At 39.7% G+C, this 72,089-nt stretch overlaps 3 long non-coding RNA genes across 4 annotated transcripts; 2 read left to right on the forward strand and 1 right to left on the reverse strand.

Annotated features, from left to right (window-relative positions):
* Positions 1–35,292: 35,292 nt before the first annotated feature.
* LOC127531253 (uncharacterized) lies at positions 35,293–40,503 on the reverse strand. Of its 2 annotated transcripts, XR_007938201.1 has the most exons (4): positions 39,906–40,503; positions 39,718–39,811; positions 37,245–37,832; positions 35,293–35,904 (listed from the first exon to the last, which is right to left on the reverse strand). It is a non-coding gene; the product is annotated as an uncharacterized LOC127531253 (long non-coding RNA). The 2 variants fall into 2 exon arrangements; XR_007938202.1 differs by lacking the exon at positions 37,245–37,832 and having other exon boundaries at positions 39,906–40,379.
* Positions 40,504–42,013: 1,510 nt separating this feature from the next.
* On the forward strand, positions 42,014–43,496 carry LOC127531250 (uncharacterized). Its single transcript, XR_007938195.1, has 3 exons — positions 42,014–42,133; positions 42,214–42,285; positions 43,024–43,496. It is a non-coding gene; the product is annotated as an uncharacterized LOC127531250 (long non-coding RNA).
* A 7,029-nt stretch (positions 43,497–50,525) lies between these two features.
* On the forward strand, positions 50,526–56,066 carry LOC110968864 (uncharacterized). Its single transcript, XR_002596908.2, has 3 exons — positions 50,526–53,664; positions 53,967–54,114; positions 54,606–56,066. It is a non-coding gene; the product is annotated as an uncharacterized LOC110968864 (long non-coding RNA).
* The last annotated feature ends 16,023 nt before the right edge of the window (positions 56,067–72,089 follow it).

Consider the following 72,089-nt stretch of genomic DNA (forward strand, 5'->3'; position numbering starts at 1 on the left):
GGCATTTGTCTCGGTCCCAGGGAATCTAAGCGCCCGGTGAAAGTATTGCGTGATACTGGTGGCTCGCAGTCATTTATTCTGTCTGGTGTCCTGCCTCTTGGGTCTAAAACTGACTGTAATTGTAGCACTGTAGTGAGAGGTATTGGGCTAGATTATGTCCCAGCACCTCTACATAGCAATTACCTTGAGTCTAACCTTGTTAGTGGTGTTTTTTTGGTGGCTGTGCGTGATCGGTTCCCGATTGATGGGATAGATTTTATTTTAGGAAATGACATTGCCGGTGGAAAAGTCTATCCTTTCCCTGAAGTGGTCTCCCAGCCAATCATTAGCTCTGATGATGATTTAGTTAAACAACAGCCTGATGTTTTCTCTGTGAGCATCCTGACGAGAGCGCAGGCCAAGAAATTTGTTCAGGAGAGTGATGTTGATTTGTGTGACTCTGTCCTTGGTCCTGTTTTCCAGGGGGATTGTGTACCCTCTTCTGGTCAGGTGGAGAATAGTGACAAGGTGAAGTCTGGAGATGGGAAGTTAGAGTCTGTTGTTTGTGTTTCTCCACCACTAACTTCTGATGCACTCATTGTAGCTCAGCAAGCTGATCCTTCCCTAGCTAAGTGTTTTTCTGCTGTTGACAGCCCAGGAGCTAATGCTTTGTTTTTTGTAAATCAAGGTGTGTTGATGCGAAAGTGGACTCCCAAGTCAAGTGACCAGTCTGACTCGGAAGACTGGCGCTCGGTGTTTCAGATTGTGGTTCCTTGCAGTTACAGGTGTCATGTTCTGTCATTGGCTCATGAACATTTATGGTCAGGTCATCTCGGGGTAACTAAGACCCACAACCACATATTGCAGCATTTTTTTTTGGCCAGGTCTTAAAACTGATGTGGTTGGCTTTTGTAAAACCTGTAGTACTTGTCAGTCTGTAGGTAAGTCCAATCAGGTTGTGCCCCCAGCGCCTCTTCATCCTGTGCCTGCTGTCGGTGACCCTTTTGAGCATGTTATTGCGGACTGTGTTGGCCCCAAGACCAAGTCAGGTAATCAATTTTTGATGACTATAATGTGCGTTTCCACCCGTTTTCCAGAGGCTGTTCCTCTTCGTAGAATAACTGCCTCTGCTGTGACTAAAGCACTTACTAAGTTTTTTACCACTTTTGGTCTCCCCAGGGTTGTTCAAACTGATCAGGGTACAAATTTCCTATCTAAAACCTTTAGGGAAACTTTGCAGTCTTTTGGTGTGACCCATTCTGTGTCCAGTGCGTTCCATCCAGAGTCTCAGGGAGCATTGGAAAGGTGGCACCAAACATTCAAGTCCATGCTCAGTAAGTTCTGTTATGAAACAGGGAGAGACTGGGATGAGGGTGTTCCTTTTATGCTGTTTGCCATAAGAGATGCTACGCAGGAATCCCTTGGTTTCAGTCCTGCAGAGCTTGTGTTTGGCCACAATGTGCGTGGCCCCCTTAAAGTGTTGAAGGAGCAGTTTTTGTCACAGTCTGTGCAGAGGGGTAGTTTGTCAGACTTTGTTTCTAAGTGTAAGGAGAGGTTACAGAAAGCTACATCCCTAGCTAAGGAAGCGCTTTCTTCCTCCCAAACTACTATGAAGAAGCGTTTAGATAGGAAGGCAGTGGCACGTCACTTTAATCCAGGTGATAAAGTTTTGGTGTTGCTTCCTACTATTGGTTCTGCTCTTTCAGCCCGTTTCACTGGTCCGTATGTTGTTGAGAAAAAAATGTCTGATACAAACTATGTGATTCTAACTCCAGAGCGGCGAAGAAAGACTAGACTCGGCCATGTGAATATGCTCAAGCCATTCTATGACAGGGAGGGTGACCAGCCTGGTCCGTCTATGCTAACTGTGCCTTGTGTGTTGCCAGTGTGTTCGGAGGTGCAAGTGGAGGATTTTGTGGAGCCTTGTGTTGCCCAGCAGTGTGGTCGTTTGTCCAACTCAGAGTTTATGTCCAGTCTTGACACCAATCTGGCATATCTCACTGCAGAGCAGCGCAGAGATGTGGTGGCATTGCTCCAGTCCTATCCCACACTTTTTGGTGACACCCCTTCCCGTACTAATGTGCTTGAACATGATATTGATGTAGGTTCTGCCATTCCTATTAAACAGCATGCCTATCGTTGTCCTCAGGAAAAGCGTGAGGTCATGAGGAAAGAGGTTAAGTATCTCTTAGAGAATGGTTTGGCTAAGCCCAGCTCTAGCCCATGGAGTTCTCCCTGTCTCCTTGCTCCAAAGTCTGACGGTACTCCCCGCTTTTGTACTGATTTTAGGAAAGTGAATGCAGTCACTGTACCAGACTCTTTTCCTTTACCTTTAATGGATGATTGTATTGATGACATTGGTCCTGCAGTACACATCACTAGACTTGTTGAAAGGCTACTGGCAGGTCCCGTTAACACCTAGGGCATCCGAAATATCGGCCTTTGTAACACCCGACCATTTTATGCAGTACACTGTAATGGCCTTTGGCATGAGAAATGCCCCTGCCACATTCCAGCGCCTTATGCACCTAGTCCTTGGTGGTGTTGCTAACTGTAATGTGTATCTGGATGATATTGTCGTCTGTTCAGATTCGTGGAGTGACCATGTAAAAACCCTGAAGGAAGTTCTTGAGCGTCTGTCGAGGGCCAATCTAACACTGAATCTGGCCAAGTGTGAATTTGGCAAAGCTACTGTAACTTACCTGGGTAAAGTTGTTGGACATGGTCAGGTACGTCCTGTTAATGCCAAAGTTGAGGCTGTACTCTCCTACCCTACTCCAACCACTCGGAGGGAGTTACGCTGTTTTTTAGGCTTAGCAGGGTATTACCGATGTTTTTGTAGGAACTTTTCTGTGCTAGTTGCTCCTCTTACAGCCCTTTGTAGTCAGCTGGTTCCTTTCGTGTGGACAGATGACTGTGAAAGTGCCTTTAACGCTGCTAAGTCTCTTAGCACATTATACAGACTCTCCACCAACTCCTGTCTACACTACAACTGCCACTATTTCAAAGGACTTGCACAGGACTTAAATTTGCACAGATCTTGTCATGTGCAAGTTTAAGACTGGCTGTAAGGCACCTTGCAAATGCTGCATGCAGAGGCTGCTTTGCATGTCTTTCTGGAGATGTCATGGCTCATGTTCCCACAGTTGTGCAGACATCTAAATAGACAATCATCTTTGTGATGTATTTACACCAAGCTATTAGTCTTCATCTGTAAAAAATTGTAGGTATGGCATTGCCTACTTCTAAAATGTGAACATACACTCATGGAAATAAATGTTAGACCGCCCTTGTTTTCCTCAATTTCTTGTTTATTTTAATTCCTGGTACCACTAAAGGTACATTTGTTTGGACAAATATAATGACAACAACAAAAATAACTCACAAGAGTTTAATTTCAGAGCTAGTATCAGACATTTTCAATGGTTTTCTTGATAATAACCAAAATGACTTCAGTTCTTCCATCAGTAGCTATGGCATTGTTCTGCCAAAAAAAACCCAGCTTTTAGGGTTCCATGTTTTCTTTTCTTTTTGTTTTAGTCACATGATCCACACAGGAGTTAGTACTGATCCATAACCATTGTTTCTGATGACTGCAGCCATGCATTTTGGCATGCTCTCTATCAACTTCTGACATCGTTCTGCTGTCACAGCAACTCATTCCTTTTGCATGAATTCTAACTAATCTGCTTTGTTTTTGGGCTTGTGGTTCTCCATTTAGCGTTTGAGGATTTTCCACAGGTTTTCAGATCTGGCAATTGAGCAGCCAAGGCATGGTTCCAATCAGGGGCGGTTTTAGACTTTCAGCTCGGGGGGGGGGCACATCGGACTGATGTTAAGCGACGCCTCACCCAGCTCTTCTGCATTCATAACAGAGCTCAGTCATTCTCTTAGATAATATTCGTTGGTTGAAGAAACAGTCAAAATAGTCCTTCTCAAAATGCTGACCGTTTGAAGTTTGATTTTCAAAATATGTCTGCTCGCAATTGAGTTAACGCCACAAAATAAACATTTGAACACATGCAGTAACGTCACTCGTGTTCTGTGCTTTGCCCCCCAAACCTTACCTGAAGCTTTTGCTGGAGTTTTCTTGGAAAAAAATGCCCTAATATCCATTGTGACGGTCGGCCTACAAACAACATATTGATAAAACAATGATATGGCACCAGTGTGAAATTACAATAGCCTTTTATCACCTTCATGTTTGGCATGCCATAAGCATTGCTTGCTTCATTTTGTGATTTGCGAGGCTAAACAAGTAAAATTCGCTAGTGTCATGTGGGGCCTAGTTATTTGAGATCCCAGGAGCAACCACTACCTGAATCAAAGCTTTAAGCAGATGAATAGAAAGATTAAATGAAGAAACATTATAAGTTAACCACATGATTATGCTTATGCTTGATGCAAGAATGATTTTAATAGGCTGATATATATTCTGAAAATGATGATTGCTATAGAAGAGAATGATTTAAAATGAGTTATTTGATCATGCTAAGAAGAATGATTTAAAAAGTGATTCAGTGTAACTAAATGAGTTTTGAATGGAAGTAATCTGTGCTGTTCTGAGCTGTATGCAGGCAGGAAAGAGAAAAGCAGAAGTCTCCTCAGAAATAAGGAACTTGGAGTTTCCACAGGATGACAGGATGGGCTCAGGCCTACATTGTCATGACAACTGAAGTGTGTGTAACAAGTGGATGTGTTAACAGAAAAGATTGAAAGAATGATGTATGTGTAACAGGAAGAAGGTTGTGTCTTAAACCTATGAATTAATCACCTGGGTGTACCTACTAGTTAGAATTGTGTGTAGAAATGTGTATGTGCTAAGCTGAAGTCGAGCTAGGGTATAAAACCCAGAGTCACAGACACTGAATTCGGAGTTCTCCCCCGGAGTGGAGAGATGCTGCTCGCCGGAGCTGCAAGAGATGCTGCTCGCCGGAACTGCCGGGGAGCATCGCCAGAGTTCTGAAGAATCTTCACCGGACCTTTCGCCCAAGAGACGTGAAGGCAACGCAGGACTTAGGCTCCAGAGATCGCTGAGAACATCGTTGGAAACAAAGTTGTTCTAACTTTGTTCAACAAGCGAAGACCACACTCTGCCAGACGGAGAGTCCTGAGAGGCACAGGAGGCAGTAGCAGAGGGCTGCTCCACTCCAGGGGCTGGAGGACCCAGTGACCCACCACAGCCTGATGAGACGGGGGCTTTCCACCACCACCATCCGACTGAGAAGACAGCTGAGACGCCCGCACTTGTGTTCCAGCTGCTACTAAAGATAACTGCCAGACCAACGATTGGCTTTCGGGACCTCTCCACTCCCCCTGCCTAGGAAGAACACCCTCCGCCCACAAAGAAGACTTCGTACCGAGTCTACTGGTCGATCGAGTGGCTCTCCCAGATGCAGGTCAAGACTGGGTGAAACAGCGGTGGCCGCGCTGTCCACTCTCTCTCCTAAATTTACTAATTAGAGAAGATTCTTAGGTACGCTCAGCTTAGTTTAGTTAAGTTAGAAATAATGAGAAATAATTAAATTGTTTAATCATGAATTAATGCTGTGCCCCTGCTAATAATTGCTTAATAAAATGCTATATTGCATTTAAAGAGAAGTCTAATGAAATGATTATGATTCACCTATTCTGCATAGTGGTAAAAAGTGAAGTTGATTGTGTGCATTAAATCTAATGGTTCTTATCATATATCATATATCAGCAAGTGCCACAGTTTTAAGAGGAAAGCTGTCGTTAACAAACGTGATCAATAAATCAATTCTACTACTTAGGAGGGCTGCTTAGTGAGAGAGTATTTATTGAAGTAAGAGGGGTAAGACGTTTGGAAGAAGACAGTTAGGACCTAGGCGAGTATTCCTCGACACCAGCTTAATTATTCTGCTGAAACCTGTTAGGTGGAATACTAATAGGCAGATAGAATCTAACCCTTTAAACGGAGAGCTGGTCCTGAATTAACCCGAGGAAAGGGTTAAAGAAGGCTATACTGACTGACACTAGCTAGAAGGCAAGCTAGCTAGCTGGATTGTTTGTTTAGACAACTCAGGCTTATAAATGCAGATTTCATGGACAAACTTGTGAGTTCACTTCAGGGTATAAATACCAAGTAAATGTTGCAGTCACCTGCAGTTGCTGGCTCTGTTGGCTAGCCTGTCAATCTCTCTGCCCAATCCATCACACGCACACAGGGGTGGAAACAGCATATAGAGCAGTGGCAGAGTAGAGGGGAACTTGCGCTCTCTTAATGGCTCAAACCATTATCCAAAAGGGGGGGTCAAATTAGGGAGAACTTTTCCAGATTTTACATTTGGTTTGAAACAGTAAAATAAATAACACTGTTAATAATTATTTCAGCATTTATTATAAATATAGATAAATAACGCCCAATAATTTCTTAAATCAATTAACTTCTTAAATCATTCCTCTCAATCTAAACATAATAAATCATCTGAATCATTAGTTTAATCAAATCAACATTTCAAAAATGTATATATATATTTCAGCAAGCATAATCATATGGTTAACTTATAATGTTTCTTCTTAAGATCTTTATTTGTCTGCTTCAAAACCTTTGTTACCTTAGGGCCATAATGAGCCTGAGTCCTTTCTGAGACCTCAACATCTTCATCTTACTTGACAATGTGCAGTGCTGCTGATGACATGAAATGTCCTCTTAGATACCCTGGGAATACAATGAAGCTTAAGGATGTCAGATAGGACATAAAATACTTCTATATACCAGGGACTACAATGAAGCCAGAGGATGTCAAATAAGGCATAGTAAGACAAGTATTATGGAATCAGTTGCATTTTTTGTCATGTTCATTGCATTTTTCAGGTAATGAACCTTTAGTTGTATTGGGCATTAAAATGAACAAGAAACTGAAGAAAACAAGGAGGTCTAATGATTTTTTCTTTGATTGTAGTTATGAACTTCTCTCACCACTCAGTTTCTTAGCATCCATAATGCACATATTCAACACTTAAAGTTGTATTTATTAAATTATTGAGTTGTGATTCAACTGTGTTTTTGGTATGTGTTTTTTTTAAAATAAATGGCATATTTTACCTTCAGTTGTCATGGTGAGAAGAATATCATTCTTTTTTTAGTCTTGAAACCTATGTTATTGGATTCCTTGACCCCAAAAATGTACACTTTGACACCAAGTTTGCCATTATAGCTATAACAGAAGCAAAGATATGGGCCTCTCAAGGATGGTCCGTGGCCATTTTAAAAATGGCCACCAAAGCGTGATCTCACTTGTGTCTTAGGATAAATTTACTTGTATTACCCTAAGGTACTTCCATACCAAAGGGGACCTTTGCATCATGATTTGAAGTCAAAAGTTGATTAACCTCCCTACTATATTGCACATATTCTATACAGTAGAGTTGTACAGTCTGACATGAAGGACCTGCTCTTTCCTGCACTGAGGGTGTCTCAGTCGGCTGAGCTCCTCTACCATCCGGTGCAGCGGCTGAGAGCTGTTGTCCATGATAGATGTGAGCTTGGCCAACATCCTCCTCTCATCCACATCCTCCACAGAATCCAGAGGACAGCCCAGGACAGAGCTGGTCCTCCTGACCAGCTTGTTGAGTCTCTTCATTTATTAAATGTGCTAGTGAAAAATGATGTGTCTTTGAGCTCAAACTGCCATCCTTATCTGCAGTTTAATATCCAGGGAACAGCTGTAATGGAAAATCTTATATTTCCTCATTCCAGCACTGACAGTGACATCCTGAACCTTAAATCATGGGTGTGATGAACTGCACAATATGAGTCATTTGTTCATGCTGCATTTATAATTTATATTTTAAATTAAAGTATTGTATTAACCAAACTTGAGTCAACAGTTAATGTTTGGTAAATGGCTCACATGGCCCTTTTAGTGTTGGCTTATGTGGCAATGCTAATAAATGACAGTGACACCTGCTGGTTGATCATGGTATTACACAATTGGAGCATCCCCATGAAGATAGAAAGACCTGACAAATTTTAAAAGAAAAAATTTCAGAAATCTCAATGTGGTTAAAAAAAATCAAGAAATTTTTCTGTGCTAAAATTATTCAATTATCCCATTAAAAATATTGAAGTCCCCAAAAGAACTGACACACACTTCGTCCTCAGCGGCGGTTTGAAACAAGTATGTGTGTGTGTGTTTCTCCGAGCAGCAGTCTGTTCATCAGCAGTGAGGGCACCTGTGCAGGGATTAGCTCACCTGTCTCCAATCTGCACTCTGCTTTATAAAACCCTGGCTCACAACATTATTCAGTGCCAGATTGTTGATCTAGATACCAGTTGGTTCAGGCCAGGCCAAGCTTATGTTTTTTGCTCGTCTGCTCTGACCAAAACCCTGTGTCATCCTTTGCAACTGTCCTGAAATCTCCTCTGATCACTTGCTTCCTGTCCAAAATAATACTAATAATAATAATACATTCTCGGCGCTGTTTGGAGCACTCATGGACACTGTACAGTAAGTAGTAAGTAAATAGAGTTAAATCTCATTCAAATAAACAATATAAAATTTAAAGTTGGAAAAAAAATTAAAGATGTAAAAAATTCAAAAGAAGGAAATTTTACAGTTTTTAAACCAACAGAAGCAGAAGGAGGAATGCAGGTCAAAGTGACTAGGCTTGTTTGAACAGGTGGGTTTTGAGATTGGATTTGAAAATGTCCAGTGTGTTGATGTTTCTGATGTCAGGTGGGAGGGAGTTCCAGAGGGGGGCAGAGCGGCTGAAGGCTCTGGAGCCCATGGTGGCCATGCAGGCAGAAGGTATGGTGAAGCTGAGGGAGGAAGATGATCTGAGAGTCAGGCCGGGTGTGTTTATGTGGAGGAGTTCAGTGCGGCACAGAGGGGCGAGGTTATGGAGGGCCTTGGAGGTTAGGAGAATGTCTGTGTAGGTTCTTTCATCCAGGTCATGGTTATCCAAAGTAGTTTAAATCAATCCACTGGACTTTAGTTCCTTGAAGACGTTTCACCTCGCATCCAAGAAGCTTCTTCAGTTCTCCAGAACACATTAGTTAGTAGGACACATTAGTTTCTGATAGTGATGCTAAACACTGCAGTTTTTTACCCAGACAAGTCCACATACAATAGTGTAATTTATTACTGAAGGGGGATGAGTCCATCCTCTGACAGTTCTATTTAGTTTAATTTGTGTATGATTTACCAGTCTTGATGATTCTATAATTAAATTGTCAAAGTAAGTGAAGAGATGGGTGCCAGTATGAGAGATAAATAATGTACATGGGTACATTTACTATTCAACAGGTCCATATCCATCTCATCCAGGAAAATGCTTGTTGCAGTCAAAACATTTACTTAAAAGGATGATACTATCCACCATGACTTGCTAAAGGAAGTAACTATACAGGCTTTGGGACCTGAAGACCTGGATTTATCTCATTCAACCATAGAGCAGAAGACTGATTTATTATCTTAGCATAGCTTCATACACTCAGAGTGCTTTGGAGCACATACATGAATACCTACCCATAGGAAAAATGTGTTGCTCATCTGTTGTTCAATCTCATCTCCTGAGCTAAATTTGAGCTTCTCATACTTAAATTATTCTGTGATCATTTTTTTCTGAATTACTTCTCCTAAGGGTCCCTTAGGAGCAAGACATAAGCTAAAATGAGATAAGACATCACTGAGACTGAGGAGGTTGAGTTGAGAAAACCATTTGAGCAATACTTGAGAAGTGGGATAAACAGATGAGAACTCATATTTGTATGCCCCTGATCTCAGTTATGTCTTGTTTAATATAAAGAATAATATGAGACGAATCTGAGAAGTATGAGCCTTAAATGAGATCTTGTTATTATGTGTCCAATGTCTCTTTCATGTCTTGATTATTTCTCTTAAATGTCTTACTGAAGCTATAGATTAAATAATATGAGCCATATTTGAGAAATATGAGAACAAATTGAGAATGTCATTCAAAGATTATCTTTTGGAAATAAAATTAACTGTAAAAACAACACTCAAAATTGAAAACTTTTAACATTTTTATTTGGGCAACACCTTTAGTACAGTATAATTGTGTATCTGTACACTGTGTATTTGGGTAGCAGCATAACACTTTAAAAAAAATTAAGACAAAATACAAAAACAAACAAAACATAAAAATAAACAAAATACAAATAAATTAAATACAAAAATAAAAAAACAAAAAAGATCCTCAAAACCTAATCACAGACAAACCCAAATAAAAGTACCCCCCCCCCCCCCCCCCCCCAAAAAAAAAAAAAAAAAAAAAAAAACCTTCAAAAACCTCAAAGCACAGAGATGAAGAATTGTATTTTGGGGGGATATTTTTTGGTCAGTAGTTACAATAGATTGTTGGGAAAAATTAAGCAGTTACAAAAATAGAAAAACTTGATGACTTCTCAGGGGGTGACTAAATTTTCTTTTTTGGTGAACTATTCTTTCAAGTTAAACAGAAATACATTTACATAATTTGAACAATGGTTTTCACACCCAGAGGTCCGTTGAGAATGGTGTGTAAGCCCTGTCTATCGAACTGGAGTAATCACAATGTGAACTGTGGTCCATTCTATGAAGCAATCCAACCAACATACAGAAAATGAAAACTTCATGATTGTAAACAATGAACATTCTGATCAGCACTTCTGAGGTACATGGAACTACCACACTTGGGTTTGTAACAAGCACATCAAACTATGTGAAAAAGAATCTCAGAGTCAACTTGGCAGGTACTGTGTTAACATCTCTGGTCCATGAAAATAAAAAGAACAAAGAAAGGGTGAGACAGAAAGCAGTCTACATACCATAGGCTACAGCAGTGGCCTACTCCTTAGAACCTGCTCTGGCCCTACATTTGTTAACAAAGGCTTTCTTGAGCTTGGCTTCCTCAATTTGTCCCCAACCAGGTAGAGTAGCACATCTCAGGACGTAAGCTGCAAGACAAGAGCATTAAAACCTGGCATAAGTAATTTTACAAAAAAGACTTAACACCTGTGCCATACACAATTGCACTGCAGGTTAAAAGGACATAACACAGTGAGATGCCCATTTTAGTTCAAAGAACTGCACATTAGCTAGAAAGTTTTTGGGCCAATCATTAACAGAACTGTAAAAAACAGTCTGTTATCCTGATTGAGTATAATCATTATCCTCACTAGCATAGCTTAAACACTTAGGGCCCTGTATTCTCCACAGAATTTTAGGAGACCATCTGAGCACCATCAACCCGGTCTCACGGGGATTCGTGAAACTGTGACGTAAGTTTTTGTTTCGGTTTCGTGCGCACCAACACGATGTCGTCATGTTTTTCGTGCAGCTCACCACGAACGAAACCCGCTGTGGTAATCACATCTGAAAGTGGTTTATACCGGCGGATTCATGACGATCTAAGCTGTCCATCGGCGTTTGCGGCCGCCACCGCAGCCGCCAGACATTCGGCCGCAGCGAGGGCCGCGCGCAAACGCCGATGGACAGCTTAGATCGTCATGAATCCACCGAATCTAAGCTGTCCATCGGCGCTTGCGGCCGCCGCCGCGGCTGGATGTGCGGCAGCGGCCGCAAACGCCGATGGACAGCTTAGATCGTCATGAATCCGACGAATTCGCATAGGAATTTAAAGAATGTCCGGCGGCGGCGGCCGCAAACGCCGATGGACAGCTTAGATCGTCATGAATCCGCCGGTATAAACCACTTTCAGATGTGATTACCACAGCGGGTTTCGTTCGTGGTGAGCTGCACGAAAAACATGACGACATCGTGTTGGTGCGCACGAAACCGAAGCAAAAACTTACGTCACAGTTTCACGAATCCCCGTGAGACCGGGTTGGCACCATACAATTAACTATGCATTCACATTCACATATGCATGTAAAAAACATGGGCACATTTACAAGTCACCCTGGGGAAAAAACAACAGAGAGAGACTGCAAGAGGAGGAGCTGACAGAGATGAAAGATAGTAATGCTGCGAAGTAAAACAATGATGTCTTTTTTTAAAATGAGAGACTATGGTTGGCCAAAACAAGACTGTGGCAATTGCCAAAGTTGTGTTAATTACAATGGGTTGCAAAAGTATTCATACCCATGGCCAAAACTCAATTTCTTGGCACAGAACAAAGGAAAAGTGTGTTTCACTTGTTTGCATGACAGGAAATAGCACAAACACAACAATCCATCACTGTTTTTTTTCATAAGCACTCTTCACTATAGACAGATTGCACAAGTCTGTATTTCATTGCTGTAATAGTATTCACACCCCAGGGTTCTCGCCAGCGCATTTCAGCGTAACGGGCCATTACGCTGTCAGTTTAAAAGATTACGCTGTGATTTAGGCCACTACGCTGTTATTTTGACAGATAACGCCATGTGCGTTTGTTTTTATCGACTGGGTGCCTATCTTGGTTAATTTATGTCTCCCCACCTCAGCCGTACTTTCCTGTCAATTGACCCGTTCCCGTCTAAAATTAAGAGTCGCTTCCAATCTCGGGGTTACAATTAGCATGTCTCGGTTGTTTCCCTGATGCCGTGTATGGTGAATAGTGACCTAAATCACGAGAATTTGGACCATCTGCGTGACGCTCATTGGCTGACATCTGGGCCGGCCGCTCATGAGATTTAATAAAGGCTATTGCGCGTGCGCATAGTGTCGGGCCGTCCCAACCTGCCGTTACGCTGTAAAAAAAATCCTAGTGAGAACCCTGCACCCTTGCACCAAAGTTGTTATTTTGAGTTGAAAATGATTGCACACCATAAACTATTGCATCACAGTGTCACAAGCCTGCATTTAGTCACCTGTGACTCGTTTAGGCTTGATTACTCCCTATAAATTGTGCCCAATAGTCACCTGTCCACAGTCATCCCATGCTCGTCAGCAGACAGCAGTCATGAAGTCCAAGGAGCTGTCAGAAGACCTCAGAAAGAAAGTTCTAGAGAAGCACAGAGATGGACAAAGCTATGCAGCCATCGCAAGTTCACTGTGTGCTAAAAAGTACTGTTGCATCACTGGTCCAGAAGTGGAAGCGCCATGTACCACTGTGAACCTCCGAAGAACAGGGCGTCCCTCCAAAATCACGGCAAAAGGCAAGAGGAAACTTCTCAGGGAAGCCAGAGCAAACTCCTCCGGAACTCTAGAAAACCTGAAGAAATCTCTCCAGGTTGCTGGGACTAATGTACACAAGTCCACAATATCCTGCCCTTTACACAAGGAAGGTCTCTATAGGCGTGTTACAAAGAAGAAGCCATACCTGAAGAAACATCTCAAGGCTCGTCTGCAGTATGCTACCACACATCTGAAAGACACTCCAGCGATGTGGGAAAGAGTGATCTGGTCAGATGAAACGAAAATGGAACCTTTTGGCCTGAACACCAAGAAGTAAGTATGGGGAAAAGCCAACTTAGCTGATGATCCGGCTCATACCATCCCTACCATGAAACATGGAGGTGGGAACATAATGCTATGGGGCTGTTTCTCTTCCTCCGGTCCTGGTGAGCTTGTCTGTGTACAAGGAATTATGGAAATACATTGACATCCTGGAGAAGAACCTCTTCAAGTCTGCAAAAAGCCTGTACCTTGGGAGAAGGTTCACCTTTCAGCAGGATAATGATCCAAAGCATACAGCTGGAGTGACACAAGAATGGCTCAGGAAGAAGAAAGTGAAGGTTCTAGACTGGCCAAGTCAAAGCCCGGACATCAACCCAACAGAAAACATGTGGTGGGATCTGAAGATTGCCGTCCACTGGAGATCACCTGACTCAGCTGGAGCGGTATTGCAAAGAGAAGTGGGCCAAACTGTCCAAACAACATTGCGCAAAACTCACTGCTGGCTATCCAAAGTGATTGGAAGCTGTTATTGCTGCCAAAGGAGCTACAACCAAGTACTGACTATGACTTGATGTGAATACTTTTGCAACAATGAAATACAGACTTGTGTAATCTATCTATAGTAAAGAGTGCTTATGAACAAAAACAGAGATGGATTGCTGTGTTTGTGCTATTTGCTGTCATGCAAACAGGTAAAACTCACTTCCTTTGTTCTGTGCCAAGAAATTGAGTTTTGGTCATGGGTATGAATACTTTTGCAACCCACTATAATGGGAAACACTGGACCCTAATTTTGAAGAAACTTACTTAGAATTCCATTGACTTTTTTCCGGTCAAGGATCCGCTTTCCTTCCTGTCCTAGGGGGTTGTTGCCAGGACAACCAAAGGGGATTGCATTTTGACACTCTTCGACAGTGAAGAAATGATCAAAAAGTGCATGAAAAAGACGCATGCAATGTGGTTTTTTTGACGCTTGATTCATGGCAGCAAGGCGAAACGATGAGATGAACACTCCACTCCCAGGAAAGAGCTCCTGCTGGCCCGATGGTGATGATGGACTGTCACGATGTTTTTCTCCAATGAGGTCACAAAGAGTCTGAAGCTCTCTGACCTGGTCTGGATCTGAAAGGGAGAAATAGTACAAAAATACAACAAGAAGAAAGTACCAGGATACTCTTTAAAATGGTGGGGAAAAAAAAATCAGTGGCAGGCAAGTTCATTTTTGAACATATTAAAAACATGCCTACACAACATTGCAAAGGCCTTCTTCAGGGCAAATAAAAACAATATACCATGAGAGGAAAAAAGAATATATAAAAAATATATGTATGTTCACACATACATACTCTCCTGATCAAAATATGTTTATTCATGCTTATGTGTATAAACAATCCTGATCAAAATTTTAAGACCAGTTGAAAGATTGCAGGAATTTACATTTGCACTGCCGAATCTTAAGAAGGTTCTAAGTGGAGCTTTGAACCTTTTTAAGAACCAACAGTGCAAAATGTAAATTCTTGTAATTTTTCAGCTGGTCTTAAATTTTTTTATTAGGTTTGTTTATACACATAAGCATAAATATACATATACATATATAAACATATACATATAAACACACACCAACATACATAAATATATATATTCACACAAAAGCCATTTTTAATGCTTCAAGACTAGGTAGCCGACCTTTCACCAGTGTTTCCACTGGAGACCACCACCAAGCAGCTCTTGGCCCTCCCTTGCAACGCTAACGAATTCCTGTGCCCAGATGGTAATGTGGACCACCACCAAAATTTAATCATGTCTTCCTTGTCTCATTACTAGGGGAGGACAAAGTACTTAAATGCATTACTTCACTGAAAGTAGAGTACTCCTGGAAAATATTACTCCCAATACATGTGAAAGTCGTCCAGTCAAAATTTTACTAAGTTAAAGTACTGGAGTACCAGCTTTTGAAAATACTTAAGTCTTAAAGTACATTTTGCTTTTATTGTCAATGCATGATTGTATTGTTACCACAATAAATTTAAAGAACTTAATGACTGAAACTGCCTACTGAATGCATTGACCTGCTCATAGAACCTGTAGAAAAAAAGCTTGTAAAATATGTTACGTAAACTATAGTAATGCTTATTCAAACACGGCTGGGTTGACAAAAGGAGAATCAATGCTGTTTTCATTTTTTTCGTTTAACACCCCCCAAAAAACAGCATGGCAGTGTTCTGACTCAGCTCTGAATATGTGTGTGATTTACCTTACCTCGACATGCTTTATCAAGTTGGACAGTTTTGTAGGTGGTGATGAAGTTTGTGTGCAGCAAACAGAGCAAACATTTAAACAATATTAACTATTCTTCATTTCAACAATCTCAAACATGGACTTTAGATATGGCCGTGGGTGTTCTGGTGTGGAATTGTCATCTGTACTGCCAAGACGAAATGTTCTCCGAGTAAACGGCGTATATGTGAGGTACTGGTACAGCATCAGCACTTGAGCAAATCACACGTAGATCGCAATTTAGAGGAGAAAATAAATTTCATCCGCTGACTTGACAGCTATACTTAAAAGTAACTAGACCCTTCATAGAAATATAGTGGAGTCAAAAGTAAAATATTTGCTTTTCAAATGTAATGGAGTAAAAGTTTGCAAAAATAATAATACTCAAGTAAAGTACAGATACACAAAAAATGTATTTAAATACAGTACTCAAGTAAATCTACTTTGTTACTGTCCACCCCTGCTCATTACCAACATTTCATCGAAATCTGTGAATTATTGTTTAAGTTATTTTGCTCACAAACATACAGAAACACAAACCCAGGCAAAAACATAACCTCCGTGGTGGAAGTAATATATTAACACAAAATACTTGCCTATTCTTGAGATGACTTCATCAATCCTTCTCTTTTTGCGTGTGATTCTTTCAAACTCCCCCTTACATCCATCACATGGTGTCCATGCATTTTCTGCCTGATGTCCGTATGGACTGTTGCCCCCGTCAGATGACCTGCCTGAATCTCTGCTGTCCGGTGCCTGGCGGGCTGCTTTCCCACTGTCGGGTGGACTGACCCCAATAGCTGGCGGGCCAGCTTCATGGCCTCTGCCATGGAATGGATTAGAGGTGTTGAGGTCACACCCTGGTGGGCTGGGTGTGTGGCTGACATAGGGAGAAGGACCAGAGGTGTTGAGGCCATACCCTGGTGGGTTGGGTGTATGGGTACCATAGGGAGATAGACCAGAGGTGTTGAAGCCATGCGCTGGTGGGCTGATTGTATGGCTGCCATAGGGAGAAGGCCCAGAGGTGTTGAGGCCATGCGCTGATGGGCTGATTGTATGGCTGCCATAGGGAGATGGACCAGAGGTGTTGAGGTCATAAGCTGATGGGCTGGGTGCGTTGCCGCTGTAGGCTGATGGATCAATGGGGCCCCCTTTGGTAGACCTATCATAAAATGGCATTAAACCATGAATTATATTTCTGTAGACATAAATCGCCCAGAAAAGATAAGACAAATAACTAAAAAAAAAAACTGACTAAAAAAATGACATTGACATAAAAGAAGGGTAGATGCTACCTTGATAACAGGGGCTGTCTACTCTGTTTATGTATATCACGGTTGGTACCAATAATAAAAATAAATGCACCATGACCAATATGCCACATGAATAATCATTTAATAATTAAAAACAAATTATTTCAGTAGTGGATATAGCTGATCTACAAGCTCACATGTTGTGACAGCTTGCAGATAGGCTACACTGGGCCCCCTATTTAAAGCTTTAAATAGCTCTCTTGGGGTAACCCTTTTCACACACCTGATTGTGTAAAAAGAATAGATATTTGTTGTATACACCAGGTATTGTATCTCCTGGATGATGATGATGTGTGAATACACTAAAATAAACTTAATGTATACTTCTATTATTTGTGAAAAGATTTGAAAATTTATAAACATCTTACAACAGACTAATTTAAACAGAGGAATGTTAAAAGTTCTGAGCATTATACAAATACAATGACAAAATAGTGGTAAATAATTATCATCTGGGCCCACAACTTCAAAACTTTTTATCCCTAAGTCAAACTAAACACAGACTTTGGATTCTGGGTCATAAAATAAGTTCTAAGTAAAACTTGTATTGGTCATTAACATACTACATACTAAAATAATTCTATGATCACAGACTGGATAAAAAAGTTATCCTAATTTTTTTTGTGTTTTTGAACTTTGCCAAATCAGATATTGAGCAAAAGTTTTGATCATCGGGGGCCGGGCAATTATGTAACAGTTATGACAAGCCTACCCATTGGGTGGTGGGCCAGAGGTGTTGTGGCCTGTTGCATGTTTCCCGTCAGGTGATGGATTCAGTGATGGTATTTTCTCACCATGTTCAGACAGTGGGCTCCTATCTATTATAATGGTGTCAGACCCTGATGTTGAATCTGATGTCTCATCGCCTTTCAACATGCTTAAGAAGGACTCCGGTTGAAATGGGTGGCCTGTAGGTGGCTTAACCTGATTTTCGCCTGAAATATATTCAACAGTGGCCTTGTAAAATTTCCCATCTGACCACTTTGCCAAAACAGGATCTCCTGTTCTAAGATTTTGCAGCTGCACAGGAGCCTCATCTCTTTCTAAAATGTCAGATGCTGTAAAGATTTTGCCGGTGTAACCATCCTCCCACCTGACAAATGCAAAACACCCTGAGAGAGAGAGAGAGAGAGAGAGAGAGAATGTCTAAAAATGTTTATAAGGGAACAATAATTTAGACTTACATTTTCAGACCTGCATTTGTACTATAATGCGAAAATCATTACCCTCCATCTCTATTTGCAACATAGCATGCAAAACAGAAACTATATAAGTTCACATTAATATCTCAACACTTACCGGATTTCTCATTCAGGGGAGGGGAGCTCTGCAGGTCCTTCATTTTCTGGGTGGGTAACCGTACCCTCTTTTTTGCTGGCATTTTGCCTCCGTCCATCCTGAAAATAAAAAATAAAAAATAAAAAATGGATCATTAAGTATAATATAAATAGACACTATTTTAACCCAGTTCAATTGTTTTAAGGCAATAGTTTGATCAAATTGAGCAAAAACCCAATCAAATAATCTTCCTAATTGATTGGTAGTTTCATAAGCTGTAAACCCAACAATATTAAAATAATAAAAATAATTTAAGACTGTGAACCTTAGCGTCTCTATTCTTGGGCAAGCTTGTGTGGAAAAAAAAAGATCTGCAGCTACCACAGAGGGGGACTCCGGTCAACCAAGTAGAGTTTAAACTGAATCAAACTGTGAACTTAAATTTTTAATCAGAAATAAAATCAAATTATGGTTTCTCTCACATACAAAAATTTAACAATCGAATAAGCAGTCAATAAATGTAATCATTATGTCAATCAGAGATTTCACAAGTACACTGTACATCAGCGGTTCTCAATTGTTTCCATTTCAAGGACCCCCCAGTTAAAAGCCTAAATAGTTTTGGGCATTTATTGAGAACAGTCGATTACAACCTCACAAATCTGTTGAGAACTTTCGTATCTGGCTTTTTCCCAAACCAGGACTGCACAGTAACATCTTGTTCCTCATTTTACAACATTGACTCTAACCCTTCACCTAAAACATATCTTAATATGTTTTGGAAAATACTAAAATAAAAAGATGGAGACAAAATGTTGACTGCACAGCTTAGCCATTATCTACCACTTTTTCTTATTGCAGCTAGCCAACCATACCATTTTTCACATCATTATTACAAAATGTGTTAAGTTGGCATTGTCAGTTACTTATTCACACACATATAGATTTTTTTTTTCTATTTTAGCTTTGTTTTTACTTCTTTTATAGTTATTACTCCTTCTGACTGTCTAATAACTGCTGGCTTTTATTATTACTGTTATCATTTTATGGTCATACAAGCCTTGTTAACGTTTCCTTTAACCACCATTAACATCATCTATCTCTGTGATAATAATGCAACTGTAAATATCACCAATCAAATTGTTAGCACACTCACATGACCACAAATTTTGTTGCTCACATGTTGTTTGTCAGTCCGTTTCACTGTACTGCCTCATTGCACAATGAAAGAGCATGATACAAAGTATTTCAGCATGAACATTTGTATTTTCAAAATGTGACAACGTCCTGTACATCTCTGTCGTTTGTAACAAACTACACCGTGAGAAAGTCGAGGGAAAATCCAGGGAGTTATGATAATTATAGTTGGGCATAACACACCGTCCTCAGTGGAAATAAACGCACTGGGGCCGCATGGGAGACCCTTCGAAGATGGCGGCTTATTGCTGCATCAGCTTCAATTGGCAGCGCCCCGCCAGTCGGCGAGCCCTAAACTCTTAATAATTATGTATGATTTTTCAGAAGTCTGAATAAAAAACGGGCTGGAGTTACTATACCTACAGCAGTATTTTCAAACATTTTCAAAGTCTTAATTAATATGCATTGTGAAAGCTCATTTTTAAGATTTACTCAAAGACACTCTAAATAAGTTGATAAACAGACGCCATTACCGGACCACTTCGTTGTCCATCAGCTAAATATGTGATGGACGACGGTCAAAAATTACTTTATTCTGCACTTTACAACATTGTGTAGTTCACCAACTAATGTAGCTTGGAACTCTTACCTCTCCAACTTACGCCGTGCAGCAGCAGCGGCCTACGGGACACCTTCCTCTTCTTTTTATTTGGCGACTTGGCGGTTTCTTGTGTTCCCGCTGGTGAAACAATCATCTTCTTCTCCTTTTTTTTTTGTTTTTCAGCGGTTGGCAATCTAGCAATAGGTGTAACAGCGCCCCCTCTGCTCTGGGGGATATCTCTGTTTCCTGGGAAACGAGCAAACATTGCAAGCGCGCTCATTTGGCGGGTGGAGCTGAATGACAACGTTTGGGAGAAACTGCGCGGCGTCTCTGTAAAGAATAATGACTAAAAGTAAGTAATAGCATAAATTCTTCTTGTCTTGTGATTCAACGGACTCTATTAATTCATGAGTTAGGATAAATGCAGCATTTAATGGCGTGACCACTTACCTGTGATACCTACTAGATCATATATGGATGTCGACTGAGGCAGAATGTCTACTGTTCATAAAATTAATCGCAATTGGTTATAAATATCGATGGTGACGAATCTCATAGACTTAAGACTCAAAAGTCTTAACATACAGTGAAGACATGCCAAAGAGAACATTTGAACCGTTGTTTGGCACAAAACACGTCTTTGTAACCACATCAAAACTGCCATTCATTCACTGGTGATAAATTAAATGTAGCACCTAAGCCTAGCTGTTCTTATTCTTGATCATTTATATTCAGTGCTTCTACATAGTTAATTATTACATTATTTTGGTAAATTTTACATCATGGCATTTTTATGAGTTAATAATACAAATAAAATTGCACAACATTTGCATTTAAGTGATCAAATTGATCATCAGTAATGAAGGTAATTATTCAGTAGTTTGGCCTAAGATTTTGCAATTGTGGTACTTAACAGTGCAGTATAGCCTAGTATTGATAATACAGCTCTGTATTATTTTTATACTAGTCATTACTATAATTGTGAAATGACCATGGTTTCTATGTTTCCCTCTGCTATTTAGTAAACAGAAAATTAATTTTCAAGCTGGGATATCATTTTTTTTCCGATTAGGACAGAAAACTCATGCAGGATAAAGAATAATCAAGTTAAATTGTAAGTGATAAGAGAAACTATATCTATCCCACTTTATGAATATAGAAAATTGGAAGTGGAACATTAAAGACTGAGGATTGCTAGAAAATGTATTTGTGTTTACTAAAGAGCTGATTAGATTGAAACCCCTATTACGGAAAGAACACTTGATGCTCCATCATAATGAACAGTTTTACTTTTACAAAAAGTTCCAGTGTATATTCCAGCAACTTGTGTCTGTATTTGTATAGTACTGGAGAGTCAAAATGACCAGACGAAAACCTGGGAAACGATGGAGAAGGACTGATAAAGAAGACCCAAAAAAACGACCAAGACGGACTGTGCAATTGGTGAGTAGCCTGGCATAGCTGTGTTGCAGCAAACTTGCAGCAGATATGAAATTTAATACCCTTTTTTCCTCTCTGCAGTCATCCCTCCATGCAGCCACCAGTGTTCATGTGGAGACTGATCAGCAGTATTTAGGCAAGTTATGAAATGTGTGTATGTTTTATGTTTAGAATATTTAACTAAGGGGCTGCACAGTGGGGTAGTGGTTAGCACTTTCGCCTTTCAGCAAGAAGATCCCTGGTTCAAATCCCGGCCTGGGATCTTTCTGCATGGAGTTTGCATGTTCTCCCTGTGCATGTGTGGGTTTTCTCTGGGTACTCCGGCTTCCTCCCACAGTCCAAAAATATGCTGAGATTAATTGGTTACTCCAAATTGTCCGTAGGTGTGAATGTCAGTATGATTGTGTGTCTGTATATGTAGCCCTGTGACAGACTGGCGACCTGTCCAGGGTGTCCCCTGCCTTCGCCCGAGTCAGCTGGGATAGGCTCCAGCACCCCCCGTGACCCCAGTGAGGATAAAGCGGTGTAGAGAATGGATGGATGGATATTTAACTAATTAATTGATTATTAAGAAAATATATTTTCATCCCTACTGTGAACCTTTCATATTTAAATTAAGGCTGTTAATAACATAAGGCCATGATACTTTAATATAGGTCACCCTCACTGTAAACTGTAACACATTGTTTCAACTTAAAATTATGAGCGAAAGGGCTGCCTTAAAATTTTGAGCTAAGTCAACAGACTTATTTTGTTATCTTGATTAAATATCTCTTGTTGTATCAACACTTTGTGCGAGTTTAGTTAACTTGGAATTGTTAATTTATTGAACTTTTTCGGGTAGTTGTTTGAACTTGCAAATCCATTTTAGGTCAATTAAAATAGTTAGTTGTGTGAACTTTTGTTTTTGAATTGAATCAACTGTTAAGGGGAGTTATTTGAACTTGTAAATCTGTTTTAGGTCAATTAAAATAGTTAGTTGTGTGAACTTTTGTTTTTGAATTGAGTCAACTGTTTAGGGTAATTATTTGAAGTTGTAAATGTAATTCAGGTTAATGAAACAGGTCTGTTCACATGGTTTAAGTTAATGAATTTACTGAACTTGGTATGTTGTGTTGCATTTGTCTTAGTACATTCAAATTTGTACATTGACACAACTCCATTTCTATTTGTTAAACTACAATACCTTTGTCAAGATGTCAAAAAAAAATGACCTAATCATTCCAAATTGCGTTGAACAAAACCCAATTAAAAAGATCAACCAAAACTGATTTACCAAAATAAATGTTACAGTAACCTATACATGATTGGGGCACGTTAGTTTCTGAGACACACATGACTACCAACTAACATCTAATCAATGTCACATTTATTGATGCACCTTGTCATTTTTTATGTACGATCTAAACCAATTCCACATCACCAAATTCTTGTGAGGCTGAATGCTTAATATTTCAACACTGTTGTGCCAACTGGTACCTTGAATCAATGTACAATGCAAAATATGAGAAAATAACAGAACGTGCAAATATGGAAAACAGACAGCAAACTTGGATTAAAGTGACTTCCACGTCTGTTTAATTATGTGACAGCATCAGACCAAAACAAACATTTAAACAAATAAAAACAAACAGTTTCAGAGCTCTAATGTGCAACTGGGAGTTAGAAATAAGCCACAAGAACTTCAGTATCAATTTTAACTCTCAGACACGTGAGCAAAACAAGAACTTCAGTGTCAGTTTTAACTCTCTGATACATGACAATAGTCATCAGAACACAGTCTCGACTCAAAAACATTCATCATGTCTTATTAATGCATCAGATATGTGATGAGGAGCACTCCAGAGAGCACGGTGAGATGGTCAGCTGTCAGCCAGTGATGAGTCTGAACCTGAAGAACCAACCAACAGAAAACTGGACCATAGTGATGATGACTCTGTTCCAGCTGATCTTCACAAGGCTAAGGATTCATTCAGTTTGACACTTTTGTTCAGACATGAGGTGAAAGCATAGATGTTGATTTATACCTTCCACAGTCTCGGCGAACAGCGCTCGCCTTCTTCAGAAGCGTCTCACTGACAGTGTGTGACTGGTCAACCGGCAGGTTTTGACAGCCAGCATATGCAGCGTGCCCAGTAGAGTTGCCAGATCCACCGGGCCAACCACACCCACGCTGTAATGGCATGCCGTGGTGAGCTCAACAACCCGACCGCCCCACCAGGCACAATGTGATCCCCGCCGTCCTATTTCCTCTGGAGTCGAGTGTCCCAGGTGTGGGAGAGCACCAAGCCCCCCACCTCCTCCCTGTTCATGGCCCTTTCCACACGTCACATGATCTCCATGGCCTCCTTAATCCAGCGTTTGTGGTTGTTGTCTTCGGTTCAGATGACTTCTACTCCGTCCCAGTCCCACTCAGAGACAAGGAGAACATTTTACACAAGGAATCTCAATTTGAGATTCCTTGTGTAAAATGTTCTCCTAGTCTCCCCAATGTCTTCTTGTTGCAAGAGTCGCATGGTATTGCATGACATTGCATGACATTGATTTTGTGTTTTGGGTGTACTGGAAGTTGGTGTGGTTTTACAGAGACAAATATATAAAGAAAACACACTTTTTTTTCTACAAAACTACACATAAAAATCATACCAACTTCAAGTACACCCAAAAGACAAAATTGAGCTGGAAAAAAAGCGCAATGTCACATGTGAAATACCATGCAACTATTGCAAGAACACATACATTGGGGAGACAGAACATTGTACATGAGAAGAAAGAGTATCAGAAGAAAGAAAAAAAGAGCATCAGAAGGAATGCAAAAAGGTAAGAGCAACACGACTCACAAGAACTCAGAAAGAAAAAGCACTACAGGAAAATCTCAAATCTGCAATATCAGACCACTGCAAAAGATACAATCATGTCTCTGAGTGGGACTGGGACGGAGTAGAAGTCATCTGAACCGAAGACAACAACCACAAACGCTGGATTAAGGAGGCCATGGAGATCATGTGACGTGTGGAAAGGGCCATGAACAGGGAGGAGGTGGGGGGCTTGGTGCTCTCCCACACCTGGGACACTCGACTCCAGAGGAAATAGGACGGCGGGGATCACAGTGTGCCTGGTGGGGCGGTCGGGTTGTTGAGCTCACCACGGCATGCCATTACAGCGTGGGCGTGGTTGGCCCGGTGGATCTGGCAACTCTACTGGGCACGCTGCATATGCCAGCTGTCAAAACCTGCCGGTTGACCAGTCACACACTGTCAGTGAGACGCTTCTGAAGAAGGCGAGAGCTGTTCGCCGAGACTGTGGAAGGTATAAATCAACATCTATGCTTTCACCTCATGTCTGAACAAAAGAACTCAAAACTCGAGAACAGTCTTACATGGTTTTCCGAAGGAGTCTGTTTCTCAAGCCATGCACATGTGAGGAACACTGTCCTCCACCAATGTTCATCAGGACCTTCTGAATGACCTCAAATGTGTACCTTAGTTCTTTTGGATAGTTTATGTTTAAAGCAAAAAGAAGACCCATCAGCATCGCAATTGCACTCGGGATGTCCCTCAGATCAAACAGGACCACTGCTTCCTCAAGGACCACTGACGTGTCAGTAATGTCTTCTCCCTCTTTCACAATGCCGACTTTCATTCCCTTGGTGAATGTGTCATCATCAGTGGCCTACACAAGTATTTGAAGGAAACAAAAACATATTTATCTATCTTAGTTTGTTGTTGCATTTCAGCCCGATCTCACGAGGATTCGTGAAACTGTCACGTAAATTTTTGTTTCGGTTTCGTGCGCACCAACACAATTTCGTCATGTTTTTCGTGCCGCTCACCACGAAATGCACACCAATGTATTTTAAACGGCGGACTTTTCGTGCCACTCAGAACGTATTTCAAAAGAATGGCTATATTATATTTTTAATGTAAAACCGTGGCGAATCCAACGCTATATTTTGCATGACATCGTCCCTAAACATAACCCTAACCATAATCCTAACCATAACCTAACCATAAGCCGGTGCTACACTTACCAATTTGCATAGGAATTTCAAGAATGTCCGGCGGCCAGCGGCCGCAAACGCGATCACACAAGCAGTATACGCCGATGGACAGCTTAGATCGTCATGAATCCGCCGGTATAAACCACTTTCAGATGTGATTACCACAGCGAAAAACATTTCGTGGTGAACGGCACGAAAAACATGACGAAATCGTGTTGGTGCGCACGAAACCGAAACTAAAACTTACGTGACAGTTTCACGAATCCCCGTGAGACCGGGTTGTGCATTTATGTATGCATACACATCCACACATATATGTGTGGCACTTATAAGGGAGCCAGAAAGGGAATGGTTTGATCTCAGTTTAAAGTGAAAATATTTAGGGAGTGAATGCATCTCTATTGTAATTTCTATTTGTTCCCAGTTACAGTTTTTCTCAGTCGCTTTAGTTCATTTCTCAGATCAGAATTGATATTTGCACAACAGTTAGTGCATTTCTCAAAACAATTTGTACAAACAGCAAAACACCATGGATGACCTGCAAAAGCCAGTCTCTTGCTCAAAATCTTTAGTTCATCTCTCAAAAGTAAATATCTGTGTCAATGAACATCTCAGTTCCATCAGAATGACAAGTCATTGTGTTATTGTGTATGGATAATACAGTCAAAATGTTTAGTCTTGTTCTCATAAGAACAGTGTTCTCTGGAGGGAAACTATGGATAAAGTTTTGTCAATATAATGTCAATTATTGTAACTTGTAAGTTACACCTTAGTGTATGTGGGAGATTGATTGCAAGAGACTGGATAAGATTCATATTTACATTTTTACTGTTTGTAAAGTAATTTGTTGACAGACCACATCATTGTGATACAGAAAGAAAAACAACGCTGCATAGCACAAAAAAAATTAAAAAAAAATAAAAGTAGAAATGTGAACATAGGACAATCTCCTCAGGGAGAACTGTACTTGCAGTGCTGGAGGAATTACACACAAATTCTCATCACATCAGAAATTTATTCTCGTGTCTTTGAACGAGTTCAGAAAATTCTAACCCTTCACACATTTCCCTTCTTAGAGAAAGTCAAGATTCACCTAGGAGCAATTAACCAATTAAGGACAGATTTAGATTTTTTTTCTAAATCTGTCCTGAATTGGTGTGTTTGTATAGAAATGTATAGAAACATCCTGACATATTATGATAACATGTTCAATCATTTTGCATGTAAAGACTTAAGCGATGAATTAATGCCTAAATGTTGTGAGAGCTGAGACTATTCAACAGAGACCCATGATAATACATTTTGATCAACATGACAAAAGCAATTGATAATGTAGGAAATAGCAGAGAATTGTACAGAATCATTTGCATGGATGGACCAAAGCATTTGCAACTTGCTGAAAAAAGTGAGAAACTGCTTTCTTGATGTGCACAAGTGACACGATGATGTGAAGACTGAACACGGAGTTTAGAGAATTTCAATTCTGATCTGAGAAATGAACCAAAGCGACTGAGAAAAACTGTAAAATTTAAATTAGTTTACCAACCACTCAAAAAAAAACCTTGTGACAAAAAATTAACAATGCTTACCTCCACAGTCTTGAAAAAACAAGAGGGGTCCTCCTTGAGAAAATAAGGAAGGCCCAGCAGAAGTAGCATCCTCTTCTTGTGTATGGAGCTCTGATTTAAAACAAATAAACAGAAAAAATACCAGTTACTGTTTCCACCATCTCCTTGGACAGTTAAATTGCACTCCTTTCTTTCAGGATTCTATGAAATGTTATCACATGACTACCAATAAAAAGAACTAATTCCCTCCAGGAATTCGCGATGTTGCGATCGCGCAAATTCAACCAATCTCTGCGAATTTTGCGTGGCCTTGCAATGTGGTCCATTCACCGCAACTTTCACCGCAATTCTTTAGAGAAGTGGCCATGAATTCAGACACTTTCGGCCGCAACAATCTTGAAAAATGGCTGCAAAATCCTGGAAGAACTGTGATGTGATCAATGTTACTATTTGGTCACACCCATCAAAACATGCACAAAGAAAACTGTTTCCAACCTACCACTACTGATTTCTAAAAAGGTTAAAACACCATAACAACATCACATCACAAATTAGGACAACAGTTTTGGGATGTGATGGCACCTAAAAATCCAAGCTTTGATTCTCAGTTCAATCAAATACACTGGCTCCTTTTTTTTCTTCAATTTAACAGACATCAATGTTCTGCTACTGTATTGTATATCTGTACTGCAGAACAGTGTGGAAATAACACTTATGATCTTGAAGATAGAAACAACAAAAGAGGGAGGGATGGAAGAATAACTTTTAAACACTTACATCTTCATCCAGGCAGCGTGTGAGCCTCGTCAGTCCCACTATGCCAGTCTTTGCCTTGTACAGCTCAAGGAATCTTGACAGATATTGGTCCAGGCCGGCAAAGAGGGAGCCTTTCAGGTTAACAGCTGTAAGGTGGGCAAATTCAGTTTCGATCTGTTGGACGAGGGCAAAAAAAACAAAACAAAAATAGGTCAAAGAGCATGCTCTGACATTGCATAAACTTCACACGTCGAGTCTTCCTTTTTGTGTAAAATAATTCATGCAAGATTTAAGTTTAAAGGGAGAGTTTAGATTTTTTGAAATGGGATAGCATCAGATACTTACCCATTGTCAGTGTATTACCTACAGCAGATGGTCAGCATGCACCTTGTTTGAGGAAGCAGCAGGAGTACCGGTGGAGGAAGCTAGACAATGTACATGTTGTGGAGCAAAAGTAGCAGCAAAATGCAGCCACTAAAGTATCAGCTTATGGGTGAGCTATGATATAAATAATTTCAACACTTTACCTTCCCATTAGACAGGTAAGGTTGCTAAAATGTGTTTTGCTACCGACCATGCTCACAATAATTACATTCCTTAGCTTCTCACACCAAGCACGCTGTCTAATGCCTACTGCAGGTGACACAATGACCAGGGACAAGCACCTCGTACAGCCCTACTTCAAAGAATCCAAGTATCCTGTCAAACAAAATCTCATTCAAGAAAACAAATCAAAAATACTTTACCTGCCGTTCAAAGAACAAGGCTGGCCATCTTTCTTTGACTTGTGCCACAAGGGGTTCATCCTCAACAATCTCTTTTCTCCGTGAAGAGAATGTGCTTTTCATCATGTCATCAATTTCCTTCCAGTCAATCTTTTTTTTCTTCATCTCAATGGCCATGGCTACCCTAGTGAGGATAAAGAGAATGGATGGATGGACCATATTTAGAATATTTTCTCGGCTTTGATTTGCCACCAGACAGCATGTTTTAATAGGAAAGTGACATTATATAGGCCAAATATCACTCTCTCCTAAGCCAGGCTGTGTGCTGGCACGGTAAAAATGGTGAAAACATAGTGTACAACTAAATTGAAATAGAGTTTAGGTGAGCTTTTCTTGTGCCGAAAATACATTCTGCCACTGACCTTATCCACAGCAACACATAGCTTAACTTCATGCACCAGGACCCCTGCTGCTTTTCCAAACTGGGAGTGTGCCAATCAGCATCTACTGTAACTAATATGCTGTCAAGTATCTCATACTGTCCCACAAAAGACAAACCAAAAAAAAAAATCTGAACTATCTATTTAAGATTCAGCATCGCACAAAAGCTTATATATCACATATCACTGTGGGGCAGGAATCCTGCATGCTCACAATAAGAGTACAAATAATTGAATACCGGTTTAATACTTCTAAAACCCACAGACAAATGCAAAGGATGATCAACAGTGAAAATATGCTAGGTAAAAATGACAAAAATATGGAGATACAGGTCCCCACCCCAACAGTGACAATATATAGGCAAAATGTTTGACTGACATATAAACACATTTATTCATGAAGATATCATATTGAGAGTTGCTGTTTAATAGCGTACTGAGTCAAAGCAGTTGCCCCAATGACAGGGTGAGGCTCTATGTGAACATTTAAAAGATAGCAAAATATATACTAAAAGGATTGTGTAGAGTAAGCAGCTTTCACACATGACGCTGGATGTTCTGCTGTCTCCACCTGTTTCAGCTCCTGGGAGCTGCAGACCAGATAGCAAAATAGACAGAGTTTTCAAAACTTCCAGCAGGGCGGTAAAAATCCTCTCAGTCTGGAAGCGATCAGTTTGATGCAAACAGTTCAACAGCTAATGTGTATTTTTTCCGAGCTAAGTAGCCAGTATTAGCACTAGCCGTGCTAGTACGCAGCAAGCCTTAGCACCATTAAATTTTGTGTACATAGCGCAAATTCACAATATATGCCATGTCATAGCACTTCACATAGAAAGGGCAAGACTTGTGCACTGCTGTTGATATAATGAAAACTTTTCTCTGAGTCTCAACACAACTGAAAAGTTACCATGATTAGGCGAATTCAGACCACAGGCACGCAGGAGCGGCTTTTCCTCCACTTTGACCTCCGAGCAGCGAGATGATCGTTACCATAGATATCAATCAGCGTATCGTAGCGTATCTAGTCTTATTTATCTGACCCCGAGTAGCTCTCTTTCTCCGAACTGCGCTTTGCTCGGCACAGCGGCATACTGGTGATACACGGAGCAATAGAAATGAATGTGTTCTGAAGCGTAGCGGCATAACGGTGCTACACAGAGCAATAGAAACGAATGGGTTTTAAAGCACAGCAGGTCGGCACTTTGCAACCCCTCTCCCCTTCCGCGCGCGCGCTCCCCCTACACTCTGCCCCACCCTCCCCCACCTCTCCCTAGTCTAACCGTCATGTTAAGTCATGTTAACGGGCTTCATTTAAACTCAAACAGAACTATAACTCACCAAAAAACACCTCCCCTAGTCTTTTCATTGCTTCAATAATCACCAAATGTGATTTCAGCAAAATACAATTGTAATTCACCGAGCTAGGTTCAATATAACCCTCTGGCAAGACTGGGCATAACCTTGTATAGCTACATAGAAATATTAACGTTACAGTCGGAAAAAAAATCACCGGCTCCCTTCAAAATATGCTCTAACTTTCGTAGCTGCATTAAATTACAACTTTCCGCTAGACTCAGAACTTGCTGATCCCATCCCTGATCAATATATTCTTTAACACCCACACCTATATATACAAGCAGATATCCATAAATTCATACATACATTTAAATATCTATATGCATTGTTAATACATACATGTTTGTTTACTAATTTGCTCACACACACTCATACATTGGTTTTGACTGCTGTTTAAAATATTCATTCACTTCACTCATTTTCGACACCGGCCGTCCCCGATTTTCTCTTTATCCTTCTTCTTTTTGATCTTTTGAGTTTTTTGCAAGAAAGTTTTTCACAAGAAATCTTTTTTTTTTTTTTTGCAAATTAATGAATATATATAATTAATGTAATTTAAGCAAAATGCAGCTCTTTCAATATTTTCAAGAGGGTCCTGTTCCAGAAAAATGTGTTAACTATTCATGTGTGCCCTCGTATCTGTCAGGAGTAAGCTGCAGGAGAACACTGTCAGGAGGGTTGGCTCCTGGAGGAGCCCAAAACGCTGCATTTCAAGGGGAACACCTCCAACCTCTGGGTGTCAGTGCAGAATGTACCACACTCACTCTGGAAAATCAAGCCTCTCACTACCTGCCAGGTACACGCACCCTCTGTCTGTCTATCTGTTAAATGATGTGCAGAATATTTTGTCGCTGAGCAGATTTTGCTAAAATATGACAAAATCATTTGGATGTAAGAGGGAGACATACAGGCTGAGACAATATAGGTTTTGCATTGTGACAAGATGTTTTTGACCCTTAATGATTTTCATTCTATTTTATAACTAGAACAAGGAGGAGTGGCACAAGAGACTATTCCAGCTGTTGACTCCATCAAAGAAAATGAAGAACCGTCTCTCAAATCAGCCTTCAGAGATCCTCCTGATAGCCGAACAGCTGAACTACATGACAATGCTGAGTATGATCCATCTCAATCATTTGAGGAAGCTCTTCCTGATGTGGGGGATTGGAGGTATGATGATGGACATATGTTCAGTGAGGGATTTGAAGAGGGTTTGAGTGAGGAGTGTGCAGCAGACTCAAATTTCAATGACACAACAGACAAACCACTATATGACAATGCATCAATAACTGTGGCAGAGTGTCTTTTGATCATCATGGCTTATGTAAACTGTCATAAAGTAACTGATAAGGCCCTCAGTGATTTACTAAAAATGTTCAAGTTGCTTTGTCCTGATGGTCTGAATACAGACTGCTTAAACAGTGTACATAAGTTTAAAGGCTTTTTTTCTCCCACTCTGCATCATCCCCTATTGTATTGCATAAATACTGCAGTGCTTGTTTTGGGTCATTAGGAAGTGAACAATTAGAATGTCAGTCTTGTGGGACCAGTGTGTCAGAGGAAAGATCCTAAGAACATCTCACTTACTTGGAACACAGATGGGGTACCTATTTTCAAACCGTCAAAGTTTTCAGTGTGGCCTTTTTACTGTATAATAAATGAACTGAGCTTTATGGAACGCACAAAAAGAGAGAACATGATATTTGCTGGACTCTGGTATGGGGATTCAAAACCATCAATGGTAATATTTATTAGACCACTAAGTGACACACTGAGTAAACTTGCAGACATTGGAATTCTTGTGCAACATGCAGAGCTGACATCTGAACCTTTTATGTGTAAAGTGCTCACTATTGCTGGAACATGTGACTTACCTGCTAAAGCATTAGTTCTTAATTCAGTGCAGTACAATGGGACATTTGGATGTCATAAATGTGAGCAGCCAGGAGAGACTGTGAAGACAGGGGAAAGGGCCCAGCCAGCATGTCCATGTGGGCCCCAGATGGATTATATGTGGGCTACAAATACAGGTCCCAAGTGGGTTTGTCCGCGGGTTCCATAAAGGCCCAACCTGTAATTGCCCATATGGGCTTCAAGTGGGATCTACCTGGACTTTACATGGGGCCTTTCTGGGCATTTCATAAGGGTTCCATTTGGGCCCCATCTCTACTTGGAAGGAAGATCTCATTGGGCCTTGTGTGGTGCCAAAGTGGGCTGTAAATAAGGGCTTCGAGTGGGTTTGTCAACAGGTTCCATAGAGGCCCCACCTGGGATTGTCTACACGGGCCTCAAGTGGGAACCAACTGAGCTCTACATTGGGCCTATCTGAGCAATTGATATAAGACCCATATAAGGCCCTAAACACTGCCTGAAAAAAAGATCTCACTGGGCCTCACAGGGTATCAGAATCGGTTCCATGTTGATTTGACTGTGGTTTCCTATACTGCTCTACATGTGGGTCCCTGAACACCAAAGAGAATATTAAAGTCAGGTCATTAAATGCTAAGTACAACAATTGTTCAATATAAATTCATGTAAAATCAGGATACAAAAACAGATACCAATTTCTTGTACTTTTGTGTAAAACTAAAGATATTTGTACAGACTGCATGAATTTACACACAGATTGTAGGAGTGGGTTTGTATGAGAACTGTCAGCACTACCTGCACCAAGAGCAGGTCAGCAGATTCCTAGGCTGAAGCCCTTGCAAAAATGTAAAATAATGCACTTAAAAAATTAAATTCAAAACAAAAACTACGACACACAGCTGTGTTTAAAACAAACTTGAATTTAATATCAACTTCCCCATCATGAAAAACAAACCATTTTAGGGTATAAACACTGCAGTGCTGTAAGCACTATTCACTTTACTGCTCAAAATGTTAAGGAAATACATATCAAACCAGGATGGCAGGCATGGGAACTTGTATAGCCATCTCCATTGTTCTGCCTTCACTGTACTTGAATAAAAAGAGCTTTGGTTTGACTTAAAACAGCATGAATAAGAGGTTTTGGGCTATAAAGGCAGAACAATTTGAAGACTCTGAGTCAGTGTCATCACTACCATCTGAGTTAAAACTACCACTGTAACTAGAAAATGCACAACCTGCATATGTGGAGAATAGATAGCATTAAAAGATTGACAAGGTTGAACAGAAATTGAAAGGACGGTTGAACAGAAAAAAACAACAACACAAATCTCCAAACAGAAGTACAGTTTCAACGTTGCCCATTCACTCTTTTTAGTAGTTCTAGTTTTTGAAATTATATTTGCCAATCATATCCTCAATTGACATTTTTTTTAAAATCTCTAAACAAACACTTGTCTTTCTATAGACTTTTACTTCCAGTACCAGATTGCTGAGCTCTATTGGATTTGTGTCTCATCTAGAGACTGGAGGGCCTGTGTTTCCCCTCTTTTGGTGAACTCCCTCTGGCGGCCCGCTTGCCCCCTCTGTCCCTAGCTCCTGTAAACCATTTTGAGAGAGCCTTCTCTGCATCCTTCTGGTTTATGTCCTTTGTAAGGATGTTCTTCTTCAGTGCTCCTAGAAATAAATGAGAAAAGTATCAACTCAATAATACTGAGAGACGACCAATTAGTTGTCTATTTTCTATTAAATAATCACATAGCAACAGAAATGCATCATAATATGGAATACAATAACTACCATTTGAAATCACAATGACATCATAGGGTGGCCTATAAAGCCCTCCATTTTTTAATTTATAAGTGTAAGTAATTCAATGCAAGTCATTGAATCCATGAAAAATGCATTTGAAATAAACTATTTTTAGACAATCACTAGATCTATGACTAAATATGTTGAATACAGTAAATTTTTTGTACATAAATACATAATGCATAATGAGTAGTCTCCTGTGATCTTCACTGAAATAACAGCTCCACATTCTCCCCTCTCCCTGTGTGTGGGGACTCGGTGGTACACAGAGCCCAAAGGCTGGTAAGACGTTAACACGATAACAACTCAGGTTATGACCTGAGCAAAGAATGTTATTAATTTAAAGATGCTATGAGGAGGATCTATTTCCTGCGACATAAAGACTCTGCTACCCATGAGCACGCGCGGCGACTGTCGTAATGCTGCGTTCGATGCAACCTGTAACTCGTGTTTTTCCCACCTGTAACTCGTGAAAGTGCACTTGTAACTTCCCACCTGTGAACTCATACCAGGTCAATGTACTCCGAGTTACGACTTGTGACATCACATCACTGCCTAAACAATATGGCAGCCTCTAAATAATGACAAATACTGTAAAGTATAAGCTTCTGTTACCTTATGCACTGTTTCCCCTCCTCTGTTTCACTCAAATGAGCAGGTTGATAAAGCATAAATCTTATAATGCTGCCATGTTGGTTTGTTTACATACCAGAATTCCTGGAACGCTTTTAGGTCGGAACCCGGAGATTTCAACTGGGAAATATCCAAATTGCCTCAAACGCAGCATTAAGACTTGACCCAAGCCAAAGTGTGTGTTTGTTGTGATGCTAATGAATGCAGCTCGGACCTTCTTCAGAACTCTGCATTGCTTTACAACTTCTTTTTTCAACAACTTACAGGATGCAAAGCGACGAGGTAATGTATCTCTGTCTAGTTACGTAGCGCTAGTTTTTGATGTGTGACAACAAGCAATATTTGGAAAACTTAGCATCGTAGTTTTGTAGCCAGCTATATATTGTTACTTACAGCCCGGTGCTCTAAGACGTGTCCGAATAATACAAATTTGCTCTAGTTTTAATTGTCTTGTTCCCGAAGTTGAGTATCCAGGCCCCAGCATAAACATTTAAGTCCGTTTAGCCATTTCAGTTCAGCCCTGTCCGACCCAACCGCAAAGCTAAGGAATACCATTTATAGATTACCTATTTTGATGCTATAAAACTCATCTTTAAGTGAGTATTTCGATCAGGCATATACCTGAAAGTGAGACTTTTTTGTAATTACTTAGAAACTCCTCACAGCCCCTTTAACCAAACAGAAAGTCCATCCTGAAGCCATGGGTTATGTAAAATCACTTTGCCAAATATGTTGCCTCGATACAACAGTTTTTGAGATGGCAGGAGACTTTTACTGCCTTTCCACTTCATCTCACTGACTCCAACTTGTGTTCATCTGTAAGGTAAGTCATAACACTCCACATATTGACATGATTCTGATGACTTCCACCTTTTATTAAGGAAAAATGTAGACAAACTGCTGTTCAGTGAAAAGAGTTTAGTTTATGATGACTTCATAAGGCTGACAACGCTCTGTCCTGGTGCCTGGGTGCAGTTTGTTTCTGACCAAAACTACCAAGACTTTGGGCTCAAGCGAAATTGGACCCAGGACCAGGGCCCCAGTGTGAATGCCACCTATTTTTTTTAAATAGTGCTTGATCACACAGCAAACCAATTTAGATTGCCAAATGCCTTGCTAAAGCTGAAGGCTGGAGTCTGACAGCCAACTACATTTTGGACATGAACTTTTAACCTCACATTTAAATCATTGTTCAAACCTTTGACATAAGACTTCCACTCTATTAGATACTTAATTTTAAAGAGAAATACCATAAACAAGGTCAAATAGACGTAGCTCCCTTAAGGGTTTCTTTCCATGACGTCCAAAGAGGTTGTATTGCAGTGCCAGGTCAGGTGACATTATAAATGCCATCATTCTTCGGGTTGCATCATCTATCGTTGAACCTCCAATTTCTCCAACCATGGCGACCTGAGAATGCATAGTGAAAGTCACAGAAAAAAAATCTATGGTTACTGAACAGCTGGATGATGCTACCATTTAATAATTCTTCCTTATTACCCTCTGCCTATGCCCTTTTAATATGTTCTAAATGTATCATATGGCAGTATTTCTGAAGATTTATATACCCTTTACAATAACAGTGGACAAAAATACTTGCTTTATGCAAATGCTCGTTCATGACAACAATCAAAAATAGTGACATAATGTCAAAAAAGATTTTAGAGAAAAAATTTCTCATGGAATTGCAATTCTAACTGTATTGCAAAATGTTTACAATCCCAATAATAAATGGAATCATGGCCCAAGTATTGCAATGATATTGTATCATGGGGCTACTGGAGATTCCCACCCCTACCAACTCGGCACATTATTAAACTAAACTAACTTAAAGAAATTCTGGATCCAGATGGTGACTTCTACTGTACACGTGACTACTACTACCAAACAACAAGAAAAGCTGCACCATTGAAAACACACTACCAATGAAAATGTATCAAAAGAAGCCTCATTTGAGGAGAAACTGGTCATTATCTAAGCATTTAGAGTAGGCCCAGCTCAAGTGAGAAAATACACAAGCAAAATCTATCTGCATTGATATAAGCTGCTTCTACATTGATCTGCATCATGGTGCATGATCATGAGATGATCATTTTCAACACCACTACTTTCAAAAATCCACAGAAACCCTTACACAGTATTCTCTCCTTTAATAGTTGAATGGTGTTCATAATGGCTTCAGTTTCTTAGGAATAGTTTACTTTTTTTCTTTTATCTCAGACATGTATTCTCAGAAGTGTCACCAGGTGATAGGTGTGACGCATCATATCAGCTGGTGTTACGGAGATGTGGCCCTTTGCCTCTGCAGGATGCTGCTCCAAGTGTGTGAGAGCATGTATGTCCCCTCATCCCTGTTCATCGTCCCTGGGCCCCGTTTTCTTATTTTGATGGCTTCCCTAATTTAGGGAAGTTTCCGTCAAAACAGAAAAAGTATTCTCTCCTATTTGTGTATCCCATCAAAGAACTGCTTTGTTAAAAAAATCCTTTGAAAGACATATCAAATCTTTTAAAAATGTGAGCTTTATGCCTTACTTATATTTCAGATATTAAGCCCCAATCAGACAACAAATAGGGAGCAACATTTGACTGAAGTGCTCAAAGTTTACCACTGCAGTATACATGGGTCCTTTGTGCTACATATGAAAGGCCTCTGATAGATATGTGCAACCAGCAGCTGACAGATGAGTGACTGACAGAGATCCTAGATGCAAGTGCAAATACAGTAAAAAGTTAATAAGACTTGAACTTACAACCCCTGACATGAACTCCGAGTCTGACAGTTTCTCGTTCATGGCCTGGACATCATCAATAGTTGTTAATGGAAACACTGCTCCCTGTGGTGGTTCTGGCAATGTCAAAGCCTCTCTTTGCTTCAACAAAGTGTTAAGCATTTTGCCATGCACTCTCTGTGTGTCCTTCACTTCCTCAAGTAAAGTTATCAATTTTATACACTGGAGCTTCTTGGACTCGGGGTGGCACTGGCGCTTCTCAGAGCTGGGGTGGTAATGGGGCTTCTTGGAGTCGGGATGGTACTCGGGCTTCTCAGAGTCGGGATGGTACTCGGGCTTCTCAGAGTCGGGATGGTACTTGGGCTTCTCAGAGTCGGGATGGTACTCGGGCTTCTTAGAGTCGGGGTGGCACTATAGTCATTTACTCTGGATGGTGTACTGATGCTTGCTGCGCAAGCATCATGGCTGGTTCCTCTCACACTTACACTTGGTTTATATGCTTTAAAACGGCTACCAAATTCAATAGGAGGAGTAGGAGGCAATTCATCGTCACCACATGTATCAGATTCCTCTTCACTTGTTTCAAGAGGCAGGGCTTTCATGGATCGCCTACATTAAGACAAAAGTAAAGAGAAGTTACTCAGATGTGATCAATACAGTGCAAGGCAGACAAACTTTAATATAATACAAATAATGCAGTGCATTCCATTCCATCTGTTTTTTCCCATTTGTTTAATTAACAATACTTATTAGCTAGCAGCATTGACGTACACAGATAAACAAAGTCAGGTTGTAGTAAAAAAGCGTGGTCAATTTGTTTCTAATAGGTTTTTTACTTAAAATACAGTGTTATCCACAAGTATGAGTCTTAAAAGTCTTATACCAAATAAATAAAACGCAGATTATTCTTTGTCAGGGGCATTGATAATTTTGAATCAGTTAAATTGTTATAAATTGTTTGTCTTTGTAATTATTAAGATGACAGCTATACACAGGACAAACTGCGCCAAAGTTTTTTAAATAATATTTCGGTTATAAGAAATTAAATTATTATGAGAAATGAGTTTTTTATAACACTGTATATGAGAGAAAAACACAGAGTACAGCTGTGGACAATGAAAATAAAAGTGATGAAAATGTTGTCAAAGATAAAGCTTTGATAAAGCTTTCAGTTAGGGACCAGCTCATAGTCCACAGTTTAGTCACACAGTTAAGAGTTAATAGGCTTAGACTGCCGGGGGGATCTGGCACACTGGGCTCTATCCCTCTCTCTCTCTCACACTCTCTCTCCATATATGCTTTTGCCCCTTTCTGTTTGCCCCTGTACTCGTCTCTGGCTCTTGTCTTCTAGGTGGTCTTGGATCCTTGGTATAGACTGCCTGCTGCTGTGAAGTTGTGAAGCCTCAATAACTACAATTACAGACATAACACATATCTGTCCATGTCTTTAGCACCATTCCAGTTCATAATCATTACAGCTGTTAATGTAGACTTCACCATGATCTCTCTATCCATGGTTGATGCATCTATAGTAGGGGTGTCCCGATACAACTTTTTCACCTCCGATACAATACCGATATTGCAGCCTTGAGTACTGGCCGATACCGATATTGATCCGACACGATATCCAGGGGCGCCGCCAGGAATTTCGGGCCCCATGAAAAGAAATTTTATTGGGCCCCTATATAGCCGGCCATAAGGCCTGCGAAAAAATTTTATGCTGTTCACGTAAAACTTTTCATATTTAATGATATTTTTGTCTCCACTTATCTCCCTTCCTTTGCCCACACACCAACACAGCATGGTGTGGATCTGCTGTTCATCATCAGACTGGGGCCCACATTCAAGATCTCCTGCTGCTTAACAGAAGGTTTTTACTTGCCGCCATCAATCAATCAATCAATCAATCAAAGTTTATTTCTATCACACTTTTCATACAAAAAGTAACACAAAGTGCTTGATGGAGGGATTCATGATTGGCTATATGAATTCATGTTTGTGTTGGATGTATATATTTATATGTATATGTGTATTTTATATATGTGTGTATGTATCTATGCATATATGTGTATCCATAAAATGAGGAGCTTTATGCTCGATTGTAAAGTGTCTTGAGACAACATTTGTTATGAATTGGCACTATACGAATAAAGATTGATTGATTGATTGATTGAAAGACAAACAGAGAAATAAGACTTTACTTTCCAATGGCTTCATAGCAGTAACACTGAAGAACTGAGAGACACTGCGACACCTCTGGGAAAATATGCACTCTTGTTTACTTTTATTTAGCACCTTTGGTGTCTTCTTGCATGTGTGTATCAGGAATGTGTGTAAAGGGATCAGTCTTGGAGCTAAGTCTTACTATCCTTACAACATAAACAGGACTAGTGAACCTGATGTGTACTCAAAAATTTACAAGCCTCTGAAAATATAGTTTTTCAGATGGATATTTAGTTCAAGTGCTCTCCTTGATGGGTTGAACTACACTTACCTTCTTTGTCTCTTCTTTGGTATATCGTCGTCTGTTTGAAGATCAGAAGTAGCCTCTGCTCGTGCGAGCTTGCGACGGGCATCCTCATATGTGTCTGTGAAGTGACAAAAACAAAACAGAATATGGTTACACCTAAGTTTTTACACCTACCCCCTGCCACTCCCCAACCAAAAAACCCTTTTCCTTACCTGCATGTCCAAGTGCACGCACACTGTATGTCCCCCATGAGGCATCTGGCTGTTGACGTTGTTTCACTGCCTTGGTGATATTAAGATTGTGGCCTACTGGCCAAAAACAGTCCGTCTTGTCCTCATCAGTGAACCAACATGATGGAATAATATCCACAAGAGCCCTTCCTTCACTTGACACTTCCCCCCTGAACTCCACAATGCTGAAGAGGGGCATGCTGCAAAGTTCATATGAGGTAGATCAACAGTCATGTAACTGGGGAAAGACTACATTTTCATCTTGAACAGGAAGCAGTATCAGTCTTTTTGTCAAGTCAGTCAGAAGCACACCATGAAGCCCATCATCAAGCTGTGTAACCTTTCTGATCCCCATACACGTAACGTCAATAGGATAATCGTAAAAGCATCCTTGTCTCTTGTAAAACTGGCACACAGCATACATTTCTCCAGATGCAAACTCCACAGTGTTCTTCACAATGGCAACCTTGCCCTCAACATCAAAGCAGTTGTTGCCTTGAGAGCAAGATATAATGTTTCCCTTGTATATGTACCTTTTGTACTGTACACAAGGGGGAAAGTTTGACAGAGTTGGACCACATGCACTTGGTGTTTGAGGCTTGTTCCTCATTTCCTTCATCTTTCCTTGAGGACAGCTGGGTTTTTCACCCAAGCGCCGTACAACTTGTTGGACAGGGTTTTGTGTTCTTCTAACCAGCTGCTTTAATGTCCCCAGATAATTTTCAAAAGGGAAACATGAAACATTGTCAAGAGGTCCAAACTTCCTTGCATCATCAGCCAGATGAATTAGAGAGTGGGTATTGTACACAAGGTGCTCTGTTCCATAACTCTTTGCAAAATTGGTTACATAACATTTCAATAGTTTGTCAGCATAATCACAGTATTTATAACACAAAGCTGGGCTAAGAAGAATTCTTATTGCTACAGACAGCAACATAAAGTTCTTGTAAAGTCTTGCAGGTAAATGTCCTTTAAGAACCACAGGGCCTGTGTACAACAAAAACTGTCTGAATTCAGTGGCTTTCCACTGACTGTATTCCATGAGTGACCGTGGTTTTCGAGCAAAATTCCTCGGCAGATGTTCTCTGATTGTTTTTAAGTGGCTGGAGATAACTGTGATGGTTGATGCAGAAACCCTACACTGTAATGGTCCTTTGATCCACAGACCCACAAGTTTTCTAACATTTCCTAGGCACACTAGATGCATGTAGTCAAGAACAAAGCATGAAACCATTCCTATGCCTAGCTCTTGTAAGGGTGAAACACCATGATGATGTCCATCATCTGCCATATGTTCAAACTGTTCATCTGTTCTCAGTGGTGCAGCCAGATCTGGAAAAACAACCCTGTTCTCTGTCCGAACTCCATGCTCTGTACAGCGTTCACAGGAGCTGTAACCTGAATGACCCTTGGTACGTTTTACAAAGGCACGGGCTGGGGCATCACAGATGAAGGCATCAGGAAGCGCAATCTTGTAATGTATTCCATTGCAATGTAAACCCACCTGAGTTACATGCCTCAGGTCCTGGATGAAGTCCTTCAGGTATTCTTCAACAGAAGCAGGTTTTGTAGGACCTGCATACAGACCAATGATAATAACATTACTTCCTGGAATTTCTTTGACTTTGGCCAAAATAGGCCATAACTCCATTTTTGAGCTTCGGAAGAGGGGCAAGCCATCGATGTTGACACGAAGTGTTAGAGTCTCAACTGAAGGTTGAGACTGCTGTGCTAGTAAAGAAGTCAGAGCATTTGACACCCCAAAATGATGATAACATCCATCTCCAATGTCTTTGACTTCACATATTTTTGAAGTTGATAAAAGAGTCCTTGGATCTTTGGGAAAATCAAGGCCACACTGCAATAAAATTTGTAGTAGCTCTGACAGGGCACTGTGTGAAATGTTGCGACTTGCTGCCCATTCAGCCAACTTCTTTTTGACATCAGTGCAAGACTCTGTTTCTTCAATGCAATCCTGATGTAACCCACCTAAAAACGGGTTAACTAATTGTCTTTATTGATTTTCACTCATAATTTGTTCATATTTCACATTTTGGGTAATATCCATTTTTATTTTGAAAACCGGAAGTTTATTTTGTAAAGAAACCGGAAGTAGTGCTCCATAACGCTCACTCTCGCTTAACATCGCTAATACGGACCGAGCACATGCTTCTGCTTTCTCCCGTGTGGGTATAAAACGAGGGAAAAAGGTGTGCAAACCTAATTCTTTTTACTGACACTTTAAAATTTGTTTAGTTCATGCTGTAAACATATGCAAATGTCATTTTAGAATGTCCGAGAACCATCAAGGAAGCATGTAACTTGTCCTGGCTTCTCTGGTGGAAAAAAAACTCCTTCCTTGGTAAGCTAGTTCTGGAAAGTTTCCCAGTGATTGTGTGTGTGGAAAACACCACGAGGTGTTTGAGGCTAAGCTATCTGCCTTTACAGATATCTTTGCACATTTCATGTTATATCTGAGGAGTGTAATTTCATAAAAAGCATGTATTTTATTATTTACGAAGAGAATTCATAAACATTTGGCATATTCAACTAAAGTAAGCATTTTGTATGACTTTAACATGGTGAAGTGCATGGTCGTTTTCTATGAGTTAAAGGTACACATAAAAAAAAAGAGAAATTCATTTTAAGTAATCTAAAGTGGTTAAAAGCAGCAATGCTGCAATTTAAGTTAAGGTTTTTCATTTAAAACACTGTAATTCATGTATTCTCATTTAAAATGTAAATGCAATGTCAAAAAGAGAGAAAATCTATATTTTTCACATGGAAAATGTGAGTCATACACATTGCCTTAAAAAAAAAAGTATCATTCCTAAGTTTGTGAGTACATGTGTAAAATGTTACATGATTGCACATTATTTTACACGATTTGCAGTTCATTGTAATTGCTAATGGTTAAATGCTATATTTTAACTGTGTGAAATTATTTTTGGGAAAGTTATAATTGTTCTCATTCTGTCAACAATGGTAATTTATTTTCCTATTGGAAAAGAGAGTTTTCAAGGTTGTACAACGTCCATTTAAGTGTAGTTAATTTTTATTTCGTATAGTATCCTAGACTATAAACCTGTTCTTTATACAGGTCAGGTCTTTTTGCGATGTCCAAAAGACTTCTGAAGATCCGGTCCTCCAACAAGGTGTGGGCCAGAGATCCATTTGATGGCGAGCCTCCCATGACAAATTGTGAAGTCAACCACCACAGCTCTCAACAATCGGATCCCGTGGTAGGATAGTGCCAATCTTGCTGAAAGGCACCAACAAGATCTCAATCCGGATATTTACCCAATATCCATGACTTTTGACTATTCCCCCTGACTTTATAACTGAACTGATCTTGGATCTATAAAGAACATTTTCCGCAAGGAACTAATTGGAAAACAAAAGGACTGTTTGAAAGAGACAATTTATTTTATTTTATTTTTTATTTTTATTTTATTTTTGGGCCCAGGTTATGTGCGCACCATTTCATGTTGTAAACTGTTGCCATGTTTGTAAACCAAATATTTTCTAAACCAAAAGAAAAAAACTAAAGTTTACAATTTTCACAAATTTAAACCAGTGTCGCCCTGTTATTGCTTTAGCTCCCGGCTCACCGGTTCTACGGACCTAGGCGTGTACATACTCTGAAGAGGGTTACACTCACAATCAAATTCTTCATTGCTGTCACTTGATAACATTTCATAATCCGGTTCTTGACCACCTTCATATTGAAAATCCTGTAAATCCAACACTTCCATTTGGCTATTGCTTTCTGGTTCGGGAGCATAGACTGGATTTGATGAGACTCTATTTTTGAGAACATAATGCTCAAACATCTGCAAGTGCTCTGCAACTCTTGCTTTAATTCGTCTCCGTTTGGTCCGCGAGCTACCGAAGTAATCCATGTTTGGATCTGTAACAAAATAAATAAATAACTAGTTACAGATGAGAATGGACAGTTCTAAGTCATCTTATTCAAAAAACTCCAGCATTAATTTTTACATTAATTATCAACAGACCAGGTTGTTGTGGGCCTTCACAGGGCAGACTTCCTTGACTTCATGCAAATTAGATCCCTGCACTCGCATGTCAATCAGCCAAAGACACACTAAAGACCTACCCCTCATTTCAATAACATTTTTTGCTGCATTTTATGCTGACAGTGTCTGCAGCAAATAAATAAATGTGAGAGCAGAGCCATTGCAGTTATTATTTATTCATTTCTATTTAATTGTAATTTTTTAGTGTTATTTTTTAAATTTAATTGTTCTTTTTTATACCTCAATTTTGTATATATTTTCTGCTTTTGTATCAGTTTCATTTATATATTTTGTACATTTTATTTTTGAATTTTATTTTAACTTCTTTTTATTTATTTTTAATTATGGCTGGTTTGGTCCTCCACATTTCAATCACAGGTGATGCACAAAAGTGACTACTCCTCCTTTTCAGCCTATAACCCTCAGAATCTGGAGCGTGTTCTGTCAGCCTTGCTTGCTATGCAGTGAATACACTCCCATCCTAATAAATGCAGCATCACTCTGATTCTATTTTTGACACTTCCAACACGTCAGTCCAGTTTACACAGAGCATATAGCATCAGACAGGAAGTCAAGCATGGAAGAGGCTCATGTCATTCCAAAATTAAACATCATATATAGACTTCCGACTGTTAATCACTTGGGGCAGATAAGAAATACTCCCTCAAAATACCAGAAAGCCTCTTAATTTATGTCTTTTTACAAAATCATTTGGACAAGAAAGGTATTTTAAGTTCACAAGACCTCAGTCTACACAACACATCCAATTGTTAGCCACAAAACTCTTACACTTTTACTACCTTATTAAAATTAACCACCCAATCCTCCTCTCATCTTTATTTCAGGTACTAAGTTGTAACTATTTCAAAAATACTGTTTTTATTTGGACAACATTATCATTTCAGTTTAAGAAAAATCCCACTCTGCGTGGCTGATGTTACTTGCTATGCTTCATGTCCAGACTGTTCAGCCAGCTAGTTTACCTTACCACATTTAACTCTGATCCTCTAGAACATAATAAACTTTATTCCTAACATAACTCAAACAATGATAACATTGAAACCCACTTGCTCACATTAGTTTGACAATTTGTCTTACCTTTTGCAAGAACAGCTCGGCAAACGAAGAGGAAAGAATGATGTAGTTGCCGAGATTAGCGCCGAAGCCCGCGTCTTTTCAAAAATATACATCCGCCAGGGTTGTCTGGTCTGTATGACCAAACTAGCATGGCTAACAAGGCACATCAACCATGTTAAGCAGGTGTGTGTTCTTGTCCTTTCGCTCTCTGCCTTTTCCTCTTTACAGAGAAGGGAATTATATGATGATTTTTCACCACACAAAAGGTTTTGGTCTGGCACTACTTTGTTAAATGGAAGAATACTGGTAGGTGCAGTGTGTAGAAACTAGCATTTTAGCGACATCTGGCGGAAATGTCAGATTACAATGCAACGGGTGCTGGTAAGGATCAAAAAGGATTGTGAACAGGGCATCATTTTCAGTAGTTAGGAGGTGAGTTTTTTTCATTCATGTTTGTAACTATTATTTTAATTGATTAGAGATAGTTAAGGTGATGAATATAGGTTTTAAAAACTTTTGTAGACTCGTTTTCAAAAATCGCGTTTCACTCTTTTTGTCCCCAAAACCCACCCGTAGACAGAACGGCCAATCATTGTGCCAAATTAATGTAAAGTTTGGTAAGCTTTTTCTAACTAAATAAAAGGAAACAAACGTTTTATGGGGGTAATTGTACTCCTATTTTGATGGACTTTACATACAAATAAAAACATTATACCCTTTTTTCACCATTTCTGTTCACCAAAATGCTGCCAACTATAATCACTCTGAACGCCAGATGTCGCTAAAATGCCAATTTCCACACAGTGCACCTTAAAGTGCTTCACATGTAGGATGTTGAAATGGGCAATGCCATTCTTTTTTTGTTATACAATTTAGGTTATGATGTTAGTAAACTGATACTGAAACATATAAGAACAAAGAATAAAATATTTGACTTTTTCTTTAAAACGCATACATTTCAAGGAAAAAATGTATCTTGGTCATCCTAAAACATGTTTACTTAGATTAAATTTATCTTAATAACTTAATTTAATTTAAATTTACTTCAGTTTAAAAAGAACACTGACAGAGACCCAGAGATCATTTGTGGAGATGAGACAAAAATCCATCAACCATTACCACAGCCCTCCACTGATCTAGGCCCAATGTAAGAGTGGCTAGATTGATGCCTCTTCTCATGGAAAACACATAAAATCTCACAGTATGTATAGTATGTATGCATCTGTTTATTTCTTAATTTACTGTCAATCACTTACTTTGTTACTGTGGCAGATAATTTCTCAAATTGTTTAAAATTATAAGCAAATATTTTCATACACACTTTATCTACAACTTAGAAACATTTACAGCTGTGATATCTGTACAAAAAGATCAGATATTAGTGGCCTGGTGCATGGGATTTTCTTTTTCCCAGCTACTCAAAGTTTGTGTTCTAGTATTATGGCAGTTCATCACCTGCGTTTAGCAAAATCGGTCATTGTGTTCTCATTTTATTTTTTTATTGATTTAAAAAACAAAGAGGGAACAGCACATATTAATGAACGTTTGTACAAATGTAAATATGCCAGATTATAGCCTTCGACTAATTTCCATCTGCAGACCCCCTGGCAGGTTGATGGTAACATAAACATTCAAGGACACTATACAGACTAATACAGCTAGATAATACAGGTAAGACAAGCAGGACAGTAGACAAGTAAACAAAAGAAAAAAAAGACATATGTATTGCACATCCTCCCATCACACAGAGTACACCAAACATTTAGCAAATGTGACATTTATTGCCTTTCTGTGTGAAGTTTGCATGTTCTTCCCATGCATGGGTTCTCTCCGGGCACTCCGGCTTCCTCCCACAGACCAAAAACATACTCATTAGGTTAATTGGTGACTCTAAATTGCCCTTAGGTATGAGTATGAGCGTGAATGGTTGTATGTCTCTCTATGTTGCCCTGCAATCGGCTGGCGACCGGTTCAGGGTGTACCCCGCCTCTCGCCTGATGATAGTTGGAATAGGTTCCAGCCCCCCCGCAACCCCGAAAGGGATAGCCGGTATAGAAAATGGATGGATGGAAGGACATTTATTGCACCAACCCCTATTGCACTGATTGTTATTGCACTAATTTATATTGTACTGATCCCTATCATTGACTGCCTTTAGGTATTTAAGAGGTTATGGTACTAATTTCTTCATTACCTTGGCCCTTGCCTACATTATTTGATTGAAATAGTGACTTATACACTGACTTTACTTTCAAGGGGACTCCCAGAAAGAGGGAGAGATTAAGATCTTGCAAGACCCATGTCTAATGGCTAAAGCCTGAAAGTAGGAGTTAAACAAACTGCTTGAATCAACAAGTTCATTAAGCATGATTGGTTTTTGACTGGTTCTGTTATTATTCAAATGGTTGATGCCTTGTTACCAAATAGCTACAGTCTGTGGCCTATATTAGTCCCAGATAATGACACCTAGGTATAGCTCATGCCAATTGACTTTTCAACTTACAGGCACCATAGGGGCCCACATGGGCTGCCAGTGGATCATATTTGAACATATTTGGGTTCTCTAAAAATACCAAGTTCTAGCCTGCGCCAACTTAACCAACATAGGCAGTATATGAATCTTGCATGATTATTTCACATAAGAAGTGCATGCCTTGGTAGCCCTTAAACAATCCACCTGGGTCCTGTATGACCAATTTAACCATGGGTCCATGTTAGGTTACTCAGTATCAGCCCGTGCCTGTATATTGACTCTATACCAATTCTGAATGGGATTCCCATGTGAGACCCAGATAACTAAACATATGTGGGTCCCATCTGATGACACCCAGTTCTACCCTCTGTCTGCTTAACCCACATAGGCTTTATATTGGCACCACATGGGCAGCCCATATGGGCTTGTGATGTGGGACCCATATAACTCAACCCATATGGGTTCCATATGATGAAACCCAGTTCAACCCTCCGCTTGCTTTACCCATATATGCTATGTATTGGCCCCACATGGGCAACCCATATCGGCTTGTGATGTGGGTCCCATATAACCAGACCTTTATAGGTCCCATCTAATGGTACTTAGTTCTACCCCATGTCAGTTTAACCCACATAGGTTCTGTATGGGTCCTGAATGGGCAGCCTTTTTGGGCTAGTGATGTGGGACCCATATAACTTAACCCATATGGGTCCCATATAATAATACCCAGTTCCACCCTATGTCTGCGTAACCCACATAGGCTACATATTGGTCCCACATGGGCAGCTTCTTTGGGCTGCCCATGTAGGTCGAATATGTGTTAAACTATACGGGTCCCAGATAAATTTGCCCAACTCTAGCCTATGCCTACATTACCCACATAGGTTCTGTATGGGTCCTGCATGGTCAGCCCACTAGGGCTTCCCGTGTGAGTCCTATCTTACAAAATCCAAACAGGGCCCACACATTTTGCCCAGTTGAAGCCCATGCCCACCATGTACCCATGTACCCTGACTATAACCCACATGGGGCCAATATAAACATGCTGGCTGGGGGGACACGTCCATGCATATCCATACCAACACAGAGATCCAAAAGGGCCACTACGCACTAATGAAAAATTTGCCCTTGATATGAAAATCACTAATGAGACCAAAACCACTGTCAAAGGGGTGAAGGGTCCCTGTTGGCTTAGCAAACTGAAAGGTTATAATCTTATCAAAGGCACTGCCATAGATTACATGCACTCAGTCCTTCTTGGAGTAATGCGCCTTTTGATGGTTTTGTGGTTTTCTCCAGAGTTTTCTTGTCAGCCCTTCAGCATGGCCAAAAATGTCAAAGAAATTGACAGTCGATTTCAGGATATCTCTCCCCCATCCTCAACTCGATATCCTCGATCAGTGGCATCTCACAGAATATTTTTTAAAGCATCAGAATATCGGAATCTTTTGCTCTTCTATGGACCTGTTGTTTTCCGTGGAGTTCTTGCCACACTGTACTATAATCACTTCCTTCTACTAAGTGAAGCCATTTTCATTTTGTTGATGGAATCCATATCAGTTGAACAGATTGATCATGCAGAGAAACTACTGTGGAACTTTTGTTCTCAAATGGCTAGTCTTTATGGTGAGCGGTATGAAACTGCAAATGTACACCTTCTCGTTCACCTAGCAGACAGTGTCAGGGCCCTTGGTCCATTGTGGACTCATTCATGTTTTCATTTTGAGGACAAGAATGGCTATTTGTTAAGGCTCATACATGGCACTCAAAATATACCTATGCAGATGGTCCATGCAGTCAAACTTGTGCAGTCTATTCCTGTTATTTCACAAACCATAAAGCCAGGGAATGCCATAGCTGAATTTTACACACGTATGACTAAAGACGATAGTTTCTGTCAGGAAAACAGTGATTCATCTAGGACTCAACTGTATGGAGCATCGAGTGAACTTCAACTGGACACAGTTCACCTCTGTTCATTGGAAAGACATGTTGGTCACTGCATCAATTCTAAAACAGTGAGGATCTTTCACAGGGCACAAGTTAAGAGAAATTATCTCACATCAAAACACTATGGGAAAGGCAATAGAATAAACAATTTTACAGTTGTTTTTTCTAGTCAAGGACAAAGAAAGTATGGACAGATTGAGTTCTTCTTTACCTCAGGAGAATCATGTCACAAATGGGCCCTTGTTCATGAATTCAAAGGTGCGGGGTTTTCTTTGCTGCAAGATAGTGCAACAAATGGTACATGCTATCATGTTGTTCCCCTATTGGAAACCTCTGTCAATACAGTCGTTTCCTTGGATCTTATATTGGGTAAAGTTGTTTTCCTTGACTTGACATCTATGCCTGGTATTGTGTTTGCAGCTCATTTTCCAAACACACTTGAAAAGTTTTAACCCATTAACACTTGCACTGTCCTAAGAGATCACAAATTAATGCTTGATCATTGAAATAACATGCTCGGAAAATGCAGACAGCCCACCCATCTGACCACTTGCGATGAATGCTTTGTAAAATTAGAAGCCATCATCAAAATTGGCCTCAATTTATTATGAACCTGTACTGGATGCAACAAAGGGCCTACAGTATGTGGTGGCAAGATGAATGCCACTATTGTATTATCTGGATGACTTGAATGATAAGTATGAAATTATGTGCTCCATTATGTGTTACACTTTCCAAGACTCTTTTACTGCTCTATAAAATCTAACTTTGCTGTGAATTCTGTGAAAAATCAACTGTATTCATGTACATATCTACACTATTGTCAGAAAACACGTTAAGAAATCAACACCACAAATTGTAATTATTGAGTTATATTACTTGTGTAAGAATCATCAAATTTTATGAGTTCAGCATTATGTAAATAAACCATATATATCATAAATTACTTGCTCGAATTGATTGCTTATTTCTTCAAATTTCGGCATGAGATTAACTGAGATATGATTGCGGTATAATAAATCATGTATTATATTGAGACTAATTTGAGAGCTTGCACTACTCTCATTTTTCTTTTTGTTGAGACACTAGAAAAGAGACAACTGGAAGAGAATATGAGAACTCAAATAGTGAGCAGTGAGAGACAGATTTATGTTTGTTTCTCTCTGAGACATAACAGATAGTGCTTCCAAGTAAGGATATCAAATTGAGACATATTTGAAAGTGGCAAAATATGTCTCACTTTTCTCTTAGTTGAGATCAGGAAAAGAGAAAGCTGTAAGAGAATTAAGAGAACTTGCATGGTGCTCACTGTGAGACTTATTTCTCAGGAGAGAAATTTTAGAAGAATGAGAAAACCTCTTTGGTCTCAATTAGTGCTCATTTATATCTAGGAGATGTAAATGTGACATAAAACAAATCTCATCTCCAATTTTGCTTTGCTATGGGTAGTCATGCTATTATACAATCAGCCAAACATATGGCAGTGATGCACAACATTCAGTTGGGGTGTATGAGTTTACACATAGTGCTAAAAACAGAAAACATCCGATGTGTGGCACTACTGCAAATGAAAACGATCTGGATATCTTCTGCAGATGCTGAGGTCAGACATAACTGTCAGTCAACAATGAATCTCCAACCTGCTTGTGACAACAGTCTAGGTTGGTGGTAATGGGGTAACAGTGTGGGATGTTTTCTTGGTACACTTCAGGGTATTTAATACAAAAAATTACAGTTCGAACACCACAGCCTGTCTGAGGATGGTTGCTGACCACATGCTTCTTCCAGTGGCTACTTCTTGCATGTTAATGCGCTATGTCACAAAGCAGAAGTCATTTCTATCACAGTTCCCCCTGTCTCCTGCTCTCCCTCTCAGTCCCACCCATCTCTGTGCTGCGCCTCTGACTGTGTCGCTGGTTGTGGCTCATTGGCTCCAGCTGCGAAGAAGAACACAGCTGGATTTGATCACAATCACAATCACCCTTCACCTCCTTGCCAGATCATAACGCCTGTCACGTGGAAGTTTCCCGCTGGTCTGTTCCTTCCCCTGCCTGTCAGCCAGCAATCCTGCCAGCCGACTGTCCTTGGCTCCCTGGTCGCGGCAGCGGCTTCTGTTCACCCGCCTGACCGCCTTTCGAGTCGTCACTGGCCCAGCATCCGTGCGCTGTCTGTTCTGGCGCTCCAGGCGCGTAGCAGCTCCTGCCTGTCCTCAGTCTTTCGAGGCTCGTTCCTTCCCCCCACGGAACCTAGGCCTGCTTAACTCTCCTCTGCACCGGTGTGTCTGCCGGATTCCGGCCCGCTGAGCCAGTCTGTCTGCTCTCCTCTCCACTGTGTTAGCTCGCGTGAGTTTGCCCCTTGAGTTGTTTTCAGTTTGGATTTCAGTTGGCAGCTGAGCTTACCTCCTGCCTGAAGATGAATGTTTTGTTTACCTTCCAGAATCCTTAGTTGTGTAGGAAGTTTTGATTTCTCTAACCAGTTAATGTCCTGCTTGGTTTAGTTTCATTATTCAATAATTATCCTTGATTTACCTGACCTGTTGCCTAGTCTGCGTGTCTGCATTCTGGATTCGAACCTCCAGTCCCCATGACAATTTCAGAGTTCAGTTTAATTCATTCTCCCCCTCAACCACCGATGTAAATCTAGCAGAACAGCTTTGGGATGTGATAGAACAGGAGATATGCAGCTTGCAAATTTGCAGAAATTATGTTTCGCAATCAACATAAAGCAGAGGTGATGTAAAACTTGCCAACGTCACTTGACTTTCAGAACATTAAAAAAATCTTCATACCAGGCAAAACTATCTAAATATCTAACCAAATAAGCAACAACCAATATGTTTAAAAAACCAGAGGGAAAAGGAAGAAATACAAAATTCTCTAAATAACCCATGTATTCTGAGCTTGGTGTAAACAGATGTGTTAAATAAACAATCTAGATTGGTCAGAGTGCTGTAGAACAGAGTGAGCTGCTTTTGCCGGGAGCAAAGATAAGGCTTATAAAATTGCAGAACTTCAGTTAGCACAGGCTATGGTTCACTGATTCACAAACGCAGAGCTGCTGGTGTGCTTTGAGTACATCAGTGATGGCAGTCATGGTCAGCTCATTTCCAGCTTTATGATACATTTTCTAAACATCCTTTTAGTCAGGGATATTTTTCCCTCTTATTACAACTAATTATGTTGCCTGGCATTCAGGCATTTGGGTTACATGCATGCCTGTTTTCCTCCAGCAAACATGCTTTCACAGAGCTTTGGTTATGCATAAGAGGGGAAACCTTTTACACTCCCAAAGGCTTCCCCTCTCATGCTCTCCCATCCAGGAAAATAAATCCTCCTCCCAGAATAAGGCAAGGCTGGGCTCTGACCCCACAGGCTGTTGGTAATCAACATGGTGTGGCAGCAGAGACGCCATGAAGTCTGGCATGACACAGCATCACACTGAAAAACAAACCAAGTCTCCCTCTGTCTGATGAGTGCCTGTTGATGGCTGTTTGTATATGATGTGTGAGCTCAGTGCCGAGCTACTATGGTTCTCCACTAATTCTTAACAATGTGATTTTGTTATACAGGAGTATTATAACTCTTTTCAGACATGTTTTCATCAACATTGCTGTCTTTATCTTGCTCTGTTTACTTCCCCACAGATTGCCTTCTTTTCTAGAGTGAACTGTAAAGCACTTTATTTATATAGCATATTTTTAAAAATATTGACCAAAGTTGACTTGACAATCTGCTAAAATGAAGGTTACATGGTACATGTAAATTTGCTAATGTTGACATTTTTTTAATGTGTAAGGCGAAAAGAAGTTTATGCCTTTATTGAATCAGAATCAGAATCACTTTTATTTGCCAAGTATGTGAGCAGATACAAGGAATTTGACTCCGGTATTTTACAGTACCCTCTTGGTCAGGGGCCAAAAGTATAATCTGTTTTTCTGACCAAACCAACAAACGAAAAAGGGAAAAACAGTTAAATTTTCATTTTTTCGTTTTCAACCAAAAACGAAAAAACGTTTCTTTCTTTCTCAATTCAAAACCAAAAACGAAATTAACACAAGCAAATTACGGCCGAATCTCGTTTTTTGGATTTCAATTTTTCGTTTTTTCATTTCAGGTCTCAAAACGAAAAAACGGAAGCATGTGACCCCTGACCATCACGGGTCAAATGGACTCCCTACCAAAATAAAAGCCTTACTAATAAATGGGTAATAAAAGATAAATTACGTTAAATAGCGTTTTTATTTTTGCACAGTATTTATTATATACACTACTAGGCTTGTGATAATGTTAGAAAATAATAGTAATAATAATTATTATTATTATTAACAACAATACAACTAACAACAATACTACTACTACTACAACTATAATAATAATAATTGTTAAAAGTCACAAACTGTAATAATTTGCAATGATTTGTGGTATTTGACACACTGCCTCATGACAGAATGAGTTAGCTAATTCTGCCAGGTAAAGCTGTTCTTTATCTTTTATTTCATTTAAAAAGGAAAGCTGTTCTGTCATATGGACTTTGGGACCAGGTCAGAGTGGACCATGGAAGGGAATCTTACCTGTCACTGTCAGTACAGAGCAAACTGGCAGAGCACATATTTAATAAAGACAAGCCGCCTTATGTCCAGACAATGTCAACAAAGGTTTGTAAATTATTTCCACAAATATATACATTGACATTATATTGTGTATAAGTGGGGGTGGTTGTGTATAAAGCCCCCACATCATAGTGTCCATCACAGAATATCTGTGTTAATCATTTCAAGAACAATCATTTAACATATAAAAGAGATAATTATAGTAGTAACTGATTATAGTAATGAATTACAGTACATATATTAAGAGATTGTATGAGAAAGAAATCATGATATTATATTGACTCATTTTGTTAATCACATTTTGTGGCACAATTTTTAACTCATTTTCTGTCATGCATTATGTCCCAAAAATGGATTTGTGTGGAGCGAGTTAGAAGCTATCACAAATTAAAGGGTTGTTGTTATTCATTATTAAGTATTTAATATTGTCATTTATAAAAAAAAAAAAAAAATGTTGAATTGCCCATTCATGACTGCTGACCTAAAAAATACCAAAAAAAAAAGTTTTTGTTTGACAATTCCCTTCTGTTCTGCAGAACCACAAGCTTGAACGTGTGTGGCCGGAAATAAACAATAGGGTAACCTATCCGCTGAAAGCAGTGCTGGTAGAACTTGTTGACCAAGGCCTTATCAACATGGAGGACAGCACAGTCTGACACTGTGTGTCGAACCTGGCCTGGCAGGTTGCCAATATTGGACTGCAGCGCTTCATTGATGCATGGAATTGTCATACAGTTTCAGGTATTGGATCCAATACCTGGTATTGTCTCTTAAGCATGAAAATATATCTCACTGTTTAGTTTTCTGGGATCCTCCTATGAGGACTCCCTGTCCAACCTTGCACAATGCACACAGCTCCTAGTGAGCAGGAAATTTGTGTCTTAGCATAGCACATATGTAAATTATCCATTTCTTTCACATGTTTCAAAGACTTATTTCAAATTGTATCACATTCATATGTTTATCAATAATCAACACAAAATGCCACCTTTCTTCTAAAAAATTGGCAATCAATTCAAAAGGAAATTTTGAGATTTCTAACAAAATTTGTAATAAACTTGCTCATGTTTAGTATAGCTGCATATTATATGCATTTGATATCCTTGTGTCTGTGACTCATTAACATCAATTTATTCAACATCAACTTATCAATTAAATAACTTAGGGTCAGGGTTAGCGCAGCACAGTTATGCAAAATTAGAGTTGCCTAACGGGCAAGAGATTCAGACACATACAGAAACACAGATAGAAGGCTTGTCTCATTGCAAGAGGCTTTAACAATAAATAGTGATACTCTAAGCTACAAAACATTGAAAGTTAATTACAGTACTGTGGAGTTGAAACAACGAGACGGGGGACGTAGGTGAGTCGAAAACTTTACTGGTTTCTCTCCACTTCACAACACATTCAACACCACTACATGTGTCAGTTAACCGGCAAAAACATAAACATAACCCGCCAGCAATCCCAGAACCGGAAACCTAGATTCTTAAAGGCACAAGTCCTCTTTGGTGAATGTCTCGTCTCCTTTACAAAGTGGATCCACCACAGTACAACATAATTTGTATCAACATCAAGAAACCAAGACATTTTATCTCAGGTTTTTCTTAAGGAAGAGGGATTCCAAATGTGCTAGCTGAGGGGGGATGCCCGACAAAGCTGTCGGCAGAACTTCTGCCATCCTCAAATTTGGCCGCCGACCAATACGCTGAGGAAATGGGGGGAAATCTGGCCCGAGAGTCAACATTTGGGACCAGTCCCTTTACCTGCCAGGCTGACCAGCAAAGTGCTGAACAAGACTTTGCCGCCATCTACCCAGACATGGGAAGTGTACTTGAAAATGCAATTAATGGACAACCTGGACCTTTCCAGCAAGCTGTGTTGTCACTGATAGACATCGCAAAATGGAGGCAGCAGTTTTAGTGTTTCTTCCAAGTGTCTGCTTGTGATTTTCTGTTGTTTTTCTGTTGATAATAAAATTATAATAGTAATGTTCATTTGTATTCCTTTTTAATAAATGTTTCTTTGTATACCTTTGTTTCCTGAGTCAGGTCCTTGTTCTGTAACCCCTACTGTAGTTAAAACACATACAACAAATACATCATTGTAGTTGCTTTGTTTTACTGTATGGACTTGCAAACACATCCAGGTCATGTAAATGAAATCTACTTTTTCCATAGCACAGCAAACTCTTTTGAGAATGGAAAAATGTAATGTCTCAAGGTAGCTTAATTCCCAGTGAGGCCAAGCAGTGAGGAGGAGCATGCCACTGTCTGTCCATAGGAGAATGAACATTGTAAGATCCTTAGTCCCTCAACTGAGTACTTGATTTTCTTCTGAATTGGTTCACACTGCCATCTACTGGGCGAAAAAGGGAAACTGTTCTTTTCGAGCTCCCTCATCTGGCTGTTCTCAACGCATAAAGCGGCATGAAGGAGCAGCAGTTCTACTCCAAGCTCCTCCTGGACGACTGAGTTTCTCATCAGCACACGCCATGCAGCTGACATGTCATAAAGTTAAAATGACCCACGTATTTTATGATCAACAGACATAGCATCAACCGGAGTGCTGGTTGATGTCACACTTATCACAAAGGTGAACACTTAACGATCTCGTGTCCGCTCATTAGATGTATCCAGGCCAGGCAGCAGACCTGTAATTATTATTATAGTGGTAGTAGTAGTAGTATTGTTGTTAATAATAATAATTATTATTATTTTCTAACATTATCACAAGCCAAGTAGTGTATATAATAAATACTGTGCAAAAATAAAAACCTTATTTAACGTAATTTATCTTTTATTACCCATTTATTAGTAAGGCTTTTATTTTGGTAGGGAGGTGCTTCCGTTTTTTCGTTTTGAGACCTGAAACGAAAAAACGAAAAATTGAAATCCAAAAAACGAGATTCGGCCGTGATTTGCTTGTGTTGATTTCGTTTTTGGTTTTAAATTGAGAAAGAAAAAAAAACGTTTTTTCGTTTTTGGTTGAAAACGAAAAATTGAGTCGTTTTTCCCTTTTTCGTTTGTTGGTTTGGTCAGATAAACAGATTATGCTTTTGGCCCCTGACCCCTCTTGTACTAGACAAATAGAAAATCAAATAATAAACATAAATTATGTAACAAAAAGAAAAATATAAAAAATTCTAACGTAACTTTAACATTACGTAATAAGAAAAATTAACATAACATAATGTAACATAACATGACATAACATAACATAAAATAACCTAGTTTAAAGTGATCAGTGGAAATGGTGGAGCTTATGTACATTATACACAGATGTAGATAATTTTTATTTACACAGTGTATACAGAATGTGTTTAGTGAGAATTTTATTGTTTATAGAACTGTTTGTTGAGGTTGTGGATGTTTATGTTCATGATTCAGACTGTGACTGGTTTCAAATGTTCATCAGAGCAACAGCCTGTGGAAAGAAACTGTTCATGTGTCTGGTGGTTTTGGCGTACAGAGCTCTGTAGCGCCTGCCGGAGGGGAGGAGGTGAAACAGGTTATGTCCAGGGTGTGACGGATCTGCAGTGGTGTTGCCTGCCCTTTTCCTGACTCTGGACATGTACAAGTCCTGAATGGAGGGCAGGCTGGCACCGATGATTTTATTCCACTTCTCATCTGTACGCAGACTCATCACCATCCTGGATGAGGCCGATGACAGTTGAGTCGTCTGCAAACTTTAAGAGCTTCACGCTTGGGTCACCTGAGGTGCAGTCATTGGTATAGAGGGAGAAGAGCAGTGGGGAGAGCACACACCCCTGGGGGGCGCCAGTGCTGACTGTCCGTGTGCTGGATGTGATGCTCCCCAATCTCACCTGTTGCCTCCTGTCTGTCAGGAAGTCTGTGATCCACTCACAGGTGGAGGCTGGCACAGTGACTTGAAAGTCAGTATCTGCAAAGATCTTCTTGTGATCATCTTGTGATTTGATTTGTGCCATTTAAAAAATCTAAACATTCAATATTTCACTGTTCAGCATCATAAATTTTGAACTAATCGGTTGCTTTCCATCAGTACAAGTCAACATAAGAATATATATATATATATATACAAACTCATATTTCTGAAATATATTTTGTGTTGTTATGATCACCAAAATTGTGGTGAGTTTGTTATGTATTTTGATCCAAGTCTGGTGTTTCTAGCCTTATTATTTCGAAAGATACAGGATTCCTGTTTAATTTACATTTTCTTCCACAGTTCCACAGTGCCCCCTTTTGGCATCGGAATGCAATGAGATCATCATGAATCTCACTGTTTTAATTATAAAATCTTGTTTTATGCAGGTTGAAACAAGATGAAAACTGTTTTATTCACCACCTTATGTATGTCATGTTATCATATTTTCACTGTGACACATATAATTTAGTAGATAAAGCACATTTAAAGCACAAACATATAATATGGAATTAATAACACATATCTGATTAGCTGGTATACTCTGTAGCATGTTACCTTTGATTATTTAAAGTATATTTCAAGGATCATGGTGAGGTTGTCAGGGCCCTCTCCTCGCCCCATTCCTACCTGGCATCCCAAACACTCCATCCTATCTGTCTCCCGCTGTTTACTCTTCTCTGTTACTCTCCGCTCTCTCTCCCTCTCTCTCTCTTCTCTCTCCCCAGTGCTGCACCTGAGTGGAGCGCGGGTCCTCAGCTGTCTCCACTCAGGTGATTAGCTGCTCCACGAGACAGCTTTGATCAAGAGAAGAAAAGACTTTTCCTCTTACAGTGATGTGGCTGTCATATCATCTTGGATGAGCTTGATCTACACTACCAGTCAAATGTTTGGACACAGCTTCTCATTCAATACATTTATACATATGAAATTATGTTGTAAATAAAAGAAGTGTTAATATTCAGTATTAATCTACAATGTAGAAACAATACAAATGAACTAAAAACCATTAAATGAGAAGGTGTGTCCAAACTTTAGTCTGGTAGTGTGCATGCAATGTTGACAATGTATCATCAGATGTACCCTGAACACTGTAACTACAGTTGATAATTTTCCTATTTCATGCAAACTTGTAACATATTTGAATGATGAATATAGAGCAGAAAGGTCAGCATATTTATATGCTGGGTGGTGTGTTTTAAGGAATCCATCCTTGAACCTCTGACAGAACCATGACCAGCCATTATGAAGCAGTTCACAGCTATTAATGCCAGGTCAGAGAGTACTATATATAGACATGCAATTGCAGGAGTTTCCAGGCTTCATCCCCATCCCAACAGACATTTTTATGGAAAGTCAGTAGAAATCTGGAACTTGAGGGAAACAGACACCTCATGTCATCATTTCTCCCTGTTGAGGGCATTGCTGGCAGATGTGTGGTAAACACATCCACCGTACAGTTAAGCAACACAAGAGAAAAGATGACTGTAATCTTGCTGCTCTGCATGGTGTTTGATGTTTAGGATTTTGACATTGATGCAAAGTGCCTGTAATGCACTTTTATTTACTTTTATAAAAGCTGTATGAACCCTGATTCAAATAAAGTATAAACTGTATAGTTTTGTTTGTGTAGGGTGCAAGTGTGAAAAGTCAACCCCTACCCGCAACCCCCTACCCCCGACCTTACACCCTCCACACCCACCACCCCTCCCACCGCAGACACACACTCACAACTCTCATTTGCATTTGTATGGCTCACAGCATTTTCAGTGACACTGGAAAGCTCCCCTCCTGGGAGATCAGCTGTCCATGTCAATTCCTAACAATTCTCAGTAGTTTTTAATGGTTTCTGCAAATCACAGTTTACTGCCGTTAACTTGAAATTCCACAGAAATTTTCAGTGCTGTTTGCTGTCGAAAATCCCTCCTTTCATGCAGTGTGAGTATTTGTTAGTCTGGGCTGGGTGAGGTGATCGAGGAGTAGCAGCTGTATATTTCCTTTGGGTGTCATGAGTCACTGGTGAATATTGCTGCTTTGGGAAAAATACCTTTTGCACAGGAGGAAGTGCATTGTGTTCACTCATAATGGATTGGTGCTCCTTTTCTCCCCTAACTGACTCATATAGTGACTCTTGTGCCTTGTTGCTAGGTGATTGGGTTTCCAGAGGTTCATGATGAATGATTGGTGGTGGCAGCATAGCATCTTGAAGCTTCTGTATAGCATGTGTACCAAACTGTTGAGTTTCTATGTAGTCTTTGGTGTGTTTATTTGGGTCTTCAATTGCTAAGTCCTGCAACTCACCAAAAGAGTCTCTTTCCTTTTATTGAAACGCTGCTTCTTCGAATATAGCTACTTCTCTTAATGCTGCCGTAGCTTCTTTATCTTGTTTTAACACATGAAGACTTGCCTCAACTGAAGCCTTTTCTTTCATCATGGCTGCCTCCCTTTCTGCAAAGGATACTATAATTTTTTGCTGTTTCAGCCTTAGCTTTGGCCCTTGTTACAGCAGTGTTGACTGATGTCCGGGTTGAGGCTCTGGAGGACCTGTGTGAAGCTGAGATTTGAGACCTCGTCTCCAGCTGAGACTGATGTTTTTCTTTGTTGTCATCACCCATCTTGCAGTGTTTCTATATGGAGTCAGTAGTTCTAGGCTTCTGCGTGCTTTTCACAGTTGTTTAGTTACCTTTTCCCTCTGAATAGTAGTCATTTTACTATTCTGTCCTGGCAGAATACGAACTGTATTTCCTGACAGATAGCAAACTATGGAGCTAGAACAGTCTCATAATTCACAAATGCACACAGAAGAATTCATAAATGTAAACTGGTATTCACAAATGTAAACTGCAATCCATAAATAAATTAAGAAAGTTCACAAATGTATTTCTGCATTCACAAACTGCTTTTGTGTGTGAATCTTTTTTGAGACTCCTCTGACATCGTCTCGATCCACAAATGCATTTTTTTTCCAACACGGAAGTTTCTGTAGCCAATCAGATGTCTCCCTCCTTTCAGCCAATCACAAAAACTCACCCCATGTGGGGGTGGGTGTACTGTTCAGCCAATCATATGAACGCGTCCGGCCGCCCATCGGAGTCATAGATATGAAGAGTGTGTACCGGGCAAAAACAAAAAAAGGAACAATGCCGGCTCATTGCGCTGCATTTAATTGCACACTACGGCGAACGTTGGAGACAAGGAAACTTGGAATAACTTTCCAGAGGTAAGAATCTTTTTTGGTTCTTTTTTCATTGTTAAATCTTATTCAGAGTCTATGAGAGCTAACCAGTTAGCCGCTAGCAAAACACTAACGCAAGCTAACAGCTGGACAACCAAACACCAGACAATTATTAGTCGCTGTAGTATAGCTGTACAAGCAGTAGTAGTAATACTAAAAGTACACGCAGCAGTAATAGTAATACCAAAAATTCAAGCAGCAGTAGTAGTATAAATAGCCGTTAGAGTAGTAGAAGTAGTGTCAGCATTTGTAATAGTATTACAAGTTGTAGTAGCAGAGACAGTATCAGCAGCAGTAGTTGGTGTATTACCACTACTACTACTAGTAGTCGCATTACTATTAATACCACCAATACTACCAATAGTAGTTATAAAGCCTAACTCATGTATATATATATATATATATATATATATATATATATATATATATATATATATATATATATATTACCATCTATGTTATTCCTCCAAACCCATTTTATGATTGGGATTTCAGGCAATTCTTTAGGACTGCTCTCACATAATTGAAATGTTACTAAACAATGTTATACTCATCAAATTAAATAACTTTGGTCTCCAGTATATTGGCTACTGCTGTTCTTTGTCCTTAATTTAGTAGGAAGCAGCTCTGAGGAGAGAGGGGTTTGCTGCAAGTGATGAGTCGGTGCTCTGCAGCAAACATTTTAAACCTGATGAGTACAAAGTACAAGAAAGAAATCGTGCAAAACGGTCCTCTTTCAGGGTTTCTAGCCATGACTTTGCATGAAGGTGAAGTGTTACTTACCCAGGGACACACACACAACAATGTACATGTGTATTGTAAATGTAAATAAACTGTATTCTGTTCCAGTCTGCCTCTATCTTGTTCTAGTCTATCTCCTTCTTAGATGTATTTAAGAGCCTAGAGAGAGAGAGAGAAAGAAATAATTAAATAATAATTAATTAATATTCATACTTAAGCTGTTTATTGTAAAAGTTAATAAACTATCCTGTTCTAGTCTAGCTCATTGTTATATGTATATAATAGCCTCTCTCTATATATGTATATATATATATATATATATATATATATATATATGGGGTATGTCTCTATCAGTTTTGCACATCGAGAGACTGAAATTCTTGCCCATTCTTCCTTCCAAAACAGCTCAAGCTCAGTGAGGTTGGATGGAGAGCGTTTGTGAACAGCAGTCTTCAGCTCTGCCCACAGATTCTCGATTGGATTCAGGTGTGGACTTTGACTTGGCCATTCTCACACCTGGATACGTTTGTGAACCATTCCATTGTAGATTTGGCTTTATGTTTTGGATCATTGTTCTGTTGGAAGATAAATCTCCGTCCCAGTCTCAGGTCTTTTGCAGACTCCAACAGGTTTTCTTCCAGAATGCTCCTGTATTTGGCTCCATTCATCTTCCCATCAATTTTAACCATCTTCCCTGTCCCTGCTGAAGAAAAGCAGGCCCAAACCATGAGGCTGCCACCACCATGTTTGACAGTGGGGATGGTGTGTTCAGGGTGATGAGCTGTGTTGCTTTTACGCCAAACATATCGTTTTGCATTGTGGCCAAAAAGTTGGATTTTGGTTTCATCTGACCAGAGCACCTTCCACATGTTTGGTGTGTCTCCCAGGTGGCTTGTGGCAAACTTTAAACCAGACTTTTTATGGATATCTTTGAGAAATGGCTTTCTTCTTGCCACTCTTCCATAAAGGTCAGATTTGTGCAGTGTACGACTGATTGTTGTCCTATGGACAGACTCTCCCACCTCAGCTGTAGATCTCTGCAGTTCATCCAGAGTGATCATGGGCCTCTTGGCTGCATCTCTGATCAGTCTTCTCCTTGTTCGAGGTGAAAGTTTAGAGGGACGGCCGGGTCATGGTAGATTTGCAGTGGTCTGATACTCCTTCCATTTCAATATGATTGCTTGCACAGTGCTCCTTGAGATGTTTAAAGCTTGGGAAATCTTTTTGTATCCAAATCCGGCTTTAAACTTCTCCACAACACTATCTCGGACCTGCCTGGTGTGTTCCTTGGTCTTCATGATGCTCTCTGCACTTTAAACAGAACCCTGAGACTATCACAGAGCAGGTGCATTTATACGGAGACTTGATTACACACAGGTGGATTCTATTTATCATCATCAGTCATTTAGGACAACACTGGATCATTCATAGATCCTCACTGAACTTCTGGAGTGAGTTTGCTGCACTGAAAGTAAAGGAGCCAAATAATATTGCACACCCCACTTTTCAGTTTTTTATTTGTTAAAGTATAAAATATCCAATAAATTTCATTCCACTTCACGATTGTGTCCCAATTGTTGTTGATTCTTGACAAAAAATTAAAATTTTATATCTTTATGTTTGAAGCCTGAAATGTGGCGAAAGGTTGAAAAGTTCAAGGGGGCCGAATACTTTCGCAAGGCACTGTATATATATATATATATATATATATATATATATATATATATATAAATAGATTACATTTACAATTAAATCTTTTGATCTCAAAACATTTTCTATGTATCCAGGCATTTACATTTATATATGTAATGGCTGAACTGAAAATAGTCCCTGGCCTCTGGACTTAAAGAATATGATAACTAAAATTGCAGGTCCGTCTATGCCCAAAACAAGACCTAGTTATGTCAGAAGTACCTTAGGAAAAAAGGACAAGATAGTAAGCTTGAAAACATGGAGTGTCCAGCACAGTCTCCAGACTTAAACACCATGGAGCTGGTTTGGGATGACAAATGAGTGAAAGCAAAGCAAGTGCAACACATTTATGGTAAGTTCTTGTAGAAAAGGCCCCAAAGGTATTTCATGTTCACACAATGTTAGATTTCCTTTCAGTTAGATGTAGTTTCTTTGTGGACTTTAAGGGGTGAAGCATTGCCCATGTGAGACGTGCTATGAGTGACGTCGTGATGGTATGCGGCGTGATAGAGGAATGGGTGATGTCTGAGACAGAAGTTGGCAGGGTCATTCTCCGTTAGACGCTGGTTGTGCGTACATGGAGAGTAAGCATTGTCTGAGTGATTTGTGTGATGTGACTAGTTAATGTTATTGTCAGGTTCATTTTCTGTATTTATTCTTTAAGTCAAACTGTTAGGGCACTGTGCCTTTGTAAAGTTAGGCAGGTAATAGCAGGTGTGTATTTTTGCTGTCTGACGTTTGGAGCGTCAAGTTACTGCTGCAGCGGTACTTCTGGTTAGAAAATAAGAGCATGTCTATGTTTACATATTAAGAATGTTTCATTTTGAAATGCCAAAGAAGAAGTCATATGGTAATATATGCCAAATAGTGGAAGTAAGCGTATTTGATTATGTTTATGGATAAGTTTATGATTACAAAGCATTTGTTTACATTTCTGTTCCTATTGCTTGTGTATTTAGATATAAATCATTGAAATATGTTGATTATTATTTCCTTGTAGAAAACCCACAACCAAACTGCAAGTAAAACAGCCATCAATGAAGTCTCTGTGCCTTTTCATTCCATTGTCTGAATGAACTGGCCTCAAGTGGTGTTCTGGCCGACACTCCCTGTGTGAATCCATTTATAACCCAAAACCAGAGTTGAAACCTAGTTAATCCATAATATCTCCCTTATACTTCTAAAAAAGACTTTGAAAAAACTTTCTGAAAAATATTTAATTTCCATTGTGGAAGGAATGCCATATGTGTGTTTAGCTGCTATATCTACTGAGGGTAGTTACTGTGATGAGACAAAAGTTTAGAATACATTTTGGTCTCTAAATAGATTTGTTTTTACTTCATTTGTTTATTTGTTTTATGCTTTCATTTCAGAGTACAATGAGACATTAACATACATAATTTCTAATAAAAAACTGGAAAAATTGAGGTGTTCCAAACCTTTTGACAAGTTGAAGTGTGACTTTGTAGCCCACAGCTGCACTGGTCCCCAGCAGAGGGAGCTCTGAATACAGATTCACCACGAAACCCAGCAGTGTGGACGGGTTCTGCTCTTGTGTGCATATGTATGTATTTGTGTGTCTGAAAATAAAACTATGCCTGAGTGATTGTGTGTATATGTGCAAGCACGTGTGCATGACTGTATGGAAATTTCAACATGCTGTGCTGTGTGTCTGTATTGTTGTTGTTGTTGTGTGTGTGTGTGTGTGGGGGGGGGGGGTGCAGGGTGTGGGTGTGTGTGTGTGTGTGTGTGGGGGGGGTGTAAAAAAAAGAGGACGGGAGGGAATGCTTGGAAGCAGTCCAACACAGCAATACCTTTACTTTCACAGCAGCCCAGGGAGTGAGAGAGTGGTTGCTTTATACTTGCCGTCATCTGGTTTCCATGACAATAATAGCCATAACCAAATTTCTGTTCCTTTTTAGTTTGCTCCATGTGTGTTCTGTGTCAGTATGCGTGTGTCCGAGTTGTCTTAATTAGCTTAAAATGGAAAACTGGCCATTCCAGTCTTATTAAATTGTCAGACTGAAGTGCGTGAGGCTGGAAATGAATTTGTAATAAGTGTAACAATTTTTTTAAAAAAAAGATGTGGTATTGTAGCTAAAAAGGTAAAGTCAGATTGAGAGGGAATTATACAAGGAACTAATGACAAATTGTAAGACTACAATTAAAAAACACAAGTAATGATTTTAACAAAGATAAATAAATCAGATGTAAAATATGTGACAAATATGAACTAACACAATACAGGTCTACGTGGAGAAAAATGAAGAATAACACTAAGGACAAATATTAAACATTCTCTCTTATTTTGAATAAGTGCTATAAAAGGTTGCATGTCAGCTTTTCTTGGACAAACATGCTCAACGAGAAAGACATGGCAAATTTACAAACCATCTTATGTGGCATAAATGCATATTTAACAGTCTCCGTGTGGTGATTTTGACATCCATTGCTTGTTTCTTCATATAAACAGTGGTGTGTAATGTGTAAAAAAGGAATGAACAAAACTTTCGGCATCATGGGGTACTGAGGCCTCCACTTTGGCAACCACTCGCATAAAAATAGATTAAAATGCTGTATAAATCATGATCTAGCTGGTCAAATATAGAAACCAAGCACGTACATAAATTACCTTAAAATGTGACAAGCTTGTATTCAGCTGCTGTGTATCTTTTTGTATGTTTTTAAATGTCTGATGGTACTCAAAACTTACACTTTATTTGCAGTGATACATACAGTTCCACAAATATGAGATAAAATTTCAAATAATAATTTGTATATTTAAATGAAGCTTCTGTTCCAAGGAAATTCTGTCTCCATACATTTAGTACCGAATTACACTGCTTCCTGGAAAGTATTAGTAAAAGCATAAGATTCTGCGTTGCCACCACTACCAAACACAGAGTTCAATTATGAGCACATTCTTCCACTTTGTTAGGATTAACTTTACCATAAACATCAATGACATTGATGAATGGTGACACAAAGGCCACCTGAACAATATTTGCCAGCAGAACATTTACTAGCATCAGGGACCTGGTCTGTGAATTAGCGGTTAGCTACTGACCTATGAACATGGCATCGGTTATTGTAACAATGCTTCTTGTTCTGTCCCTATTAAATAAACGTATAAATAAAATAAAACAAATACTAGCTTGTAACTCTTAACCCTCCTGTTGTCCTGTGTGTCAAAATGACCAGTTTTAAAGTTTTAAAAATGTGGAAAAAATATATATATTTTCACAGTGAAAACGTCCACATTTTCAAACATTTTTAGGAACTTTTTAAACATTTTTTTGGTGGAAATAAACAAATTTAAAAAATGTTTAAGAACATTCAGAAAAAAAATCAACCAAAATCCAGTGAATTTCGCTGTCAAATTTGGGGATTTTTTATTTAAAAAAATAAAACTTTTAAGGGAAATTTTTCAGGAATTTTCTTCCTGAAGATTTTGCAAATTTTTATAAATTTGGGGAATTTTTTTCTGAATTTTTGTACTTTTTTCAGACAAGGCAACAACATTTTTTTTGGTAAGGATAACACAAGGGTTAAGTGAGTGAAACGTAACATTTATTTCCTGCATGATAGCTGGAGAATGGTGGGTATTGTGGATTACTCCTCCTGTGAACACCATAAGTGAAGACTCCTGTAACAGATAATAAATACCAAGGATAGTGAGTATGTTAAAGAAATAGAAATATTATTTCTATGATCTGGAACATTTAAGTGTGAGAAATATGCAAAAATACTTTTGCACGGCGCTATAGTTTTAATAATGTATTCACAGAAGAAGTTATAATAGCATACATCATTAAACATAAGCATTTCCTTTTAGCTGCTTACACCCACATTATATACCACTTGATGTTTACTGAATGTTTATGTATATAAAAAGTATAACAATACATTTTGTGAATTCAGTGTCAACATTTTCACTAATGGTATTTCCTCATTTTTTGGATTTCTTCAAAATCATTAGGTGTCATATTTGACTTGACAAACTCCTTATCTATTTATATTCAATTTAAAATCGATTGACTGTCTCACAAAATGTAATATACTATATCCCTAATTAACATAAAACATCTTAACAACTTTACACGAAATGGCCAATACTGTCCGGTAGATTAATGCTGATTTCCTGCTTATATTTTTCATTGCCTTTAATTGTGTGGTGTTGCAGTTGTTTAGTTACAACAAATTTATAGATTACTAAGGCCTGTGTGGTGTAAAGCTGGGCAAACACTGTGTGTTTATTATTAACCTTATCTATTGTGTTAAAAGACTGCAACCTGACAGCTAACCACAATATCTGACCTGCCAGAAATCAATTCAACAGCTGGGTCATTCATAAATCAGGCAATTAATCGAACATTGTTACCCCTCAAAGTGCATAGTAAACAACCAATCAGGAAATTCACCGGGAAATAACTTAATTAGAAGGCAACTAATTTGAGATTAAAAAGCAGTTAATTCATCCAGTGTGTGTCTAACACTTACCTTAAGTTGCTGACAGTGGAACTTGAATACACAACTACTCACAAAGTTATTCAACCTCTGTCATGTTAGTATTCTGCTTTTATATACAAAACAGCCCCATATGTTATGATTTGGTAACATTAATCAATGTGACCTGCTTTCATTCTATCCTTACTTCTTTGTCCTCAAGGCCGAACCACAGCGGAGCTCTGAGATTTTTTTTTTTGATTTTCTATGTTAGTTTCCATTACTACAGTTATCTTTTTGCAGTATATCTTGTTAACTGTGTAAATGTTTCTGTTTATACACATATTCAGTCTTTTACTATTAATAAACACACAAGAAGTAACAAGTAAAATTACCAAAAAATAAATAAAAATAAAATGAAAAATATCAAAACGACACTTCACACTCTGGTTGCCATCTGTGAATACTGGTGGAAGCATAAGCAACCCCAGCCTCACTTCACCACAAGCTCTTTACAAATGCAAAGTTCCATGTGAGATAAGCCTGCTGTGTCAGGCACTGATATTTTCCTGACTGGAGTGGCGTCCTCCTCTTTCCCTCCGGTGGACTGACTCACGTGTTAAAAATGATGGTAAGATCTCCTCGTCTGAACTGTGCTAAATGTGAATTCAGCCTCTGCAAAGTCTCATATTGCTTATATTGGCTATCAAACAGCGAGCTCCCTCACATCCTGGATGATTGAAGCAACATATGCATCATCCCGCATTCCTGATAAGCCACAAGAAAAAAAAAGCATCCAGATGCAGCAGTACATCAGAATGCACATTCATGAATGCACACACACACACACACACACACACACACACACACACACACACACACACACACACACACACACACTGTGTATTCCTATCCTTGTGGGGACCTACCATTGATTCCCATTCATATCTAACCCCTAACCCTTACCCTTACCCTAACCTTAACCCAGACCAAAACAATGCCTAACCCTAAAGAAACATTTTTGCACTTTTACTTTTGTCAGTAACAACAACATGGCCAAGAAAAAATTGTTTCCCCTCATGGGGACCCAAATGAGGTCCCCACAAATGTAATTTCTTTTGGTTTTCCTATGGTTGTGAGGACATTAGGTCCCCACAACCCCTATAATTACCCGCCCACACACACACACACACACACACACACACACACACACACACACACACACACACACACAGACAGACACACACAAGCAAAGGAGGGAGATGTTAAAAGCGGTGTAGACACACACAGCACACACACAGAGGCAGACAGGTCTTGCAGCACATCACAGGGTCAGCGGCACACATCGGCATGGATTATCACACTGTCACACTCCGCCTCACGCCAACGGATAACAAGCTGTAGACAGACGTCCACTGGGGAAGAAGGGGGCAGGAAGGGGGAGGCAGCTAAAGAAAAGAAAGTAGCAGAGGAAGAAGAAACAACAGACACACTGCTTTTCGTGCTACTTTAGTGTGTGTTGTGAACAATACAGGCAGTTCTTTTGTGTTTTTTCTTTCCTATGAATTTGTGTCCAAACATTAGCATGCGATGTGATGCCTCGTACCTTTAGGGCATCTTCCATCATGCTTGTGTATTAGTTCATTGTGACAGTGAATGGAAGTGAATCTGCAGCATATTATGGTCTGTACTGCTGATTCTGTACAGGCTCTGTCTGATGAATATTACATAAAACATACCTTCATTTTTTAATGGCTAACACAGAGGGATGCATGTAATATTCAACACAGTCTGTCAAAGGGGATTAAATACACATTGCTAACGTGTTTGTAGCATCTCTATCGATATTCCTGCACACACACACGCACACACACACACACACACACACACACACACACATACACACACACACATACTGTGTTTTTCTATCATTGTGGGGACATACCATTGACTCCCATTCATATCTAACCCCTAACCCTAACCCTAACCTTAACCCAGACCAAAACAATGCCAAAACACGGCCAAGAAAACACTGTTTAAACTTGTGGGGACCGAAATGAGGTCCCCACAAGTGACATTGTTTTCGGTTTTCCTACAGTTGTGGGGACATTTGGTATAGCCAACACCTGAGCGCGCACACACACACACACACACACACACACACGTGGGAGTGTCTCTATACACACTAACCACACAATACCCCCACCACCAGCCATTTTATCATCTAAATCAGGGATGGGGAATGTCTGGCCTCCGGGCCGTATACGGCCCGCGAGACCATTTCAAATGGCCCGCAATGCAATACAATTTTTTTTATTTTATATCTTCATTTATGCATATATGAATAAATAAAAAAATATGGGCGGAAAATTTGCCAGGCATTAGTTTTCTGAGAAAAACAGATGTGTCCGAGTCAATGTCAGGGTCAGTGAATACAACATGCGATGTATGTGTCATTGCATTGGGCCGGAGTGATTGACACAAGACAAGTGATGCATCATGGCGACTGTCAGGAAAAGGAAGGTGGATGCAGAGTGCCGCGTATTCCAGGAAAAATGGACAAATGACTTTTTCTTTGTTGAAGTGAAAGGCAAGCCAGTGTGCCTTGTGTGTGGCGAGGCACTGGCGGTGATGCAAAAGGCAAATGTCGAGCGCCATTACAGCTTGAAACATGCTAAACTCCAGGAGTTGAGAGGACAAATGCGTTTGGATAAAATTAACACTCTTCGTCGGAGTTTGGATGCGCAACAAGCAGCTTTCACACAACCACAGACTGACAGAGAGAATATTACGTGTGCAAGTTTTGTGGTGAGTGAATTAATAGCCAAGAAGCTGAAACCTTATGCTGAAGGAGAGTTCGTGAAGGAGTGCCTGGTAGCCACCACGGAGCTTCTCGCGCCCGACAAAGTGAAATTATTTAAAAGCATCAGTTTGTCTCGAAGAACTGTTTCAGACAGGATTGGCGCAAGATATTGAAAAAACATTGAAGAACACTGCAAGAGACTGAGTATTTTTCTCTGGCTTGTGATGAGACAACAGACATTGCAAACACAGCGCAGCTTGCCATTTTTGTGCATGGGATTATGACCGAGTTTGAAACGAAGGAGGAGTTGCTGTCTTTGCAAGCCATGCATGGCACTACTAAAGGTGAGGATTTGTTCAATCAAGTTATTGTGGCCATGAACAATTTTGAACTGCCATTTGAGAAGTTGAGCGGCATCGCCACTGACGGAGCTCCCACAATGGTTGGCGTGCAAAAAGGATTGACTGTATTAGTCAAAAAAGAAATGAGCCGTCTGAGTCTGGATCCAAGTGATTTAGTTGTATGCCACTGTATCATACATCAAGAGAGTTTATGTGCACATTCCGTGAAGCTTACCCATGTGATGAAAACAGTTGTGTCCACCATAAACTTCATTAAAAGCAGAGGGCTGAACAACCGCCAGTTCATGGAGCTACTCAGCGAGCTTGAGTCAGAGAATGGTGATCTGGTGTATCACTGTGAAGTGCGATGGCTGAGTCATGCAAATATGCTTGCGCGGTTTTATACACTGCGGGAAGAAGTCAGACGCTTCAAGGAGATGAAGGGCAAACCTATCGTGGAGCTCAGTGATGGCAAGTTCCTCTGTGATCTGGCCTTCATGGTGAACATCAGCAAGCACCTGTCAGAGCTAAACATGAAGCTGCAAGGTCCCAATCAGCTCATCAGCTCTCTGCTTTCAAATGTGAAATCATTTGAAGTGAAATTAAGGCTGTGGCAAGGACAACTGGAAGGGGGAAACACTGTGCACTTTCCCACCCTACAAGAACAAAAGCCTGATGTTACAACTGAATATGCTGGTGAGTGTGCAAAACTCATCCAGGCATTTGAGGAGAAGTTTCATGATGTGAAAAATATACAAAAGGAACTCGACATGTTTGAGACGCCATTTAATGTGCAACCATCTGATGTGCCAGACAACCTCCAAATGGAAATAATTGAGCTGCAAAACAACAACAA

Source organism: Acanthochromis polyacanthus, chromosome 20 (assembly GCF_021347895.1).
Source record: "Acanthochromis polyacanthus isolate Apoly-LR-REF ecotype Palm Island chromosome 20, KAUST_Apoly_ChrSc, whole genome shotgun sequence".
NCBI classification, from domain to species: Eukaryota; Metazoa; Chordata; class Actinopteri; family Pomacentridae; genus Acanthochromis; species Acanthochromis polyacanthus.